This window comes from Equus asinus, chromosome 19 (assembly GCF_041296235.1).
Source record: "Equus asinus isolate D_3611 breed Donkey chromosome 19, EquAss-T2T_v2, whole genome shotgun sequence".
Lineage (NCBI taxonomy): Eukaryota > Metazoa > Chordata > Mammalia > Perissodactyla > Equidae > Equus > Equus asinus.
In genome coordinates this window covers 24,952,163-25,024,251 of record NC_091808.1, presented here as the reverse complement: position 1 = coordinate 25,024,251, position 72,089 = coordinate 24,952,163, and positions in this window count along the sequence as shown.

Below are 72,089 nucleotides of genomic sequence, written 5' to 3'. Positions count from 1 at the left end.
CTGTCAAGGAAGATCCTACAAGAGAAAGGCAGAGTACAGGAACTGGTGTAGGTAGGGAGGTGGATACGGAAGCGGGAAAACAAAAAACTTGTTTTTCATTGCTGTATTTTCTCAGAGGAAAAGAAGCAACATGATGAGCTGAGAGTGAGGAGGAGAGAGGCAACACTGGTAGTTTGAAGATGAAGAAAAGGTGTCAAATAACCATCTAGGGGACAGGACTGACCCGGGGGAAGCAGGAAGTTTTCTGGAGAACACTGAGGGCCCGCCTCATGTTTGTCATCAATTTAATCTGTGACCAGTCAGTGTAGCCATGAGTTGTTCTGTAGCCACAGGGCTGCTCAGGTGCAGGTGGAGAACAGGTAGAAAGATGGATTTAATTGGGTTTGGAGTTTGGGGCAAGAACTTCAGGAGAGAGCAGCAAGGAAGCTGAGGGTGAGTACAATGACTGATCATAGAATGTGAAACAATGAAATGAAAGTAGGATGGCAGGATGGATGGTGAAAAGGAGATTGGGCAATGGATTAGAAATCGTGGTGCAGTTGAATGAACTTGGAGCATTGCCTAGAGAGCTGAAAAATTACTTGTGCCAGAAAGTTAAGACAAGACCTTGAGAAGGTTGAGAACTCAGTAAAGATGCTGAGTGAACATGGCACTAAAGCCTTTTTCCCGAGGGTCTAGTAAAACTCTCTGGAGAAATGGCAAACCAAAGAAAGAAACCAAAATAACTGCTTTACCCAGAGAAATACAAGGAGGATCTCGCTTTCTGCCCCCTAGTGACTGGTGTTGGTGAGTTAAAAAATATATATAACAGCCTCACGCTGCTAGAGACTAAAATCAAAATCTTATCCTTTGATTTCCCAGTGAAAATTTCTTTCAGCAATAAACCAAACTCTAAAATATTCTCATTGTCTGCATTCTCAACACAGATAATTGTTCTAGGTGGATTTACCTTTTTTTCTTCTTAATCCTGATGTTTGGAACTTCTTAGCCAGACTAAAAGATCATTGTTTATTTCACATTACCTAGAAAATTATCTTTTACTGTGATCTTGGACCATGAGGGTGGCAGTTTGCTTTCTCTCTCTTCTTTTCCTTCTTGCATCCTTTGTTTCCTCAAATTTCATATTGTAAAAGATAATCTTGACATCCATCTCTTCTTAGCAGATGGAAAAGTGACTCTGAAACTAAGGAATAAAAATTACATATGATTTTTCTACCGTTAATTACGATTATGAACATAAAGATCTATGTCAACATTCTCAAGTTGGGTGAGATATATAAGTAGGTTGGAACGACAATGACGTACCCCCCCCCCCTCAAAAGTAACTTTGAAATTAGATGTTCTTTCAAAAATTAGACTAACGGGCTGCACGTAATGAAGGAGACTGACTAGGCATATGCGTGCAGAGTTCTATGTCCTCCAATCACAGTGCATTAAGTCTCGTCAGAGTCTGTTAGAACTGTAGCCAGAAAGATGTGCTCTAATCATTACGTTGTTTCAAGCCTAAAGGAAAACTAGGTGTTGGAGAGATATATTACAGCACCTTCAAAAAAGAAAGCACATGCCCAACTCTGACTCGCACCCCGAGGCATTATCGGACAGCAAAATTGTGGAAATTTATACTGAACTCTGAAAGGCAACACTAAAAACAGACATATATAGATCAAGCATATATTGACATATATCGTCAATAATATTGTAATAACTCTGTATGGTGACAGGTGGTAACTAGATTGATCACAGTGAACATTTCATAGTGTATGTAAATACCAAATCACATTTCAGGTGTATGCTGTACACCTGAAGCTAATAGGATATTGTATATCAATTATACTTCAATAATAATTTAAAAAGATAAGAGAATTAAGCTCCCAAATCCCTTGTTTCCATACTGGCAGTGTTGATCTCTTCCACGTTTTACGAAAGATGTCTGCACCTTGGTAGCAATGAAGCAACTGGCTAGTATTAATGAAGCCTTTCCCATTTAACAAAAGTAAACATAGCATTAAGTTTTTATAGAGTACTTTTTATTATGGAAAAAAACAACGTATAAAAATTCATACAGGAGGCACTTAGGTGTCTACCGTCAGGATTAAAACGACCTTTTGTGCTCTCCCTCTCACTCGCCCCCTCGCTATCTTTTTCCCACCCACTGCTTTCTCCCCTTTCTTTTTTCTCTCTCTAAAACTGAACTATTACAAATATGGAAATCCTTCCTCTTTCCATCTGTTTTCATACTTAGAAATAGTTTCCTCCATCCTGAAGTTTTTATTCGTAATTCCTATGTATGTTTTTGCTCATTTACTACATATAGATGCCTCCATAAACAATGAACCCTATTGTTCTGTGTGTTTTTCAAATATGATAAATTATATCATACTGTAGGTATCCCTTTGCAACTCAACATATTATTTTTGAAATATACATAGAGATTGTTGAAATGTATAGAGTGCAGGGGAGCTGATGGTTTAAGGGGCAGCCCTTGGCCAATGAGGATAGGGTCCAATGGGTTGATGTTTCTCTTTTTCTTTCCCCAATGAACCATCCTCATACATACTTTATAAGGATCTAGGAACCAGTCTGACCTTTAAGGTTGATAAAAGAATGAGAATCCAGAAAAGCAGACTGTAAAGGAGACGCAAGTGAGATAAGAAAACCAGGAGAGGGAAAGAAATCATTGTGGGAGCAAATTCTAGAGGAGGTGAGAGTGAGCTGCAGCGCTTGAATGGAGGGGACAGCTATAGGTCGGAACAGAGAGAGTGCACCCATTGTATCAAGATGAAAATTAAAAGACATGAGTACAAGGGTGTGCCAGCTGGTAAATATGGTAGCATATGGAAGATGAAGTTCTCTTCTGATTTCTTTAATTAATTCAGGTAAATTTAAAGCATTGTCATCAGCTAAGGGTGAGGACAGGTTGAGGGGTTTGGGGATGTTTGAGAAGAGAAAAGATGTGTAATAATTGATGAGAAATAGAAGTCCTAGAGAGCGATGGAGTGTGGTGACTAGGGAAAGTATTAGAATTAGTGGCAACATCTATCTTGTTGATATCTTTCCCGTGCACCACCCAATTTAAAAAGTACCTTTTCCTATGATTATAATTTTAAACACTGCATTCTTAGAACAGATTAGTCTACCACAGTGATTCTCACAGTGTGGTCCCTGGATCAGCAGCATCAGCATCACCTGGAAACTTGTTAGAAATGAAACTACTGAGGCCTTCCCCAGCTCTCCTGGACCTGAAACTGTAGGGGTGGGCCCAGCAAGTTGTGTTTTAATAAGACTGCCAGGCGATTCTTTTGAGAGCTAAAGGTTGAGATCCCCTAGACTACTGGATATCCTTACTTAACTTTACTCAATTTATCTGTGCAGATTTGAGTTATAAAATTATTCTTTTAAAATAAAAATGCCAAAGATGAACACAAACTTTCATTTAAGAGTATGTTAATATCTAGACCCAGCCATTTTCTTTAAATTATAAAGTCAAAATATTTAGCAAAATACCAGTTACTCTACTTTTCAACCAAAGCTATTATGATTTGAATTGGGGCATTACAAAAATTCCTATAAAATGTAAAAAGATATTTTTCTATATGTATTAACTGATGTACAGCCTAATTTCCTTATTAAGAACTGACGGCTGTTGATTCACAATAGATCACAACACTGAAATTAATACTGGATATTAATAAGGCACAGATTTGCCCAGATTTCACATTGATGTTTTATATTGAGATTGAAATGAATATACGAAAAATAATAATGATGATGTTGAATATTTTCTTCTATTTGACTTTGTGATGTGCTAAATTACTAACCAATTTATATGTATTTTCAATGCCATTGATAAGAACAGAAACATTCTTTGAATAGACACATTCTACAAAATAAAAAGAGCTGGAAAGTAAATAAGGTATTTTTATTACCATTGAAATCCATGTTAAGAAGAAATCTTTATTTCAATAACTTGACATTTGAAGGCATAACAAAGGTCCAGCTCTGTTCTCAGAGCTAAAAGACCTCCTTTATCATTCTTAATAGTTTCAATGTGGGAGTTGTTTGGATACTACAGAGATTATCTTGAATATAGCATAAAAGAGACTTCTACTGCCAAGACCATCTCCCAAAGTACACTCTAAAGAAATGCCCCCTTGATTTGGTCGTTAATGAAAAAACAAAATAGTGCCTGATAACACAAAGTCATCTATGAGTCCCAGTTTCTTACCATCTGGAGATTGATACAATCTAGTCTCTCATCTCCCTCAGTGTCTGACGTTCACTGGCGAATTATCTGCCACACATTTTAGGGAAGTCATCATCATCCTAATCATCATCAAGAAACGTATTAAATATTGATTTCTGTACAAAATCAATAAAAGAGAAGTGGTTTTTGTCTCCTTGGAGTAAAACAAAAATGAGCAGTTTTCATTGCATTTTACTGGGTTTTGTTTCGTATTGTTCCTGTGTTCCTTTCCTATTCTTTTTCTTTACCCAATTGTTTCTATGACATTCTAATTTAAAATAAAGCTTAATCAGGATGATATGATACAACATCTAAAATTTGCTACAAAATACCCATGAGGTGGGTATGGGGGAGGTGTAGGAGGATATAAATGAAATGAGATTTGATATTCATTGGTAACTGTTGAACCTGGATCAATGGGTACCCAGAGATTTGTTACTCTTCTATTACATTGAATATGTTTGAAATTTCCCAAAATAAAATGTTAAAACAAAGTTTAATCACATTTAATTTTGTTTGGAAATTAAGAACTTTACAACAATTCTTGAAATAATTGGAAGCATACTGGAGTGTTGCAAAACAAAGATTGAGAACTAATGTTGAAGGTTGTGGAATAAATTTTCACAGTAAGAATTTTAAAAAATATCTGGTAGTAAGTAGAGAGCATAATAATCTTTCTAGAGATTGACAAGGAAATAGCACCAATTTTCTCATCACTTTCAATTTGTGGTAATTATGAATAGTTCCACAGTCTCTCTAGGGTGTTTCTGGGGTGATTTGACATCTGATCGGAACATAGTCTCAGATACAGCTGATTACCACGGGCAATAGCTCAGCTCCAGCCTGGGTTTTTGCTTTCTACATGGGCACAGTGTTCGACAAGGTATGTACGGTATAAAGAGTGGCAGAATGAGGTGAAAATTAAGACTTTGAGAGAGAAATATAGCAATGAGCTCAAGAATTGGAGGAAATCACAGAGCATTCATAGGTATCCTAACAAAGCATAATGCACACAAACTTTAGAGTCAGCAGGCCTGTGTTTGAATTCCTTGTCTGTCTCCTAGCTTCGGTGTCAACAGGGATGACTTACTTTTCCTTCAAAGCCTTGTTTTTTCATTTGTAAGATGGGAATTACAAGACATATCATAAAGAGGTGTTGTAAGGGTTGAGTAATATCTGTGCATGTAACATTGTTGGAACATACTAGACCATACAACAGATGGTAACGATTTGTCCTAACGTGTATTTCATGCCATTATACCTGAAATGGACAAAGCTCTGATTCCATGACATCAGTGGATGAAAGTGATAGGAAAAGGGACATGTTGTTCCCACATATGAGTGTGTGCAAATTCCAACTATCCTGTCAGTGATACCTACGGATACCATGTCAACCTGACATTCAACCAAGCAGGTTCAGATACGGCCATGATGATATTGTCTGGATGTGCAGCTTTAGGATGGTTTGGTTAAGTAGAAAGGGAAAAAATCCTAGTGTGAATACTGGACACCTCTCTTGATCTATCAGTCTATGGTATTGACAAATCTAGCCAGATGAAGCAGGAGCTATATGGCAGACAATACCTATCTTGGACTGCCATGAGCTGCGAGGCAAATATTTTATTATTTATTTATTTAATGAAAGAAGACGTATTTGCTTTAGACAAGAAGAACGGAGATGGCAAATTGATGTGAACAATTTTTGCTTATACCTTATGAGGGCTTAATTGTTGCTCTATCCCTAACCTGTAATACTGACTTTAAGAGCTTATTAATTTATTCATTCAACAAATAGCTAATGAGTTTGTACTAAGTTTAGGCACTTCCCTAGGTGCTGAGGATACAGCAGCAGATGAAATCCATAAAGATCCCCCATAGTGCTCATATCTAGAAGGCAAAGGCAAACAATCCATGTTTTCTAAATCAACGGTGCCTCAAGAAGCCCTACAAAGAGGCTTGAAACTTTCCCTGCAAAGGACGTTGGATGCTGCTCAAGACTCAGCTTTCTGCTGATATTCCTGATAAGAATGACTAACGTCATGAACGAAACAATCTTTGTCTTGAAGATTATTTTCCACAGAATTTCCCCAATTTCCAACTCTACAATTGAATTTTGAGCAGAATTTTCACTTGGTTAGCCAACAGGATAATTTCTCCTCAAGACCCTACATAAATAAATAAACCCCTTGACCACTACCTTCCTTCGTGTAATTCATCTAGGTGCCAAAATTCTGCTAAATGTAAATTTAGGTTTGTCATTAAATAAATTGCATGGATGAGACAAATGTGAGGAAGTTAAAATAGGCCTTCTTTTAATTTAAAAGTAATAAATATTTGAAATCAATATTTCAGTAGTCACTAGTAAATAAAAACAATGTTAATTGTTAATACATGTGATAACTAATACCAAATTTAATTTACCAACCAGGTAGGCATTGTTTAAGCACTATACATAATTAACTCTCTAATCTTCAACCCTATGAACTAAAGACTATTACTATCTCCATTTTGTAAACGAAGAAACTGAGTCATAGATGGGGTAAGTTATGTGCCCAAGCTAATTAATGGAAGAATCAGAGTTTGAACTAGAGTTTGTGCTTATAACCACAAATTTTGTTTCACTGAACCCCAAAAGCCTCTGAACCATGGAACCAGAGTTAAGAAGTCCTGGTTTAAAAGTATGGCATGGCATACATAAAGACACATGAAGACAACAGAAAGAGTTTTATACACACATACACTTATATGAGAAATCTGCACTATCTCATTTACTTTCATTTCCTTTCATCCAACTTCTATTTTGAGGAAATATTACTGAAGGTCATGGAAAATTGCTCCTTGATGAAAGCAAAATCACTCAATTCGTATTTCAACTTAGATGTCTGCATAGTTTGTAAGCAGTAACTTAACATTAACCGTTGAAATTTACATTCACAGCTGCCCTGAGAGAGGTGAGATGTATTTGTAGTCGTCCATGTATGACAGCGATGCTGTTTGAAGAGCTGTTTTCTGTTGTACAGAATCCATTTAGCCGGAAGCTGTTTCCTTCAAAACTCCTTTGTCAGAAACCTGCACATACTCCTGGTGTGATTCTAGATTGTGCTCCAGTTGATATTCCTGATAAGAATGACGAAACGAAACGTGGTTACCACACAATAGGGCACTCCTGTTTGCTCAGCCAAGTGCAGTAACGTTTGCATGGTAACTTTCTCCCTGTTCCCAAGTTCAAGCGTCCCCACCCAGTAATGGTACAGTGAAATTCTTTGACTTCTAAATGCCATCCTCCTTTTCCTTATTTATCTTATTGGTGTATATATACACACATACTCCAGTAGAAGTCTAATCATCTTAAAACCAGTTTAACTGTCAAAGTGACACCTCATTCATGAAGTCAGATTGTCATGTTGCCAGGACAACTGCAAATATGATCCAGCTCAAACCCTTCCTCACGGAACACTACTTCTTTTGTCACGACAACCCGTAAAACTTGGTTTAAGTGTCATTTCTACATGGAAGATCTGCATACACTTTGGTTAAAATCAGGAACATTTGATAAATTTCTGTAAATTTTCACACTTCAGATTCACTTCAAGCTTCCAAACTTAATCAGTAATCAAATTTGATAACAGTTTAAAACATGAGAATTTTGCCATCCTAGTGAAAGAAAATTATATGGTTGACACAGAAGATACACGGCATTGGAAATGCTGACGTGCAAGCAATAGTTTAAAAGCTACCCGTAACTTGTGGATTGTTTTTACCTGATTCGTATTCGAAATTTGGGGGTGTAATGATGAGATCTGTAGGTCCTTACTATCTGTGGAGATAGTAGTGAAATGAGTTCTGAATTAGTGGTATTTATTACTTAAGCAAATCCCTCAAATAGTAACACATAATAAACAAAAGGAAGCTTTGATAAGGATGACATTTTATTGGTCCTCCACTGGTTGCGTCTCTCTCCTCTGAAACGTTTCAATGATTCAACGATTCGGAAGGCTCTCCCCACCCTTTTCCTTCTATTTTCTCTTTATTCGGTCCTCTGTTACGAAGATCTCCACTGCATACTGAATTACTGACAGAGTGAGAACTGCAAATCTTTCTTCTTAAAGAAAAACAATCTCTTCTGTTCTTTATCATATCTAGGATGTATCAAATGTCATACCTCTTTACAAATAATTCTACTGTGGCTTTTGACTATTCCCTTTCTTGTTTCCTGTTTTATAAATCTCAAATTGATCCCATTTTTGTTCCCTTAGCATCGTTTCCTTGGCACTGATATGGAAGAATTACGATTCAAATAATAATCAGTGGGTTCATTAATGTCAAGCTCCACCTTGTGCTCTCAGGAGCCCAGTCACGTGAATTTAGAGCAGCTCTGCAGAGAGAGTTCATGGATGGGCTTCAGAGTGTCCCAAACACGCCTGAAATTGTACGCAAAATTTAGATGCATGTGCACATGTGCATTTTTATGAGGCAAAAAACTCCTAACTGGCTTCACAATAGCAAACGAGTTATTACCAAAAATTTATCATCAAAGACCACCACTTTAGGGCACAATATGGCATTGCAAAGCATTCATGGCAAAGTGGAAAAACTCCTAACTGGCTTCACAATAGCAAACGAGTTATTACCAAAAATTTATCATCAAAGACCACCACTTTAGGGCACAATATGGCATTGCAAAGCATTCATGGCAAAGTGGAAAAACTCCTAACTGGCTTCACAATAGCAAACGAGTTATTACCAAAAATTTATCATCAAACACCACCACTTTAGGGCACAATATGGCATTGCAAAGCATTCATGGCAAAGTGGAAAAACTCCTAACTGGCTTCACAATAGCAAACGAGTTATTACCAAAAATTTATCATCAAAGATCACCACTTTAGGGCACAATATGGCATTGCAAAGCATTCATGGCAAAGTGGAAAAAGCTGATTTTGAGTCAAAGAGCTGGTTTTTTCAGTTCCAAATTTTCCCCTACTGGAGTAACAGATATAAGAATATACAGGGATCATGTTTTCTACTGTAAATTTCAGAATACAGTAGTCCCCCCTCATTTGAGGTTTCGTTTTACATGGTTTCATCTACCTGTGGTCAATTGCAGTCCAAAAATATTAAATGGAAAATTCCAGAAATAAACTATTCCATTCATAAGTTTTAAATTTCACACCATTCTGAGTAGTGTGATGAAATCTGTGATGAAACCTTGGGCTGCCCCACTCCGTCCTGCCCAGGAAATGAATTACAATTTGTCCAGTGTAGTCACACTGTACATGCCACCTACCTTTCAGTCACTTAGTAGCCGTCTCTGTTATCAGATCAACTGTCGCAGTACGCAGTGCTTGTGTCCAAGTCACCATTATTTTCCTTAATAATGGCCCGAAAGTGCAAGTGTAGTGATGCGGGCAGTTCAGATATGCCAAAGAGAACCGTGAAGTGCTTCCTTTAAGTGAGAAGATGAAAGTTCTCAACTTGATAAGAAAAGAAAAAAGTCGCACGCTGGGGTTGCTAAGATCTATGACAACTTTTATTACAGTATCTTGTTATAATTACCCTATTCTACTATTAGCCATTGTTTTTAATCTCTTACTGTGTCTAATTTATAAATTAAACTTTATCACAGGTATGTATGTATAGGAAAGAAGATCGTATATAAAGGGTTCAGTACTATCTGTGGTTTCAGGCATCCATGGGGGTCCACTGTATACTAGTGACTGATGACTCTGGAAAACAGCGAAGTCTATCACAGGAAATTAAAAGCTAAATGCAGGCAAAATCAATAATAGTAATTCAATTTAGAACATATCACTGCTGTAAATTAATTCCTACATAATATTCATCTAACAACTGACGAGGAAGATTGTTTTTTTTAAAGGCAGCATCCAAGAGACAAGAAAGAAAAACAGTGAAATAAATTCTAGAAAAAAGATGATGTGTGGGCCAGGCCCATGGCCTCATGGTTAAGCTCTGCATGCTCCCCTTGGGCAGCCCAGATTTGGTTCTGAGCACACGCCTACACCACTCCTCTGTCAGTGCCCATGCTGTAGTGGCAGCTCACATATAAAAAGAAGAAGATTGGCAGTGGATGTTAGCTCAGGACAAATCTTCCTCAGGGAAAAGAAAAAGAAGTGTTCAATACAACTTGTGTTATAAATACTTGGATAAGTCATCGCTCCCAGGTTATAAATTCCTTGAAACGGAAAGCTGTGACAAACATCTTTATAACTATCATGTGTGATTAGCATTGATTGGATTTAGTAGTTCTCAATAAATCAATGGACATTTTCCCAAAGGATCTTCAAAATCAAGTTAGAAGTTGTCTCCCTACACAGGAACAACTTCTCTCTTACATATGAAGAACAACTTCCTTTTTAGTTGAAAGCAGAAAATGAGTTTTGCTAGAGAATGTTAAAGCAATTGAAAACCTTGAGACACATCCCTACAATAGTGCCATCAACAGATATGAAAGCAAAAGAAATAACATCCCTTAAGCTCGGTGGAGTCTCAGTGGATAACTGGAATATGAAAGAAGCAATGGATCAGCTAAAGGAAAACAAAATATGCCCAAGAAAATGATAAATCAAGAAGAAAACCCAATTAAGAAAATATTACTTACATGAAATAAATACACCTCTGAAAATTTTATTTACTAGAGGATTAAGCTGATGTTTAATGCACTTCATTTTGCATGGAACTTCGAACTTCACTCAAATAAGTTAGTTTGGCAGGAGAAAACTTGGTCTCAAGTCACCCGGATCCCAGTTAACTATCTCACACTTATGTAGGGGTTTTAAGCACAAGTCAATGACTAAAATTATTTGGAGTTTGGGGGTGGAAGCTGAAGGGAGTTTCCCTAACCATCCACACCATTACTATAAGCATTTGCTCTGTGAAAATGTATTGGATGCCTTCCACACAAACAGCATCATGTTAGGTGCTGGAGATCGCTGGACGGTGTCACGAAAAACAATGTGAGGCAGGGTCGGGAAGGGAAGGAAAACTGGAGCAGCGAGAACACCGTTTACTAAGAGTTAGGCAAGAATGCTGACTTTGTGGCAGCCAGCACACATGGGGCAATTGACTCAGGGACTGAGTCAGACTAAATGAGCTCTCGGCCTGGAAAGCCCTGACAGGGAGTGAGGGAGTGAAGACTGAGAAAGCCATGGTGGTGGTGCCCGAGGGTTCCAGCTCAGGAACGACGAGTGAGGCTGGCCTGGTCCGGGAAAGGTAACTACTCAGTCAAGTGGACTGTGTTTGGAAAGTGAAAAGATCAGAGCACAGCAGGCCGTGGAATACGAGCAGAAGGCAGCGGGTCAGGATCCACAGCAAGAGTAAAGAGAGGAAGCAAGCTTTTGCAGCAAGTCTGGAGGTTAAGTAACAGCCAGGATGGTATTTTTAACCGAGGATAACTATGCACAAAGGAAGCCTTCTTTGTCTTACCGGAACCACTTTGCAAAGGTGAACAGGACCTTCAGACAAATTTCTACCGGACAAAATCACTGCCCTTGCCATCGTGACAGTAGTTCCAGAGACAAGATATATACACAAAAATTCAAATAAAAAACGCTATTGTGCTTGTATTGCGTATAAGACATCATGTCAAGTCTTGTAGAGGATGCATGGATGAGACAAACACGGTCCCTGCCCTTAAAATTTTATAGTCAAAGAAAAAGATAAATATGAAGACAAAGCTCACAGTTTCTAGGAGAAGTGCCTGGGGAGTGGAAGTAAGCGTGAGGCCAGGTCCAAAGTGACAGAACTGTGAACTGCTAGGAAACTACAAGGCACTTAGATCACAGGGCAAACAGTACTTAAACACAGGGTTAATCATTTCAAGTAAATGTTTCCTTCAGGGAAAGAAAAGTCCTGCCAATAGCAGATGGAGAGCTGAAGAGATGGCCCATTTAGTTAAGCAGTAATGGAAGCCGGTGCCGTTGCCATATCACTTGAGCCACACCTGCACCAAGAAAAATGACACCTGGGCACAGAGTGTGAGTGTGCCTCTGTGTGTGCCCGTGTGAGTGTGTGTGTGAGCAGTCTTAAAAATTGGCAGTCTTAATACTTAATTCTTAAATACTTCCATTCCTATTATTATTCAAAAGAGAGTTTTCTTAAATTCTAAATTTAAGAAATATATGTCATTTACTGTATGTTTGCTCCCATTTACTTTCATTTCATTTTTTTTTTTCCTAAAATGGAAAAAGAATTTTACCTTAGAGAATCACAAGTTAGTCTTTCTTGCTACTTCTCTCCTTCCGCTAGGAAACAATCTTTGTGTTCTTAAACAAAGTAACAAATACAAAATGCCAATAAAATCAAATGGACCATTTAAGAATCAAAAATTGTGTCTAAATAAGTCATAAGTGCTAAACAGAAATTGTGCCTTCTCACTTGTTTTAGACTGTACAAGTCAACATACAGTGAATAAAGAGTGGAAACTTGGTGAATGTGATCTTATTAAAAATTTCCAATTAAGTAATTGAAAAAAGATCCCTAAGTATGTCCTAAAGGAATTGATTTTCACAGGATCTCTAGAGAGTTCAGCTGCTTAAGAAAGAAAGTCAATATTTTCTCATGAATCAGAAATGATGGGTGTGGTAACGGAGAATTCGGAAAATTAGAAAGAAAGCAAAATTATTTCAGAAGATGTAATTGTATGACTGGAAAATTCAAGCAAATCAGCTAAAAAACTTCTGTGAATGGAAAAAGGAAAGGCAGTTGGGACTCATGCGCCTGCCACAGTGACTGAGAGCAAGTTCAAGAACCATCCAGGGAGCCTGTGTGGCTTAAGCAAAGTCCGATACCCTGTCCTCAAGTCTTCACATGGTCAGTTCATTGCTCCCTTGCCATGGTCAGGCTGACTATATTAAACTTTTTACACTACTTTTGTTCTTAGCTATATATTGATTAATTTATATACATGATGGATTGTTAATCAAAAACAGGAAGCATGGATGTTGAAACACAATCTCTTTTTAGATGATTGTAGAAAAATCGACATTTCTGCAAATTTACTTAAAATGATTCATTCATTTGCTTAAAAAATATAGAATGAATGGCAACTACATATCGGGTATTATGCTAAATGTTGGGTCTAAAATGAACAAAACAGACAAGATTTCTACTCTCATGGATTTTGCAGTTTAGCTGGTGAGATAATAAATAAATACAGAAATAAAAATATAACTGTAAACTTATGATCACTATGAAGAAAACAAGCAAGTTACAATAAGAACATAAATTGGAAGTCAGGTAAGACATCTGTGAAAAAAATTAGTATTTAGGATGAGATGTGAATGATGAAAATTTAGATCATTCCAGAAAAAGAATGAAATAGATGTTGGTGCCATTGGGAAACAAAACAGTACCATTGTGGCTACAACATGGTAACCAGAGGAAACATGCACTTAGAGAGTCAGGCAGTGACAGACGCTTGTTGCCCCTAGTAAGGATGAGACTTTTATTCTAAGTGCAAGGGGGACTATTAAGCAGTAGCATAAGCTGATTTGCATTTTCAGTGATTATTTATGACTTCTACGTAGAAAGGGCTAGGAGAGGAGCGAAGTTGGAAGTAGGGATGCCACTTAGGAGGGGATTGCTGTATTCCAGGGAGGAATATACTTTGGTGAGTGCTATGAGCAAATCTACAGAGTGACTTGGACGCTGGTGGGGGCAGTGGAGATGGAGAGAAGAGGAGATATTTGAGAAAGTTTGGGCAGTGAACTGGATGTGATGATGGATTTTTGGATATGGAGGATGAGAAAAATGAAAAGATAAAATTAGTCTTTTGCTGTATGTCCAACACCCAGAATAACACTTGGCACAAAAGAAATACTTAATAAATATTTGTTGAATGAATGAAGTTCTTGTTCTGTATAACCAAATCAATGCAGGTGCCATATAGTACAAGGAGAAAAACTAAAGAAGTTGTTTCTTGACAGACGTTGAGTTTGATATGTCTGTGAGAATTCAGAGTGGGACACTAGAAATATATGTGGAACTCATAAATGAGGTCAAAAGCCAAGATATGAATTTGGGAATGACAGATATAGTGATATAGTATTTAAAGCCAGTGAGCATATAGAGTGAGAAAAGAAGAGGATTCCAGAGGGAGCCATGAAAAAGTCCAATATTTAGAGACTGGGCAAGGAAACAGGACAACTGAAGAGGACAACTGAAGAGGAACATCCAAGTAGGGAGGTGGCATCATGGACACTGAAACATCAAGGATACCAAGATGGACAGTGCTTTAAAAAGGATGAATAGTCAACTGCACCAAAATGTTTAGCTATATGAAAATTTAAAAAAATTTTTTTAAATCAAAATCCATTGGATGTTGCAACACTGAGATCCTTGGTAACCTCTCTGAGAGCAAGGTTTATGAATGCTAGAGGCTGAGACAAATGGCTGTAGGCAGAATAGTGAAGGAGGGTAAGGAAGTGGAAACTGCATGTGTGGACACCCTAATTATAAGTTGCATTTATCTGATTAAAATTCTTACTTAGCATATTCAAGTGTTTCCAGATGGGCTGGTCCAGTGGCTTAGTGGTTAAGTTTGTGTGCTCCCCTTTGGCAGGTTCATGGTTTCAGATCCTGGGTGCGGACTTACACACCGCTCATCAATCCATGCTGTGGTGGCATCCCACATACAAAATAAAGGAAGGCTGGCACAGGTGCTAGCTCAGGGACAATCTTCCTCAAGCGGAAAAGAAGAAGATTGGCAACAGATGTTAACTCAGGGCCAATCTTCCTCACCAAAGGGAAAAAAATGTTTCTAGAACCCTAGAAACTAAATGCTAATAAGAGACAATATAAGAATGATTGTGTAGAGTTTTCCATTTATTGGGAAGAATGATGGCTATCCACACTTAAATATGTTCTGGCGTGTCAGTCAGGTGGTCCTGGTGTGTCCGGATGGTGCTTCGGGCCTATGAGTCAGGTGGTTCCGTCGTGTCCAATGGGTGATTCCAGTGGTTCCTGCAGGTGGTTCCAGCGTGTCCGGCAGGTGCTTCCGGCATGTACAGGCCACTTTTATTTTTATTATTTAAGAACGAAACTAAAAAAAACACTTAAAAATTTATGTTCTAAAAAAGAAAATTGAAGATTTCAGAACATCAATCATGAATGCTATTTTTGTCTATTTTTGACGTTGTAACTTGTAGAAAATGATAAAGCATTAGGGGGTGGAGGAGTAAATATAGAATGATGGTGTGGAGCAGAACCTTCTGGTCATTTGGAAAGCTTGGTTCAGACTATCACATATGAGAGAAATGCATTTACTGAATTTTTGAAATTTCTTCATAATATCTGAGACTACTGCAACTAATACACTGAACCAAAAATAGAATACTTCTTACTTAAAATCATTTGTTTATCTTATAAAATGCAAAAATGTTTGACAGTTTTTCAAAATTCTAAAAAGAGTTTATGAGATTTATATTACAATGAAAGGAGTCAATAAATGGTTAGGAAACCTAACTCTAAAGGAAATGCTACAATTTTCTACTGACGTTCTTGGAGATGCTCTGGTTCCTATCCTTTCCATTCTCTCTCCTCTCCCTCAATTCTATCCTCCTCTTTTTTCCTCACAAGCCAGCTTGAGTTGGCTCCTTGCATCAACAAAAAATTTAACCAATGCACCTTGTTTTTAGGAGCAGCCAGGAAAAGGAAAATAGGGAGAGTACCTTCTTCAAATGCTAGTGTTTTGGGAAAGGAACCCTAAGACTAAGTGACAGCAGTTGTGTTAACGTCTAAAATTCTTCATACACAGACACACAAGATGGAGAACCTGAGAAAACGGCCAGGAACTGAGGTGACCCTGAGAATGAATGAGTTGAATTAACCTTCATGTTAGTAAATTCACGTTTACTTCCTCCAATTTAGTTATCTTGCATAAAAACTTCTCAATCCACATTTCCAGTTTAAATTTTCATTTAAAAGGAAAGATAAAATTTTAAATCTGAACTGTCTCCTCTTTGTCTTATCTCATGGAGTTTTTGTTCCAGTAAAGGCACATCTATAAATAAGAATAGACAAAATAGAATAACACTCAAAAAAATTCCTTAAACCATGGCTTCACCAAATAGTATCACAGCATGGTTAAGGGTTACTGAACCAAAGAAATTTTTTTCTGAAGTTTTAAAACAGAAGTGCCTGAAAGAATTAACCACTGTATTTTACATTCTGCCCAGATGCAAACACAAACACACACACACATAAACACACAATCACACTTTATGCTATTTTAAAGTTGTGCTCGAAAAAGATCGTGAACAATCCAACTTTCTTTTCACTTTAATTCTAAAGATTAGGTTGTTTAAACATAGACACTAAGAGTGGTACTTTACCAAGATCAGACCACACTTGGAATATTTTGCCCAGTTCCAGACTACAAAATTTGGCAGACATTGACAAAATGCATGTGGTCGGGGGTCGGGGGGTGGGCTATGTCATGTGAGTGCGGATTGATGGGACTAGTGCCATACAGCCTAAAGGGGGATATGATAACTATCCTCAGACACCCGAGAGGCCACTGTATGAAAAGTGTCCAACCTTTCCTGCCCCACAGCCAGGGGCCCAGGCAGTGAGGTCACAGTAGACTGCAAGGGCCCTCGGATCCTGAAAACACTTGGTTTCAGGTTGCTGCACTTTGAGCTGATAGAGACAAATCAAAGCTTGTCAAAGCTCAGACCAGTGCTGGTGGGCCATCCAAACATATTGTTAATCTGAAAGGGCTAAACCAAATATGGACCGTAGATATGAATAAATTGAACATAAACGTCGGAGTTCAAATGAGGTCAAAGTTTACAGATAAGACAGAAGTGGAAATCTGGCATAAAACGGGCTCATCATTTAGAGCCAATTATCACTTTGCTGAAATTTTATTTTTATGGTGTTAGAAAGAGGTGGTGAGAGAAACCCCAAGGGCATAAGGGAAGCCTTGAGCTTTGATGCTCAATACTTTTTATACATTATCACATACCAGGCATTTTACGTAGATTACCTCATTTAACCCTCACCACCATTTTAATGTCACATGCATTATTATGATTATTATGCTCATTTTATAAATGAGGCTTAGCTACTACACTACACTGGATCAAAGTCGACAAGGGATTAGCGATTACATACGACACCTGTGAGGAGTACCAGGCCTGATCTGCAGCAGTACAGAGGGACTAAGTTTTGAATAACTGTAATTCTCTGTAGAACTTTATGAAAATGGAAGAAGCTGTCTCAGGCTGAAGTGAGATTCCTATCATTTAGTGGGTTCAAGAAGAGCCAAGAGACATACAGCGTAGTTATGCATTAGGTTAGATGAGAAAATCTTTAAGGTGGCTCACATTTGAAGATTCTAATTCTACATGTGGAGTAAAAGATGTTAAGTGAAATGTTTAAGCATTTTAAGAGAGGGAATTAGGTTAAAGTAACCTGGAACCAAATCTCAGGTAGTCTGTCCACTACCAGCTGTTTGATTTTGACCAAGTTGCATAAGCTTTTTGAGCACCAGTGTCCTTTCTTTACTGAAGGAGAGCATAGTATCAACCTCACAAGGTTGTATATAAAATTATGAAAGACAATATAGATAACATGCTAAGCACAGTGTCTGATACACAATGAGCGTCACTAAAAGGTAGCTGGTGTTAATGCAATTCAATGAATTACTTGTTGCTTAAATGTTGCCCACAATCAGAAGAACTTTCATGACTTTTTCATGATTAAGGAGAAGGAAACTCTAGCTTCAGAGTGTCTATTTCACTGCAAGAGTCGAACTTGAAGAGATCTGAGGTAACGAAGGGAAGAGAGAAGAAAGAAAAATAATAAAAGAGGACAGGAGGCCTCTGATGAACTTCTCCATCACTCATTTTGATCAGATTCTCTGAGTTACCTCAGTGGTAGTTTTCATTGATAAGATAATCAGATAAAATGAAACAATGCAGAAGTATCACACTGAGGACTAAACTTCTTCCAGCCGGAAATTAACCATGAAGACCAGGAGTGTGCTGACAGCAAGATATTTTTAATTGTTTTATAAAAATCTTGTTCTAGCAAGAAATCATCTTGTTGTTCTATATCATTTTTGATCACCTCTTCTTTTTCTTTCCTCTCTTTTTTCTGTCCAGGATATCTGTGATCACAGAATCATCCCCTGCCCAGAATTTTAAAAAAATTGTAGTGCAGTTTAGGGGAGAGGAGGTACAGAGGTCTGATGTGTAGGAAATACTAAGATGAAAAAACACTTTCATTATTAAATACCATGAAGAAAATAATTACACAGAAAGCAATATAGCAAGCGCTCAATTCACCGACGTTAAAGAATCATTCCCCAGACGCTTGTCTTTGGAGACATTTAAACAAAATCAAACATAATAAGGAAACTTAAGCAACCAGCTGAGAGTAAATGTTTAATTTGGGAAGGAGAGGCAGGCAGCAGCCAGTTAGCAGCTGCAGCTAATTTTAATATGGACCCTGAGATCTATGGAAGAGATTTAAAAGTACAGCCTTGGAACTGTACCAAAAAAGAGTTAAATTTATTCTGTATGGTCATAGAGAACAAATTCCACAACATTAGGAGGAAATTATAGAGAGGTCGACTTTAATTCAATGAGAAACAACTTTTCTCAGGATGGAATTAGATCCTTTAAGTTTTAAGGACTGCCCCGTCCCCCCCACCCCACCAATTCAAGATTTATAGGCTCCAAGGATCCCACAGCTCAAATTCAAAGGCACAGAGGAGACTTGCTTCTGACAGGCTCGAGAGCAGGCGTTTGGAAGACATATGCTCCCCAGACTTGAGGGGTCTGCTTGCTGTGAACTTTAGGAGAGATGAACAGTTCAGAGACCCTCTTTGGGTGGTTCTATAGACTTTATGACTTCAGAGGCTCCCAGTTCAAGAGCGATACCCTAATAATCCATTACAGCTCGCTGAGCCTCCTCTGCTCTTTACGTACACTTGGTTATTGTTGAGTTTTGCAGATGTGTGTCCTCAGGGACCCTAGCTGGCCCTGTAGACTGTTCTCACTGGCCCTGGTCTACAGTGACGGGTGTATTTTGCCATGTCCCCTTCTAAGTCTCATCACTCCTCTATTTTTAATAATTTTAAAGCCATTATTTAGTCAAATTGAAAAATTCAAAATCTTTAGAAAACCCTTCAAAAAACCGTCAGATAGGAATGTGTTTACTTGTAAGTGCCAAAAATTAATAATAGCAAGTACAGGGATTATTAAAAAGGAGGGGAGTATTTATCTCATAACAAGAAGGTCAAACCTAGGCATCTAGGGCCTTGTGTGGCAGCTAAATGATGGCATCAGGAATCTTGGCTCTTTAAAGTTTCTGCAATCTTTAAAAAGCGACTTTTGTTGGGGCCGGCCCGGTGGCGCAGCGGTTAAGTCCGCACGTTCCGCTTCTCGGCGGCCTGGGGTTCCCTGGTTCGGATCCCGGGTGCGGACATGGCACTGTTTGGCAGCCATGCTGTGGTAGGCGTCCCACGTATAAACTAGAGGAAGATGGGCACGGATGTTAGCTCAGAGCCAGGCTTCCTCAGCAAAAAGAGGAGGACTGGCAGTAGTTAGCTGAGGGCTAATCTTCCTCCAAAAAAAAAAACAAACAAAAAAAAGCGACTTTTGTCCTTGTGGTTTCAGGATGGCTGCTATACCTCCAGACATCTCATCCTCATCCCAGACAAGAGGAAGGGGTAAGAGGAAAGGAGCCTTGTCAGCTTAATCTAGCCTTTTTTTTTTTTTTTTTTTTTTTTATCAGGAAGGGAAAAATCCTTTCACGAAGCTCCACCAGAAGTTTTCTGCTTAGATCTCCTCAGTGGCAAGAGCGACTGACAGTTGTATATTTAGCAGAGTATATGACTGTTGTGAAGAAACATTTGGGATTTTATAACTAAAGGAGTAAACTATAGCAGCAGGCAACTAGCAGTGTTCCCCATAGGGAGAAACCCATCAATCTATGGGAGCATTCTTTAGGGTCAATTCTTGTTTTTAAATCAAACACGATAATTATTTTTAGGTTATGGAGAAGAAAAGAAGATGGTACTAGTATGATTGTGATATATTCAGAGGTCAATTTACCAAAAGAAAGCATTTAACTCTTCTACTTAATCTCCTATTCTTAAACTTAAGGCTGTGGTATCAATGTCAGCTGAACATTAGAATCACCAGAGGAAATCTAGAAATTACTGATGCTTGGGTTCCGCCCCCAGAAATTCGGATGTCATTCATCCTGACTTAGGACTGTGCATCCGGACTTTTTAACATTCCCCAGGTGATTCCATCACCCAACTAAGGTCCCAGAAAAATTAGAGCTGCCTTCTAATACAGCACAGTCACCTGAAGGTACACTTGTGGAAAGCTGGCCCGTTCTTTGGGACCCTGGTACACAACAGGGTCCACAAGTGCTCTGGGAAGCCATTCTTCTGAGCAACATGAGTCACGTTGATGCATCGAGGGGGTGATGTCCTGCCTGCTCTCTGTATGCGGTTCCAAAAGACACTGCAATTCCTGATAACCCGATAACCATAGAGGAGAGGTGTCTTGTTGGGCCCTGCTTGTCTTTGAGAATAAAAGGTGTCTCCGGATAGGCTTCAGCAGTGTGCATGGCTACATCTCCTATCAGAAAAAAAGAAAAACATCTCCCACTATCTCTTTCTATCCAAGAGACCTCAACAGCTGATCTTCACAGTGTTGGAGTTTCTCACATATTCTGATAGAAGTAGGCAAAGAAAGATTGAAAGACATTTAAGGAGACACCATCACTGGAAAGGGGACGATCAAAACTATGGTACTTTTATGGAGGCAGAACTATTACAAGAAATAAGACATGCATACACACGCACACACACACACACAAGCACGAACGTATGACAGCACTGGATTAATCATCACCCTTGTTTCATAAAAACATCATGGTCTGGCACGGCCTTCTCATTTAATTTTATTATTTTATTTGTTTTTAATCAATAAAATGAAGGCTCATAAGCTCACTACCTAACCTAAGATCTAGAATATTAGAATTACTTACATTTATATGTGTTATTCCGCTACGTCCTCTTGCCACTCCTCTTGCACAGAGATAACCGCCACTGTGAATTCTCTTCCTTTATTTTATTTACAGATTTATTACTTAAATAGGTATGCCTAGGTATTGTTTAATTTTGTTTGTCTTGTGAACTTTTGAGAAAGGAAATCTGGTACTTGCTTTAGGACTCAGCCTCATGTTACTAAGACTGATGCACAAAGTTGCAGTTCATTTTTATTTTTATATAATAAAACTGAATGTGCCGCAATTTATTTAATAGGTATTTGAGTTGTTTCCGGTTTTTCCTATTACCAACAGTGCTCCTATGAACATTCTTTTCCATGTCTCCTAGCGTACATACGCAAGAGTTCCTCTCGGGAACTGATCAGTCCCAATCAGGGAAATATTCAACTTTGAAAAAATGTCAACTTGCTCTCCATTGAATAAGAGATCTCAATGATTTCAAATTTGGAGTCTATTTTTGCCAATCAAAAGTGTGTAAAATGGTATTTCAGTGAGATCTTGGGGTTCTTAAGAAGATGTTACTAGAGTCTAAAAAGGTTTTATTTAGCATTAAAAAGGATGCTGGGTCTAGCTGAATTCTGTTAAGTGCTGCCTATCTTTCAAAGAACAGATAATTTTGATAGTATTCTACAAAACAGAAACATCTTGAAAACGTCTCCACTGTTAAGTTTAGAAACTGTAGAACCTAAATTTAAATTTTTTGTTAAGATTGGCACCTGAGCTACCATCAGTTGCCAATCTTCTTGGGTTTTTTGTTTGTTTCTTCCTTCTTTTCCCCAAAGTCCCCCAGTACATAGTTGTATATTCTAGTTGTGAGTGCCTCTGATTGTGGAATGTGGGACACCGCCTCAGCATGGCTTGATGAGCAGTGCCACGTCCACACCCAGGATCCAAACTGGCAAAACCCTGGGCCACTGAAGTGGAGTGCGTGGACTTAACCATTTGGCCATAGGGCCTGCCCCCTAAATTTAATTTTAGAATACTAAAAAAGGGGAAGCTACAGATTGATTTCACTTATGAGCACTAATAAAAACTTGTGAATAGCTACCCCATCAGTAAGTTGAACCCAGTGATGCATTAATACAATCAGATGTCATGACTAAGTGAGGTTTTCTGGGAATGTAGGAATATTTCACTATTAGGAAATCTATTAAGGTGATTTATTCCATCAGAAAATTAAGAAGAAAAACCAAATGAATACATCACTAGATGCTGAACTTTGATAAAACTCAGCAGTATACTAAATTTAAGTAAAATAGAAATGGAATTAAACTACCCAAATGTAAGATATATTCATAAATCCGTGTGTTGGAAAGTTCCTTAAGGATAATTATAATATTTGTCCATTTTTATTCTTATTGTCCAAGGTTTCATCACGTAGTGGAAACTCAGAGGGGAAAAAAAATGTATTCCCATTTACTTCCAATTTAAAAGAAAATAAAACTAGGAGGGCGAAAGATGCTGTATTCATGGAAACTCTGATATGATACAAATAAGAAGAAAGACTAATGGAAGCCTGAGAAGTGAAAAAAAAGTCAATCAGGGTCATCGGTACTCTTGTCTTGTGGTTGTTACGATATAATCGCATGCTAAATAAATAACCTTGTGCATAAATATCCTCATAAATATATGAGAACAACCTTGAAATCTTCTCTAACGTTTCCCTCTCATTAACTTCTAAGAGTCTTTGGCATTCATGCAAATATGAAGGACTGTCACACTCCATGCCTGTTCTGCAGTCATTGTATAAGTACATCCAGGAGGTCAGAGAAACCCAGAAAGTACTTTATTAAACCATAGGAAAACCTTCTTGTCAATCCTAATGCAATTTAATGTGCTGTCACCGGTGCTTAATTTAATTCAATTTTTTTCTTGACTGACTTTCATTCTATCCCATCTATATTTTTATGTACTTCTGCCATGTGAAATAATTTACATCTGAATCCTCAGCGAGCTCACAGTGAAAGCTTTTTGCTTTTACACCTTCTCCCTTAGATAGTGAACAACCAATTAGCTTCCTAAAGCACCTGTGTCTAACCCGCCCACCCACACACACACACTCACACACACACACTCGCAACACACACATACACACAATACACACATATTCTAGATCAGATCACTTAGCGGCCTCACCCATTAAAAATTATGGAATTCTTTCTTTCCCAATATACATTTCCAAACCATGCTAGGTCAGCAGGAAGGCAACACCATGCAACTGAATGCCACCAGTGATTTGCTAGGTAAAGGGGAGTTATTTCTGAGTTGTCAGCATTAAAAATGCATATTTTCAACAACTGTTAAAAATAAAAGCTAACTTGTGAATTCAAATGTCAAAGCTCTAAGTATGATGCTGGGAAAAGAGACAGTGCCACTATTTTCCTTACAGTCGATAGATTTTCTTGCACTCTAAGAAGACACAAAGTTTAGATACTTCGATTGTATACAAGGCTTAAAAAATTACTGCCCTTTGTTACATTAATTTACACCTACCAGTTGGAAATAAGGGTGTCAGCTGTGCTTCAGAAAATCATATTTCTTTTCATCAAATATTCATCTCATTGTAAACTGAAATCGCTCAGAAAAACCCCAAAAACTTCTATATATTCATTTTTAAACTACAGAATTCTTTTGAAACTGGGCAATCAGAAAACCAGACATAAACATCCTGAGAGAATAAAATTTCCCACTTGTACTTCCTAGTACAAAGTTTCTATTCTTTAATGCTGACATGCAGATGGCATTCTCTTCTGCTTTCTTAAGGGTCGGCGATGTAGGAATAATTCTTCTTAAGAAGTGTATTAAGTTAAATGTTTTTGTGATACTCAGAAGTCTTGCAATAAGCCTTGCCAACCACGTAAGAAAGAAAAAACAGGAAAAAGAAAGGAACATTTGAGTCCTGTCAGAGAGATTTAAACTTTTATTAACTTGACAGTGTTTTCAATAGCTGGCATACCTCCGTGTGACTACTTGAGATACTATATGGGCACTGCTCCCTCCTCACAACCAGTCATGAAGCGGCAGCTATTGTTGTTAGCAGTTGTTGAGTAGTTATAACCTGCAGCTGTACTACAGTATGCTGCAAATACTTCGCCTTGTCCTTCCAAACACCACTATAGGACACCCCTATTATCTCTGGTTTACATCAAACAAGAAACTCTGCCTCAGAGATTTCAACTGCCCAAAACCTCACAGCATAAAAGTGGTCCAAGCTCAGATTAAAAACTCTAGAACCCTAATGCCAAAGAGATTTTAGAGCTTTCCCTACACAAATCTGTGATAAGCTGAAAATTAAAATAATTCTAGACTATAAAATAATTGTTAGTCCAGCCAAGATCTTGTTTTTTCAAGATGAGTTTTTTTTCCCTGAAATATCCAATTCTTTCATTTGGGATGTGACATTGAGTCTGGACTCTGGATTCAGATGGCTTGAGTCCAAATTCTTGCCCTGCCATTTACTCATTCTGTGACTTGGACAGTAATAAATCTCCTGGTGCCTTTGTCTTCTGAGGCTAACATAGGACCTCCCTCATGAGACTGCTGTGAAGGTTAAGAGTCAATCTATGTGTCAAGTGCTTAGAGTAGTACCAGGTACATAGAAGGCCTTGAAGAAGCATTAACTATTATCATGAATATTTAAATGTTGTCTTATGTTTGCGGGCCCCAGCTTTTACCATGCTGGTAACCAAGTGTTTGGTCTGCTTGTTTATAACCCACCTGGAGCCCCAATCCTACATCCAGCCATCTGGCCTTAGCTGATCAACTAGTTGCTGAATATTTTGAGTCACAGGAACTCAGGGGCTGTGGAGGAACCATCATCATCATATTCCAGGGGACTAAAGACTATATGTGAGAATAGGAAGTGAAAGAAGGTGGGAATTAGGTTGAGGTTGACACAAGAAGCAACAGGTGAGGACACAAAACTAATAACGCCTAAGACACGTCCTCAGGGGGCCGGCCCCGTGGCTGAGTAGTTTAGTCTGCATGCTCGCTTCAGGGGTCCAGGGTTTCATAGTTTTGGATCCTGGGCGCAAATATGGTACCACTCATCAAGCCATGCTGAGGTGGCATCCCACATAGCACAACCAGAAGGACCTACAACTGGAATATACAGCTATGTACTGGGGCTGGGGCAGGGGGGTGCTTTGGGGAGAAGAAAAAAAAGAAGAGGAAGATTGGCAGCAGATGTTAGCTCAGGTGCCAAACTATAAAAATCAAAAAAGACTTCGACTTAGACTTGAGAGTTCCGTGTGACTTTTCACATTCATTCTGAAATTTAGTTCCTCTGATACCAAACCCTCAAGAGGCATCTAGTTTTCAAGCTCAGGAACAAATTCTCAAAAACTATAAAATTTCACCCACAGCAAGAGAAAGGGTTAGAATAAACAAGGAGACTACGGGGAAAGATGTGAACTTGTTCAGTTTGTTCAATCTGTCTGACAGAATTATGAACCCCTCACCTTCTGCGCCTGAACCCACCCCTCAGGCCTTCAGATACAATCAGAAGCAGACTAGAGTGGGGGAAAGGAATGAAAGGCTAAGAAGTTTCCTCTAGCTTCTTCAAGGCTGAGTTGGACAACACCCAAGGCATTCAAATTTATTTTTCAAATCACATCAATGGATTAGTGAAGGTAGAGGGTAGATGAGCAATTAAATTATATAACTTCACCAACTCTCCAGGTCAGGCACCCTGACCTCCACCAGCGTCCTCCCAAAACTTTACTCTTAAAGCACAGGCTCCGTTAAAGCACCTATTGCTCCCGAGAGCTCTAACTCACGGGACCAACAGAGCAAACTCCAAACGACTGCTCTTGTTTGCATTTGTGTTGAGAGATGTGTAAACATCTGAGCATTCTGGGAAGAAATACCTTGACTCTGAGTATGTGTCAGTAAGACACATATAAATTTCTTGCTACAGAATTGGAACTACAAGTAGCAGTGTAGGGGTAGGGATGCATGAGGACAGGGTGGCAAACCCAATGAGAAAACCAAAAGACCATTAAAACTCCCAAGAGTTGCCTTTCTAGCTGAAGACAGCAGAACACAAGGCCTTCTGAAAAGCATGAAGCCTTCCTTTGCTCTCTATGAAATCACGATGCCAGTGACGTTGTAAGAAGTGTTTTACTTTCAGCACTGCTGAGATCAGAACATTCATTACCTTTTTATTATTTATTGGCTGCTCCATTTGCTATATATGCTTGTAAATGGAGGAATATGGGGTGATCCGATAGAAATAATTTTCAAAATTATTGGCACAGTTAACCCCATGAGTGATACGGCACAAAATTGTGTTAGGAAGACACTTTCGATTACTGGTATCAAACACTCACTCTAGCAAGCTTATGGAAAAACAGATAGTTTATTTAGTGAACATAGAAGTTTTCAGAGAATCCACAGATAGGATAAAAACTAACCTCAATTAGAGACTTGAATGAGAAACTGGAAAATTATCAGGAATCCAGGAAGTAGTTCTTCCTGTCTTTTATCTCTGCTGCTCTCTATGTAAAATGGTTGATTCTTCTCTCTCTAAAGCTTGGCTATCTTTGCCTCTTTAATTATTTGGCATAATGTCTGCCCTTCTTTTCCACGTTTTCATGTTCCAAATCCACAGAGAGTGAATGGCTCTAGCTTAGTCCCAACATCAGATGCCTGAACGAGAATATGGATATCCCAGCTTGAATCTGATGTCCACCTCTGGTCCAATAGACTCTGGACTGAGAGGAGGAAGTGCTGAAATCACACACACATATCCCTTGGAAAAGAGAGGGGGGAATAACTCATGGGCAAGACGGACCTGCAAAAATTGTCAACAATGATGATAAAGTTGTTGTTGATGATGATGATGACATGATGTTTAAGAATTCAAGCACTGAATAAAATTTTACAAACCTATACCTCATGACCCCACAATTTAATGCCTAAGTTTTTTTTTTTGATTGGCACCTGAGCTAACATCTGTTGCAATCTCTCTTTTTTCTTCTTCTTCTTCTTATCTTCAAAGCCCCCAGTACAGAGTTGTACATTCTCATTGTGAGTGCCTCTGGTTGTGCTATGTGGGACGCCTCCTCAGCATGGCTTGATGAGAGGTGCCATGTCCGTGCCCAGGATCCAAACCAGTGAAACCCTGGGCCACCGAAGCAGAGCCTGTGAACTTAACCCACTCGGCCACAGGGCCGGCCCCAATGCCTAAGTTTCTATCCAAGACAAATAAATGAATGAATATGTCTACCAAAAGGCATAAACAAGATTGTTCATAACAACTTTATTTATAAAAAACTAAACCTGGAAACAACTCAAATATCCTTCAAGAATCCAACAGGTGAATTGTGATATAATCATACAATGGACCACAACACAACAATTGAAAAGAATAAACTACGATAAATACAACAATGTGAGGTTAATCTCACAGATGAAAGGATGAGTCAAGAGGCAAGACGCCGAAGATTGCATATTGTTGGACTGAATTTGTATGATGTTCAGAAACAGTGAGATGAATCTCTAAGGTTAAAAGTCAGATTAGTGGTTATACTGGCAAAGCAAGGGAGGGCACCGGCTCGAATGGCCATGAGGGAGTTCCTAAGTGATGGAAATAATTTGTATCCTGATTTCTAAGAGTCTATATGTACATAAAAATTCTTTAAGCTATACACATGACTTGTGCATTTTACTATGCAAGCTATGTTCCAACTGAAAAAAAAAAACCCCAAGAATTTAGCCACTGCAGTTAAATACATTAGGTTTAAATTCACAGCTGCAGCTTTGAATAAGTGTCTTGACTTCTCTGGGCCTCAGTTTCTTGTTGGAATAACAATGATGACAGGATATATCTAATGTATAAGATTGTTGTGGGGACTACATAAATAATGAATGTAAAGATCTAAGAATGGTTCTTGGAACATGTTATGACACTTTTTCCATATCAGGCATAGTACTCATTATTTTAGGTACATAGGCTTAAGCCTTATAAAAATCCTAAGAAGAAAACATGATTTCCAGGTTGTTGGTGAAAAGATAGTCTCAGAGAGGTTATATCATTCATAAAATTTTCCTGAGATTAGTTTGTACATAGCAAAACTAGAATTAAACCAAATTTACAGACTCCAGAGTCTGTGACCTTAACCTTTATGCTATCCTACCTCATATATCCAGATTTCCTGTAGTTGTCTCTCATGGAATACAGAGAGTGGCAGAGTTTCCTATAAAGAGTGCACAGGTGTGACAGGAAGTTTCCCCTGCAACTAGAAGACAAGATCATCTACAATAGTAAAAGGCAGGCATGAAGAAAAAACTTAAATGATGCAAAAATACATGTGATTTTTATAAATGAAATGAGAAGATAAATGATTAAATATCAGCCATTTTGTGAAATGGCATAGGCTCCAAAAAGTCTAAAAGGATGTCAAAAGATATTTAATTAGTTAATTTATCTTCTATAAAATGTAAAAGTGATGGCTAGCATATTTTCTCTGTGTCAGGCACTGTTAAAAGTGTTTTGCATTCATTAACTTTATTTAGACCTCACAACAATTCCCATAGAATTCCCATTTTACAGATGAGAAAACTGAGGCACAGAGAGGTTAAGAACCTCAAATTTCACAAATAAATGGTAGAACCAGTATTTGAATTCGAGGTTTAGTCAGAATTGGGCTGGGTTGGGAGATTTCTACTTTGTACTTCCATCTACAATTACAATTTCATCTAGTAGTGTGTGACGTTCATATGGAGTGAAAAGAGTTCTTGGTTTAATATACAAATAAATCTGAAAGACAACCAGTAATAACTGGTCTTGCTTTTTCCAAATCTTTCCAGACTCAACATAACTCATGCTTTCCTTTCAAGGAGGGTATGTAGGGCTCTGGACACAAACAGTCGGAACAGTTAACTCCTCTTCTGGAGTGGTAAAAGATGACTGCTATGCCAGCTGACCACTTGGTATACCAAGTTGTAGTATTCAAAATGCATGAAAAATCACACAAGTTATTCCATCTACTAGAGACAGGTTTAACGAAGAAGCTAAAGTACATGAACATACACCAATCGTTTAAGGCTACTTGTGTCATTTTAAAGTGTCAGATAATACATACATAAGATTGTTTTGCTTTAACATACAAGAATATCTATATATGTCACATTCCAGAAAAAGATTTATTTTTGAAAATAGTTTTTAACATAACTATACCACATTTTAAAACTCGTCAGGAAATAAGTAAATATTTCAAGAAATTGTGTCATGTTAATTATGTTTAGTGCCCTCTTTCACTCTTGAAAGTGGACTCTTTGGGACAATGCATTATATGATTTCTTATCTGTCAATCTGCTCCGCTTTCCCTGTCCACCCCAAGCCTGCTCACCCCTCTCTCAGCCTCACCCTGAGTTAGTCATTCAGTTCCTTCTAGTTCCACCTAAAATGAACTCAGTCTTTTTAGGTCAAAAGACCCACAGGACACTTAGACTCTTGATGTTGCCAAGATAAGTATTAGTCTTGGGATAGATTTATATTTAAAAAGTTGGCATCTCTTCCGCTGCCTTGATGAGCACTACCAAATGGACTTTTGGTTGGAGGAGAAAAAAAATCTATCCAACATACACAGACAGATGAATAGATACAGCTTTACATACATGATATTTAATGTTTCATCAATCACTTTACCTCAAACCTTCTTGAAAAAGATTATGTTTAAATAAATTTCAAAATATACCTAAATTGTTATCTATAAACTGATCACCTTTTGTTTTGGTATATAAGCCTTCTACTCTCTCTCTTGCCTCTTTCAAAATGCTTCATGTCAAGATGCCTCAAAAATATTTGACATCTCTTTTAATTCTGTGTGGCCACTAAATTGTGCAAGATTCCACTTTACTTAAGCCCAAAATACTAACCTCCCCAGTTATTATTTTGGAGGGAAGCCACTCAAATGGAATACTCAAATGTCCATGCAGTTCTTAAGTCATGCCTTGGCTTCCCACTCATCATTAGCACTCTGAACTATTCACACATTACAAGAAAAATAGGAAAGTCTGCATAATAATCAAACACGAAGTGTCAGTGGAAATATTTTCAAATCCAAAGTACCAATCACTGCTGGGAATTACTTGTTGACACTCTGCATCATTCCTGCCTCCTGAGCTCACCCCTGAGCTTGCAGGGGTATAAAGCCTGCACACTACATTTCCAGATTCTTTTGCCAACAAGGACCCAGCTAGACTCCCTGAGTGAGAGTTGGAAGGCAGAAGAGAAAGAGAAGGCATTATTCATTCTCAGGGGGCGGTTGCTGCAGGTGTGTCTAGTCAGAGAGCTCATGGGGTATTGCCCACGGCTTTCAGGTAGCGTCCTGGGAAGTACTCATGTTGTTGCTGCAGGCGGCTGAGACTATCGGTCCAGCTCTGCTCAAGTTCTGCCCTTCCAGAATCCCTCACATGAAACCTCCTTTCTACAACAAATACCTAGGGCAACTTCCACTTTCCTGACCAAAATCTAACTTACACATCAAATAAATACCTAAATGTACAAATAACTGTTCAAATAATTTTCAGTTCAAGTATACAATATCGTATTAATTATAGTTGCCATACTGTACATTAGATCCTCAGAACTTATTCTTCTTATAACTGAACCTTTGTGCCCTTTGACCTACATCACCCCACTTCCCCCTCCCCTCAGCCCCTGGCAACCACCATTCTATTCTCCGTTTCTATAAAATCAGATTTTTCTTTTTGTTAGATTCCACTTATAAGTGATACCATACTGTATTTGTCTTCCTCTTTCTGATTTATTTCACTTAGCATAACGCCCCCCAGATTCACCCATGTAACTGATAATATGACATCATATACCTGAAAGTTGCTGAGAGTGTATCATAAGCATCCTCATCACACACACTCAAGAAGAGTTACCTGTGTTAACTTCATGAGGTGATGGATGTGTTAACCATCTTGATCTTGGTAATCATTCTACAATGCATATGTATATTAAATCATCATGTTTTACACTTGAAATATACACAATTATATTTGTTAATTATTTCTGAATAAAGTTTAAAAATATAACTGGCAGTTTACAGACAGATTTCACACATCTTCATTGAACCTCACACAATCTTACAAAATAGCTGTGGTTGGTGTTAGTGGTCTTATTTAGCATGAGGAAACTTAGATACTTCTGGACACAATTCCCTCCTGAATGCAAGTTTCTTTCCTTTTTTAATACAGGCCCAACTTAAATAAACATATAAAGATGCAACACAAGGATCCATCTGCAATCTTATCTACGTTCTCATTTTTAACCTTATCTTTTTGAGCAAGCCCAATAGAGTGGAAGCCCTCTTAACTGACCTTCCTTTAAATGACACACTGGGTTAACTCTAACTAACAATTTCCATTTTCTCTATACGGTAGTGACTCATGTACATTGCATATTGAATGATCCCAGCTAGTAGGGATCCTACAGTTTAAGTTACTCAAGAATCAATTGTGTTTGTTCCCAATCCTGTCATACCAGCTGCACCTGCTGTTAGAATTATGTAATTTAATAAATATTATGTACACAATTACAGAGGAGTTGCTATGTTCCTTCCACCATTCCATATACTCCATGTAAATTAGTCCACTTAACAGCAATCCTACAAGGTAGACACTATTATCTCCCTTTTAGATGTGAGAAAACTGAGGGCCCACAAAGGTAGAAAGTTTTTCCAAAGTCACAAAGATAGTAAGTTGCAGATGTGAACACAGATAATCTAACTCCAGAATCCATGCATGCTCTTGAACACTATGCAAAGCAGAGTGCAAAAAAGAAAGAATTATATCTATTACAACTAAATTAATCACAAAAATCTCACATAGAAATATCGATAGCAACATTATTCATAATAGTCAAAGTAGAAACAATCCCCCAATCTACAAACTAATGAGCTAATAAACAAAATATGGTATATCAATACAATGGAATATTATTCAGCTGTAAAAATACATGATACGGATGCATGCTACAACATGGCTGAAGCTTGAAAACATTATGCTAAATGGAAACACAAAGGCCACATAATGTATGATTCCATTTATGTAAAGTGTGCAAAACAGGCAGATCCAAAGAGATAGAAAGTAGGTCGGTGGGTGCCTAGGGTTGGGGGTTTTGGCCCAAATGAAGAGTGACTGCTAGTGGGTGTGGGGATTCTTTTTGGAATGTGTTCTAAGCTTGATTGTGGAAATGGCTGTACAACTCTGAATATACTAAAACCCACTAAATTTAGGGGAAAAAATCCAACTAATTTGTTTGGAAAGACTCAATAAAGATGGCCCGCTGGAAGAAATACAATGAAAATACAATGAGAAGACTTCAAAAAAACTTAATAATCTATAAGGATTCTGCAATTAAAATATTTCAAAAATGTTCCTGCCTCTTTCTTCAATTAAGAAACTAAAACTGGAAATTGTAAACATTGTATTATGAACGTGGCTAATACAAGAAAGAAAAGTCGTAAGTCCAATAAAGCAATACATGAAGCACCAGGGGAGCCCTGAATAAGGAAGGGAGGAAAGCAGTGAGGGTTTCAAAGAAGGAGTGACACTTGAGTTGGTTACTGAATGTCTTCTTAACAGCGTTCGCCAAAGACTGAGGAGTGCAGATGGTTTTCCAAACAGGAACATGAAAGTCACATGATCTGGATATGGTGAAAGATCTGTGTGCCTGGAACATGAGGAGGTGCAGAGAAGGAGAGAGGGAGAAATTGCAAATGGAGAGAAGTCAGGGCAAAAATGTCTTACTAAGGATTACACACATTATTTTGTCAGTCCAAGACATCCAACAAAGCTGTTTAAGTAAGGATCAAGCAGCGATGCAAACTTGCTTGTGTTTCAGATGGGACTCCATTGGCAATGCAGACTGATTGGAGGGGAAAAACAATGGAAGCAGAGAAACCAACGTTGTGTTTATTCACTGTCAAAGCAGAAAATGCTGAGACCCAAACCACAGCAGTGACTATGAAGATGGAGAGGTGGGGATACCTTGATATCTTTGTACAGAATATAAAGAGCTCAGTGATGAGAATAGAGGATAAACTCCATGAGGGCAGGATGCAAGTGGTTTTGCTCATAATTTTGTTTCCAGAGCCTATCGAAGTCCCTGACACACAACTAGTTTATAATTTGTTGAATAAATAAATAACTGCTGAATGTGTAGGGAAGAAGGAGAAAAATGACCATGTGGTAATTTTTTTTATTTTCTAGTACTATTTTTTAGCTTTGATAATAATATATTTAAATGGAAATGAAGATGACAAGAAAGAGATCGAAAGGGAAATGATAAGTTTGGTTGGGATGAGATACCTGAAAATAAGAAACTGATGAAAATGAACAACATTCAACTAACTTGAAATATAGGCCTGGCGTTCCTGAAAGAAAGGAAGGCTTTTGGATACAGAGTTTAGGAGGACTTGAGGTAGATGACAGCTAAGACTGTGAAAATGAATGAGCTAAAACAAGACAAATCGTCAGTGAAAGGGAGAAGAATGGCAGGGGTGGTAGCATAAAAAGCTGAGGAAAGGGGTAGGCCCCGTGGCACAGTGGTTAAGTTCATGTGCTCCACTTCAGTGACCCTGGGTTCACCAATTTGGATCCTGGGTGTGGACCTACACACCACTCATCGAGCCATGCTGTGGTGGCATCCCACACAGAAGAACCAGAATGATCTCCAACTAGGATATACAACTATGTACTGGGGCTTTGGGGAGAAAAGAAAAAGAAGAAGATTGGCAACAGATGTTAGCTCAGAGCCAATCTTCCTCACCAAAAAATAAATAAATAAATAAATAAACTTAAAAAAAAAAGCCAAGGAAAGGAGAGGAATGAAGGCAGACCACCGACGAATACTCACAGAATTAGTAAGGTATGATATTAGAAAGTTAGATAATTAGATATCAGATAATATAGATAAAGATATTAGAGAGTGTTAATATTGGAGTTTCTAATCCTGAATGCAAAATTAGGAGGAGTTTCTATATCTACTCAAAGCTACATGATAGAAGAAAGACGACGCCTTGCAGCTGTCACTACAATTGTGGCAACTCATCACCAAACATGGGGGTTGTTCCGCTTCCTGGATCTGAGTTCCCGTAAGCTCTGGGTCATCCATGAGGAGCACCCTCAGCTACCCTGTTAGAGTGTTTTTCTTTCCAGATGCTAAGTTTACTGGCTTTATATTAATGCAAACCTCACTTTCGAATGGCCAGAAAAAACTGGCATCACCATAAGTCATTGTTTTTTGAGGTATTGATGTTGAGTTAGAAAACAATCCAGTGAAAAGACCAGCCTCTTTGCAAATTAAGTCATGATCAGCAGCAGGCATCCACAGAAACAAGAACATAACTGAGGTGAAGAAACACATCGCCTACCTAATGTGATAAGGACAGGTTCAGAGAATGAGATCTAGATAAAGGAAAGCCAAAGGACAAGGAAGTTCCAGCTTCTTTCCAGCCCAGGCCTGAGGGAAAGTGCACCAATTCCAGGTGTCCGTTCTCATCCTACAGGCAAAAACAGCTTTGAGGTAAGGAGGGGTATTCATCACTATACCTACAATTAACCAAAGGAATCTCTCTCAAGATCATGCAATTCCCCTTATTATTATTTGGTGGCCTTCAGCCAAGCTCTTTACCTGTAATTGTTTCTGGAAGGACCTGCCCATGTGTGGTAAGTGTCTGGTGAGGCTCTGCACAGTCAGCCAGCATCTCTTTCTCTCACATTACCATCTTCTCATGGGAACATGAATCCAAGAACAGCCCCCCTACAACTCATGTCCTAGTTGGAGCCATTTGTTTTCCACATCAATAGGCTAGGAGAACATTCATCAAAAAATTTTATTGATTGTCTACTGTGCGTTAGGCATTGTGTTGAGTGCTTTGGAGACTGGATACATCAGAGATTAAAACAGAAACCTCCCCTCCTTCATGGAGATCAGTGAGAAAGAGAGACAAGAAGGGGAAAAAACAGGATTAATGAACTTTCATGTTATGATAAGTATTGTGACAAAAGCTGAATCCTCTGCAAACTCACTGGCCCCTTGCTGTTCCTCAAACATCCCAGGCGTGCTCCCACCTCAGGGCCTTTGCATTTACTGTTCCTCTCTCTCTGTAATGATCTCCCCCTGTTGTCTGCATGGCTCATCCCCTTGCTTCCTTTAAGTGTTCATACAAACGTCACCATCTCAGGAAGGACTTTTCATACCATACTACTTAAAATTGTAATTTTCACTCTCCAACCTTTCTTCTTTAGTCCCTGCTTTATTTTCCTGCAAAGCGCCTGCCACCTTCTATCATACTATATAATTTAATTATTTATTTTATTCTCTGTACTAGGATGTAAGCTTGAGATCGGAAATACTTGTCTGGTACATTAATTGATCTATCCCAGGTCTAGAATAGTTCCTGGTACATAGTTGATGCTCTTTCTGAGATAGAAGAAGTGGGAGTAAAGAAAGAAAGACTATTTTGGATTGGAAGGGGGATCAGAAGGCCTTGCTGAGGAATTGATATAAAGAAAGAAAAAGAGCTAGCCATGCAAAAAGAAGTGGAAGTGTGTGCAAGCAAAGGTCCTGAGGCAGGGAGAGATCAACAAGGGCAAGGAATTGAAAGAAGGCCAGTGTGAAAAAGAATTGGGAAAGGAGTTGGTGGCCTGGGCCAGGGTCCTAGATGTAAGCAAGAAACAGATCATGTAGTGCCTTGTGGGTTAGAATAAGGAATATGGATGTGCAAAGAGAAGAACTCTGGGAAGAGAGGAGGGAGAGTAGACAAACCCTGTCTGTTCCACGAAAACACAGATTGGAGGAGGCAAGAATAAAGAATAGAGGGCCAGTTAGGAGAGGGTTTGAATACTCCAGGCTAAAGATTAAGGTGACCTGGACAAGGGCACACCAGTGGAGAGGAGAGAACCAGAGAATTTAAGAAAGGTTTTGAAGATATAATTGACTACCTGTGCTGATGGATTCTATTGGGGCATGAAGAAGAGTATGCAATTGAGACAGACTCCTCAGTTTCTAGCTCAAGAATCAGATTTCAGCAAAGGCATAGAGGGATTCCAACAGGAATAAATTGCTATGACTGTATCTTAAAATGAAAGGGACATAAATGAGATCAATCATTTGTTGAATTTATTGAATGTCTTCAAAGTCTACTGTCTGATTCCATTTAGTCTGAGTCCGCATTAACTGGCATTTCTGTTTCAATCCAAAGACTTCATTGAGTTTAAGCTCGCAGCCCATCCGGTCTAGCCTGTCAACGTGTTTTATTCTGTTGAGGGAAAAGATGAATGCTCAATAGATGATCTCTTCTCCTCCTTGTACGTCCCCGTGCTGTCCTGATGCTGCTTCATTCCCCTTCTCAGCGACCCTGTTGTGGTTGTGTTATTACCTCTGAGGAAACTCTGAGAAGGGCTGTAAGAGGTGCAACATTTTGCCAGATCTCACTGAGCTAGTAAGTGTTGGAACTAGGATTCAAACCCGGGCCTGCTTGTTCCCAAACTGCGTTTTCTGTAAGGCCATGCTACTTCTGATGGTTTGAACAAAACAGCAAATACTCCCTAACTTCGTACCATTTTTACCTTTAAATGCATCATTTCATTATTTTTACAGCATTTGTATTTACATTTAGATTAATTTTAAATTGCTGTTGGGTTTTCCTGAGGCAATGCTACTGGGCAAGGTGGAAGGTGAGAGGAAGGCCAAGAAAAAAGCTGCTCCAAGATCAAAGATTGGCTACGACCCCGATATCCTTTAAAAGAACATCCAGAACAGAGCATGGCTTGTTTATTAACCAAATCACATAGGACAGACAGTACCATCTTATTAAAGAATTTTCTCCCACGATCTGATTATAGAAGAGGAACTCTCTATTGTCATTTAAATAGGGGCATTTTAATTACGAGCAATGACATTTTACCACCTTATTTTTATCTCCAGTGTCTAACTGTCTATAAAAAAATATCTGATTGGAATATAATAGTTCTCAGCCTCAGGAGCATTCATTGTTTATAGGGCTATCATAGCTTACACATACAAAATAAAGGAGAAAAGATTCTTTTCTTCATTTGACTTGGGATATTCTGTGATCTGATTTTATCCCTTTAGGTTTAAATGAGAGTGTTTCAAATTCAGAAAAAAATGGTGTAGTGAAAATGCCTGCATATATAATTCTTTACCTAAACTCTACAGATTTTTAGTCTGACCAAAATGAAGCTTCATTTACAGCCAAACTGTGGCTTGGGCTGTCTTTGAATTTGAAAGTTCCATCAATTAGTTGACATTTAGCCCTCTTTTTATATGCTTCTGTTATGAATGGTGTATAGAGCCCTAATACATACATTCATTCATTTTCAAAGTACGTGCTAATACTAAAATGAAAAAACTTGGAACCCTGGATACTGATCACAGTACACATTATTCACAGAACATAAAAAATTGTGCGTGAAATAATTTATGTTTGTGTTGTATTAAATGATACCTAAATTAATATCCCCTTCACAAATTGGGGGAAGGGTAGGAAAAAAGATTATTTTATTATCGCCATTTAAAAAATAACAGGCAGTATTTAAATTACCAAAACTGAATAAGGTATATAAGCATAAAATATTACTTTGGGGCATTATAAATGTGCCTTAATTACAGTGTGATAACTAAGGAAACGGAAAATTAGGCACCTAGCACTTTAAAATTATATTGCTATTCCTTTCATTGAATTCTTTTCAATGAAATTTAAATATGTGAAAAAATTCCTTCAGGTTCCTAAAAGAAGTGCAAGTATATATTTGTCCACAGGGTGGCGCAAGCATGCCACGCGTTGTTTTGTGCGGGTTTAGATATGTTCTATTTAATCCTCTTTATTCTGTGGTCCTAGTGCTTTCTGTCATAGAGTTCACACTTCAAAAAGGCATCTTTTTCTTAGGCAGTGCTTGCTGGTATACAAACTATGCATGTTATACGCAAAAGTACAATGGAATCAGGTCAATTCTAAGCAAATACAATTTCAAACCTACTCAATAATGTCCTCTGAGAGACGACAGTTTTCTCTTTGACTTTATTGTTCTGGACTCTCTCTGAATCCCTCTGCAGCAAATGTTTTTGCATTTACAGTTTCAAAACATATTTTACAAAATGTATTCAGAAAATTCTGCTTCACCCGTGTCTCAGGGTAATATCGATGATGTTTCCTAATAATACGTGGAAACCACAGGTCCTCTGAGGCTCTTTGATTTGAAGGGAGCAAAGGAAGCTACTCTACTGTCACAAAGTCCATCTTTGTACTAGGTAAGGGGGTAAAGTGTCTAAAATCCCACCTTTCATGAGTTATTCTCTTAGGTAAAAGATTACCTTCTGTACCTGATCTTCGTTGAAAACACAACCTCTTCTGTGAGGGTAACACTGAGTCTCTAGCACGCCAACTTACTGGCTCTGTGACCCTGGGTGAAATACTTAAACTGTCTGTGTTTCAATTTTCCCATATGTGAAACAGAGGAAATAGTAGACCCTACTTCATATACTTCTGAAAATTCACATGAGTGAGAGAATCATAAAACACCTTGCTCAGAACCCGGCACACAGCAAGGACCCAACAAATTGAGCCATTTTGATGGCCATGATGAACAACTTGCCATGTTTCTTAAGGGATCTTTTGTCTGGTGAGTGGAATAGGGCAATGCAAGAAGAGAAAGGGGCAGTAGAGAACTTCAAAGCAGATTTTGACGGCAGTTCTGTTCAGTGATGATTTGTGTGCGATGATATTCTTGTACTACTACGACTTCCCAGATTTCAGTTAAGCCCTTCGTAACTTCCATTTTGAGGTCTTTTGGGTTTCTTCTCTTTATTCCACCTGCACCTATTCAGCAAGATGGCTAAACTCATCCAGAAGGAAAACTCTGTCTTTCTATTCTTTCTATGCCCCTCTCTCCAATCTACAATTTAACCAGTAGCCCCAGGGGTCCCCGAATTCTGTCGCATTCAGTAAGTGTCTGTCAGCTCAGGCATCTCTATTCAACAAGCATCAATAGCTTAGAAGGTGGTTGTCTCCCAGTGTCATCATATATCCAGGCCAGCGCACCAAGTCGGTACCAGCAGATGGTCTGCATCCCACATCTCAGTATCCGCTCTGTCTTGCTGCACATTGTTACCTTTACTGAATGGGTGTCATTGGTTGGCTGGATTAAGAAGCCAGCTGTAACCTCCAGAGCTACAATAACTTAGAAACTTAGACTTCACACACTGTTATTCTTCTTAATAAAGGCAATGTGTTAAAGTCTCAAGGAAAGTGACTTCATTTTTATGTGTTTATAAGATATTTCATCTCATTAAGCTAACAAGAGAAAGAAAAAAAAACTTATGTCAGACCCAGCCTCCTGATTTTTGAATAAGAAAATATATTCATCCTTTTTATATTGTTATTCTTTGTCCAATAATTTTCAAATTATGTAAGAGCAATGATAGAAGAAATTTAACTGCTAACATTACATAATTAAGGTGGCAACAATATTATGCTCCCAAGACTAAACCTGCTGGGTGAGACTGGGCCACTGCGCATGCTGTTTCAGGGCTGCTGTGGACTGGGAACTAGTGAAAGTCGTGCCAATTTGAGAGAATAAAACCCTCTAGACTTCCAGTTCTCAAAGTGTGGTCCAGGGAGCCCTGGAGTTCCCCAGGCTTTTTACAGAGTCCACAAGGTGAAAACTATTTGCATTATAATATTAAGACATTGTTTGGCTCTTTCATTCTGTCACAAGTGTACTGTGGAATTTTCCAGAAGCTATATGATCTGTGATAATGTCGTCACTCTGCTAGTGAATGTGCTTGTGTATTCCCATGTTTTAAAATGTTCTGTTTTTTTTTTTTTTTTTTTGCTGTTGTTGTTGTTTTTAAAGATTGGCACCTGAGCTAACAACTGTTGACAATCTTCTTTTTTTTCCTGCTTTTTTCTCCTCAAATCCCCCACACACATGGTTGTGTATTTTTAGTTGTGGGTCCTCCTAGTTGTGGCATGTGGGATGCTGCCTCAACGTGGCCCAATGAGCAGTGCCATGTCCACGCCCAGGATCCGAACCAGCGAAACCCTGGGCCATCGAAGTGGAGCATGCGAGCTTAACCACTCGGCCATGGGGCTGGCCCCGAAAGTTCTCAGTTTTAATTTCTATGTGATAAACATCAGTAGACATAACCTACATAAATTACGAAAATCTAAATAATCTTCTCAAATCAACACAAAGTCCTTGGAGGTCTTCAGTAATTTTCACATAGTGAAAAATGATCCTGAGACAAAGATGTTTCAGAACTTCTACTCTGGACCACGTTTAACTTTTGCACAGCACGAATGACTTTGTTACTCAGTTCATAAAATAAAATATCCAAGAACTACCACTTAGAATGATGACTCTTGATTTGTTTAAAAAAATAAAAAGTCTAGATTTCCAGTAACTGAAAACTGCACTATTCAAAGGGGTCTTGGAGATCCCCCGTATCTACAACTTTCTCTCAGGTTAAGGATTAATTACAGGATTACATAATGCCAATCCACCATTTTTTAAAGATATTTCGTATTATATTTTTCTGATTATAAAAATCATTCATGTTGTTTCTAGGTGAAACACTAAGTTGAAGGAAGAAATGGAGGATGAGATGTAAATACTGAGACGTGAGTAGATATTAAAAACCAAGTGCTGGACTTCCAAAAAGTAAGAAAAAAATCTACAGCACAGTGTTATTTAACTAAATTAAAAAAACATGAACACAAAACAACAACTCACATTTAACAAGACACAGTTACATGCAAGACCATAAATATCATCATTAAAGACTGACTATGAGGGGGCTGGCCCCGTGGCCGAGTGGTTAAGTTCGCGCACTCTGCTGCAGGCGGCCCAGTGTTTCGTTAGTTCGAATCCTGGGTGCGGACATGGCACTGCTCATCAGACCACGCTGAGGCAGCGTCCCACATGCCACAACTAGAAGAACTCACAACAAAGAATACACAACTATGTACCGGGGGGGCTTTGGGGAGAAAAAGGAAAAAATAAAATCTTAAAAAAAAAAAAAAAAAAGACTGACTATGGGCAGGAGGTGGAATGAAAGTGGGGGTCAGGGATAAAGGGAATGAATCAGCAAAGATGTTCCAGAGACTGAGACAATAAGGTGCCGTGAGTGAGGAGTATGACCTCTCGCATCTACTGCTAAGGTACAAACAGTCAGAAAAGGGGAAAGGAAAATAAATTATCAGCAGCTCACCATTCAGAGATTACAGTGTAATGTTGGTATTCAGCATTATAATCTTTCATCTTTTTTCACTTTTTTCAGCAAAATAATTTTTTCTATACTTTTTATACCTACATAATTAACATTTGTCTTGTTAAATTTCCTTCAAAGCAACTTCAATCACTTATAGTATTCTATAACAACATCCATCATTTTAAACCATTCCTAAATGGATAATTACTTCTTTCTAATATTTGCTATTTTCAGTAACAGTAAACAGACATGTTTGCATGCCTGTTTCCCTAGGATAAATTTCACTAAATAAAATTTTTTAGGACGGAAGAATGAATTTAGTTAAGTTATACAAATCACAAAATTGATTTCCAGAAAGAGTGTACCAATTTTACTCTCTCACCATCAGTATAAGACAATGCTGTCAGACTGCATTCTCAGCACTCTGAGAATCCACCTGTCTTCTTATCATTCCAGTTTGATCAGAAAAACATGGAATCACATTGGTTTTCATAATTTTTATTTCTTTGATTACTAATGAAGTCAAATATCTTGTTATATTTTTATTGGCCATCTGAGTTTCTCCTCTTGAGAACTATCTGTACATGACTTCGCGCCATGTTACTCTCAACACAGTATGTCAAGATGCTTTTATAACCAGAGCCTTCTGACATAGTAAAGTGAGAATGTTTTCAACTAGTCATATATAAATTATGAAAATCGATACAGATTATGTAAACCAAATCTTAGACAAAATCTTTGTCTCCAAATTTAAGAAATAAAGTGAAAAAAAAAAAACATTAAACGCTTTGTGCTGATTATTTGCCACTGGCCCCCGGATCCATTCTCTGTGCAGCTCAGCCCTGACCTGTGCCCTGGGAGACTGACCTCTACACAATGCACCACCCAGTCTCCCCTGCTCTCTGGCCCCTGGTTGGGTTAGGCCAATGAGTGTTACCAATAGGAGGTCTAGTGCGGGAGGAGAGAGATTGAAGTCTTTAGGCCTCTCCCTTCTTTCCTGTTTTCCCTCAGTTCTGGCATGGTTACTCAGGCTGCAGCTTCTGTTTAGCAGGTCCCCATTCATGGTTCCAACTCTCCACTGGGCTCAATGACTCTTGTTTCTTCCCCGTGACCCATTTGCCTGCAGAGGTAATGGCTTCCTTTTGTTGGTAGTCCAAAGGTGCCTCAGTCACCCTTGTTTCTTTTAAATCTGGCTGCTCTTCTGCAAATAGTACCTTCATTAAGATACCTCTTCATGCAGCCCCAGCTGAATGTGTTTGGTTCTCACTAGATCCCTGACAGATACACTAATTCAATTCACTGTGTGTGTGTGTGTGTGTGTGTGTGTGTGTGTGAGGAAGATTGGCCCTGAGCTAACATCTGTGCCAATCTCCCTCTATTTTGTATGTGGGACAATGCTGCAGCGTGGCTTGATGAGTGGTGCTATGTCCACACCCGGGATCTGAACCTGCAAATCCCGGGCTGCTGGAGCGGAGCACGTGAACTTAACAACTATACCACCAGGCGGGCCTGTAAATTCACTATTTGATCCATGTTTAGGAATGTCTCTGATATTTGATTCATCAAAAGCATGTTATTCAGGGGCCGGCTCCGTGGCTGAGTGGTTAAGTTCGCGGGCTCCACTGCGGCAGCCCAGGGTTCAGATCCTGGGCGCAGACATGGCACCGCTGGTCAGGCAATGTTGAGGTGGCGTCCCACATCCCACAACTAGAAGGACCTGCAACTAAGATATACAACTGTGTACAGAGGGGTTTATTCAATATTAGCTGAGTAATTACTTTGAATCTGGCCCAAAGGTGGGGTCTGGGAACACGTAAGTCACCTTTCCTAATTTGGGTGGGTTTTTTGTTTAAAAGTTAAAAGCCTTTAACATTTCACAATTTCAACAGCATCACATATGATGACATTTAAAGCTTTGTCTAACCTACATCTTCCTTACCTATCTCCTCTGAATCTCCAACTCCTTAACTGTGTGTCCTCTGCCTTGTAAGTGCATCTCTCTGTCCACTGAAGATGTCAGATTTCTTCATCACCTTCGAATCCTTGCTCACTACGGTCTCTTTGCACTTGCCGGGACAATTTCACCTTGTTTCTCTCTCTCTAAAACTGACCTAATGTTTAACATACTGTTCTTACCTCCCCTTTCAAGTTTGACCACAGTGTGGTGGCTCTTCTCTCGCATTTTCCATCTCTGTCATTAATCTGGCCTCGATCAGTGTAGGAGCATGTTTCATGCTGATATCTTGGGTGTCTTTGAAGTCAGAGAATGGGTTTTTTATTTTTTAGATTCTTTACCAAATTTGGCATGAGATTGAGCACACCATAGTGTTGACGAAGACCTTTTTAGCTAATGTAAGAAGGGACTTAGCTACTCTATAAAATAATAAAATATGAATAGAAACTATTATCCTATAAGAATTAATCAGTATTTAGAAGAGAATTTAAGGGGGTAAACTGAAACTTAGTGTAATATATTAAGTATATGATTTAATTTTCAAAGATACATGAACTAGTACTTTGTTTAAAATAATTAATAAAAGGGAAATTCTCCAGTCCTCATATGCAGTCAGAACCACACACATGTTATTGACGTAGCTATTTGTATGGAAATTGACTAACACAATCTGGAGGCTATTTAATAGAGTTATGATTTTGAGATTCAAGTGAGGCCCATAATAAAAGTAGCTAAAATATCACAAGAAATCTTGACCTAAGTTTTCTCCTTCAAATTCCAGAGCACACACCTGTGTGCGTTCAGAATCTGGAGGGTACAAGAGTCTCACATTCACCGCTGAGGCTTGACTCAGGCCAGGCTCCAGCAGATGGGCTACAACCAGCAGCCTCTGCGGCTGCCTCCTAACAACTTCCTAAGCAGCTCTCACAACTGCGTAGTGAAATGCTGGAGGGTTCACGGCAAGCGCAGCTGTGCTCCCAGACCCAGCTGTGCACCAGAAAAACTACTGGGGGGGGGGGGGGCGCTATACTAGCAAATGCTACCCATTGCGCTAGCCCAAACTAATGGGACCCATAACTTGGTTTGCATAAGCAAAGCACCTTTGAGGTTAGTAGCAAAGGGCATAAATCCATAAAGTTGTGTTATGAGCTGGAGAATTAAGTGCATTTTCTCTTTCCCACACAATAAACAGCCCCCCCCCCACACACAGACACATACACACATACAAACACACACTTGCTCTATTTTGTTTTGTTTCTTTGTGAAGTTAATCTCACTGGATTGTCACTTGAAATGACACTAGTTTGAGTTTGCATTGACCCTGAAGGAAGCTTTACATGCAGATCAACTATACCAAAACAGAAGGAAAAAAACGGCAAGGAGAAAGAAAGCTTAATCTTTCCTTGTATGTAGCCAAGAAAGCACAAACTAAAATCGCGCAGATAATAACCACTAACTCAGCCTTTAAGTAACAACTAACTTTTCTGGATAATTACTGAATCAGCATTCCTTCAACAAAATTTTTATTGTGTATCTAAAATGTGCAAATCACTTAGAAACAAATCTTAGATTTTTTTTTCCATTGATGAGGAGAAAGAGCATTAAAAAGAAGCCTGGTAAAAAAGATTCTTTTTTAATTAGTGAATTTAAAGGCACAATCTGTGTGACTTTGTGAAAAGATGCCTTCCAGATTCATTTTTATATGTTTTAGGCAAAGTTATTTAGACTTTGTTAACAAACTTTCAGTTCATATCTGTGCCGCTACTAGTGTAAAAAAAAGTCATATATGGCATATTGATGCTTTGGAAAGTTTAAAAGAAATGCTTAATTTATTCCGAAGCTTGCATTTTTAAAAGAAATAAAATAACAGTATTTTACTTGGATTTCCTTCATAAGAGAATCCCAAACACATTGCTAATTTTAACCATTTTCCTCAAAATGTTTAAAGTGATAACTTAAATAATTGTTTAATATGTAGGTACCATGATACATATAACTCAAATGATATAAATGTTGGAAAAGTAAATGGAGATATTAGGTTAGTAAGATTTGAAAATAAAAGCTAAATAATATTTGCCTTTTTTTTCTACCTGGTAACTATTCTTCATGCTTTCCTAGAATGCCGTCTGTCATTTGTCTTGCCTAAAATTGCTGTGATGACAATTACTGGCTCTGTCTTGCTGTGCTGTGTGCTGAGGCCTCATTTGGTTTTTGTCTGAGGTGTGTGAATAGTGTGGGTGGGAAGCTGCCTATATGAGACTACGAAGAGCTCCCTCTCAGAACGCACCTGCCAGTCTCTGTGCAAAGAGTCATGCAGAGAGTCCTGCTTTAAAAGTCAAATCCATTTAAGAAAAGATTGATAGTAACTAGTGGAATATTCAGCTATATACATGGAGAAAACATTCACTTGGCAGCAGCTGCATTTGCTATCTCTCAATTGGCATTAGCATTTTTTCTGTATTCTGTACACACATGTAGGTAGTGTTGCCATTATGAGTCCATCAGGCGTTCCATTAACAAAAATATTCTCTTTCCTGCCTTTTCCTGGCACAGGTTTCTTCCTCCTCTCTTCGCACATACATATTCTTCCAGTAACTGATTCTACAACCCTGGCAGCGAGAATCTGAAACGTTTAGTGTGAGATTTAAAAGAAAGATGGACGCGCAAGTGCCAGTCCTTTTGCCCTAAAGGACAGAATTAAAAGTCATATATCGCTCTTCCTACAAAAGTCTCTACCCATTAAAGTTATTTTAAACATAGCCATCTATATCAGAAATAGCCATGCTGCTACGCATCAGGATGTAGGTGAGATTTGAAGAGCAGACTCGCGTAACTTTGGCAATAACTTAAACTGCGTGCTGCTCTGTGAATGAGGGCATGAGGAGGATGAATATTTTGACACAATTGAAATAAAAAACCTTGAACTTTTGCCCCTCTCTCAGACAGATGATGATGAAATAGGAGAATATGATGACGGTCAGTAAGGAAAAGAGATGTTTACAACTGGATCTTCATTTAAACAGAAGAAAATGAGAACAGTTATCACCCATGCTCTCCACACTTACCTGGGAATTGTAGTCACTGTTGGCTCCCAATTCGCAATTGGGCGCTTTCCCGTCATGTGGACAGGATGCTCTGGGAGCACTCATAGTGGAAACCAAAGACTGCACTTCAGCAAAACTCCACATAAACACAAATAGTAACATAAGGTGCTGAAAGAAGAGAGAGGACAGCAAAGACATAAAATGATTAGCAAATGAGGCCAGTGAAGAAAGGACAACTGACATGAAGCATTAGCCTGGAGGACAGAGAGCTTGACAATTTTAATTGACTTTTCACTAACCTGGAGATTGTGACCACATAGTCTTGATGTGTGTTTAGAAATAAAAAAGAAACAGCCTACTATATATATATTTATATACACGCACATATATACACATGCATAGTACATATACACTCTATATGTGTGTATGTATATAATATAGATGCTCTAGGTATGTACGTATTTATACTTTGCCAAAAGAAAGACTTCCGTAATGGTTATAAGTGCTAAGTACTTAGAATGGATCACCATAAAGGGTGTTGTAAGTTCATTTTTAGAATTCTTTTTTTAGTTTCTTATCTGCTTGAATGGATTTAGGTCCAAAGAGAGGGATGAAGTAGCTAAACTCCAGTGCTTCCAGTTAAACTATTAGGGATAAAACAATGTTCTGAATCATAAGATCCTGAAGGAAGATCTTACCATGAGCCTCCAGTCAAGACAGGAAAGCAGATGCTCTTGCCATGCGTCGGTCCAAAGGACAATGTAATTCAAATGGCTTGGTCCCTTAAGGACTTACTTTCCACACTGTTCATAAGAAACCAGAATAGACTCAAGCAATTTAATTAGTGTACTGGGACACTTGGAAGCCAAAATCAACATATGCAAATTTCCTTCTGCATTTTGTAGAAAAATAACTCTTCTAATGGTTAAGAGTAGCTTATAGGTCTGAAAGTTTCCAGCCAATTCTTTTGTCTTTCACCCTAATTCATCACTAGTTTGCCAACCCTATTAAAACACTTTCACATCTAAATGTAAAGGCCCATATCCTGACATTGATCCAAGGGCGGAACTCCCATTGAAGTCGATGAGAGTGTTGCACAGAAATCAATGACAGGATATGGACCTCGAGGCTGGACCATCTCTCCTCTGGAAACTTTTTTTCATTGACACTCAGAAATTTGAGAGTATTACAAGAAACAAGACAGAGAAAGCGGAGCGTTTACAGATGAGTTCCACGGGTCTCTGTTCCTTCTCTGGCAAAGTTTATTGTGGGTTAGATGCCAACTGTATTTAAAAAGGGAGAGACTGTAAAAGTGACCACGTCAGCAGTGATGTGCTTGCCTAGAATTTCATCTCTCACCAGGCAGGTGAGCAGCCCTGTCTTGATCACAGCCTCTGTTTTGGCAAAGACGCTGCCTTACAAACTGAATGAGTTCTTTTTCCAGCTCCAATGTCTGAATTGGCAATCCTAAAGCATTTTACAAAGTATACTTCCTATTCAAAACTTGAATAATATTGAACATTTTATAGTCTAATTTCTAATAAACCATAAACGCTAGAAATAATCCTTTAGACTTAAACTGAGTCTTCTTTCCGGTGAATGCAAAGCATTTCAGGCATATTAAAGGTAATTCTTTCCTGTTTGCAAACAGTCTTGAACACAGTTTGCAAAGATCTTTAAGGAAATGCAAACATCTTAAAATAAAATAAACTTAAAATTCATTCCTTCCTCACCATGGTTATATCCCCGTTCTCTTTACTTACAAATATGAGGGAAATAGAAAGTTATAATACATGTTTGGTCTACTTCAAGTTTTAAGTAAGTCGAGGATTAGTTTTCTAAAAGCACTGCTTTGATTTATTTTGCTGATTGTACCATTGACCCACGTTTAAAGTGAAAAAGCCAACTGCTCACTTTGGCCTTGATTTCCTTCTAAGTCAGTTGGATGGACTGCCTAGCATCAGGGGTTCTCAAAGTTTAGCTTGCTTTCCAATGACCTGGAGCCACGTTCAAACACCAGCTGCTGGGCCCCACCCCCACAGCGTCTGACCGTGGTCTGGGGGAGGACTGAGAATTTGCATTTTGAACAATTTCCCGGGTGATGCTGATTGTGCTGGTCTAAGACCGCATTTTAGATCCACTGGTCAATGGACCTCAACCTTTAGCAGGTATAAGCATCAACTGAGAAGCTTGTTTAGATTGCGGTGCTCGTCTCTCTTCGCTCCTAATGAGATTAAACAGGTCTGAGGTGGGGTCGGGAGCTCTCTTTTTAAAGAACACTGCGGCTAATTCTGATGAGGTTGATTTTAGAACACTGAGAAAAAATACCTTCTGAGTCTCTTCCAGCTGTGAAGTAGTATGATTCTTTTTTTATATGTCAAATTAGGGAGGCTAAGACAAATAGCCTAATAGAAAACAGACATCAGAGACAAAGACATCACAGAGGCAATGACATAGCTGCCCTACACAGGTAACATTTTAGATTCTATGTTTTGTGGCAAAAAACAACTACCAGACCACCTGCTATGCTAAATTTATCCTTTGTAGCATTTTATGCATCTGTAGCTATATAATTGCTTATTTGTAAGACTGTATATAATGTCTATCTTGTAAATAGCAGTGAGATGACCAGGTTCCATCATTTTAAAAATTCATCATATATCTATTAGGTCTAACATATTGTAACACATTTGGGTCGGGGCCTCTTTCTTTGGCATGGGAACAGCAGATGCCCTCATCCCTACTGCATGGAGAAATCCTATAGATAGAAAGAAAACTCAGTAGGATTGATAAAATGACCCTGGAGTATGTTGATTAAGCATCTCCTTAGCATGGTATAGTGCAGCTCTGTACTTCATTGACAAGATTCTACAAACATACTAGGATTGCAGAATCTAATTCTCCTAATATATACCCATTACATTGAGGAAAGCTAATTTATGTGAAAACTATATACTTTGCCTCACCGAAAGCTCTTGTTTGCGAGACCAGAAAATCATTCAACACACCTGGCAGCTTTGGCTCTTCACAAGAGCAGCATTTCTGAGGATCGTAGTAGTAGTGAAATGAAGGTTTCCTTCCAAGTTCAAGGTACCCGTCCTTCTGGTATGTCACTGAACACTGAGAAAATAACAAAATTTTCTGTTTCAGCTCTTCATTTGCAAAGGGAAAATATTGTTGGATTCAGTGATTTCTAGGGAAGGCCTCTTTCAGTTCCAAATTTTTTATGATCTGTGATTTCATTCTTACTCAATCTCCTAAATGCCTTCATGTTTCTTTTTATCTGAAAACAAAGTATTCCTCTAAGGGTAGATCTCATGTTAGATGCTCTTACCAAAATACAAAAAAACAATAATAGAAAAGAAATACTTCTCTTTAAAATATGACAAAATTAAGGTATTCCTCTGTTTTGACCATTTATTAGCATCCTTCACATTATGATTATCTAGTAATTACTTTTTTTCATTAATCAGAAAGATTGGGTATAGGAAATTAATTTCTCTGATTATTTGTATATTTTTCATATCCTACATAGGTCCCTGTGAGTGCTACAATTGTAACCCTTTATAATTGGCAGACATTAATTACTGAAATTGTACTAGAATTTCCATATAATTTTATATCAGAACTACATGAATACTGAATACATTTATCACGTTTAGAACGCCAATGGGAGAAATTAATTTCCAACTATTAAAATATGCAAGAACTTGTATGAATGTGATAAGAATGAACTATGCAGATTCCTGAGTCCTATGTCACAAGTAATATGTCTGAGTATGTCCAAGTATATTAAATCTAGAGCAGCTGCTCCCCATTCACTAAAATTAAACCAGGGAAAAGGCAAGAACCGAATCATGAAAAAGCTCCCAGCCAAGGGTGGAGAGCACAGAGCAAGACGTGATCACAGTTGTCCTCAACAAGCTCATCTTGCAGACACCCCTATTTCTGCACTTCTCCCACACATCCAGGCCTATAACCCCAGAGGCATTTTCAACTCCCTACTCCATGGCACACATTCTATAGATTCAACCTCCGTAATCTCTTTGTAGATCAGGATTTCTTAACTTGGGGTTCAAGAAAGGCCTCACGATGTCTGTACACCTGATGAAATTGCATGCAAATTGCACACGCATGTATGGACACCCTTTCTGAGGAATGGGTCTATAGCTTTTATCAGATTCTCAAAGAGGGCCGTCGCCCAAAAAGTGTAAGGGTCAGTGGACTAAACTGTTTCATCCTTTTTCAATTCTACTGCTCCCAAGTAAAGGCAGGTCCAGTGCTCCTTTTGAATATAAGGGTTCCTCCCATTCAGTTCCTGGCTCCAGTTTCTCGTCATCTTAATCTATCCCATATGGCGCTGCCAAAGGCACCTTCCTGGAGCTCACAGTCAGTCATGTTGATTCCTCCTGTTCACAAACTTCTAGGGTTCCCCCACTGCCCACTGAATCAAGGCAAATTCCTGGGTGCAGACACCATGTCTTATTCATCTTTGTATCCTCAGTTGTCGCTAGCTGAAGGGACTCTTGCTTTTGGCTCCTCCCGCTGTCAGAAACCATGTGTCCCAACTCCAACCTGTCTTTCCAGTGTTATCTGCGCTATATCCTTTCATGACGTCTATGCTCCAACCAGTTCAATCGTTTGACCTCATCAGTTCTCTGAATGCAATCCATGTTTTTCCTCTTTCCTCGCATCTTTTAATTATAGCTTTTTTCCTTTGCTGGGGTTGCTTTCCTGACCTCTCCCCATCCAGCTCATGTCTGCTGATGAAGTCTTAGCCATCCTTCAATGCTTAAAAAGGTGTTCCTTCATGAAACCTTATAAGCTCTGCCTCCCTGGGAGAAATAATCCCTTTCTTCTCTGAACTCTTTGCATTTCTTAGGACTTTACATTTATTAAGCACATAGCACTAAATTTTAATATTGAATAAATCGCATATAGTTTACATACTACTTTACACTGTACACTTTTTAAAGGCAAAGGTTCTGTTTTGTTCATTTTTCTCTTCCCCACAATACCTAGCACAGTCTCGCACATCATGATATTCAACAAATATTTGCTGAAGAAATAATGAAAGAATAAATGAAGAGTCATCGATTCTTCAGATGTTTCAGATCAAGATGAGAGGTCAGCTCCAGTTTTACTGATGAAGGATGTGAGGTTCAGAGAGGCAGAGAGGGCGACGGAAGGTCACAGAACCAGCGAGCAGTCAATCTGGGCTGGAGCTCAGCTATTTGGACTTGATCTAAGTCTCTGCCTACCACACAAGGATGCCCCTTTTTTGGACAAGAAAATTGCACTTAGATGTGTTTCTTTCAAGCAACTATAATCTTTTGTTTTTATAATTCTAAATATTGGCTTTACCATTTATTATCAGTGTGACTGAGTATCTTCCTTAGTTTTCCCATCTGTAAATTGAGGGTCTAGATTTAGCGCTCTCTATGCTTCCTTCTGGCTGTGAAGTTGGAATTGCTTCTGTCACCTCATCCCTCTCTTTTCCGGCAAAGAAGGTAACTTCCCCAGGTTTTGCCAAGTTTCATGGTGCCCACTTCCCCTGTGTATTCAAAGTGAAGCCTGCTTATCAGTATGTGGTAATGACCAACACAAGAGGTGGGACCAAAGAATTCACATGTAAAAGATCAGGCTTGATAAAGATAAGAAATTAAAGCTGCATTTTTTAAAAAATGAAAGATCTTTTAAAATGTTTGAAATTCAAATAATTAGGGTCAAAAAGGTTAATCTACAGATCTCATACTTAACTCATGAGGTTCTATTATGGTATGTTCCCATGTTTCTTCATTGTGACAAATATGTATGGCAAAACAAAGTTTGAATCCAAATGGCTCTGACTTCCACCCCAACAATCAAAAGTGAAACTATTTCTCTTTCATTCTTAATATTCCAAATATGAATAGAAAATTATTCTTCTCCCCAACCTTGGGCTAAATGGTAATCCATTCTAAGTCTTAGGTATATCTTTAAGGTACATGTTTTCAGATATGAATCTGTGCTAACGAGTTACGCACACAGCAAGCTGACCCACTCTATCTCCACTTTGTTTCCCACACACTGCATTGTGGATTCTTCCAATTTATATGTTCTAAAAAGGCATTCTCGCTCCACTCAATTCCAACACAAAGTCCTGGGCAAAACCTAGCATTGCTATGGTGTTCTGTAATTCCCTATGCTGTAGAGTTCTTTCTTACAGTGAATCTGATGTGAGATACTTACAGCTCAAAAAGGCCCACATTCATTCCTCAATAATGAATGTTTTTCATGTGCATTGTCTTCAAAACATGCTTTGCCCTCTTTAAGGGCAGCATACACTAGAGGGAACAATATGGTCCGTGTTCCAACAAGAGAAGGCAGAATCCGATAAGGAAGAGTTACTGGATGAGATGAGCACTGTAAAGAAACAAACTGGCCCATTATTAGTCAAGAGACCACGGGAATCCCTTTAAGGCCTCTAGATTTAGCAGAGGGAACAAAGTCTCATGCTTTCTAAATTTGTTTCACAAATTTATTACTTTCTCTCAGGATACATTGATTTTCAGTTGACTTGATATCAGGGTCTTTAAATCAAATCTAACTTATTGCGTTTTTCTGTCATATAGAAGCTTGAGCAAAACAATAGCAGGTGATCATAAGGGAAATTAATCCTCAATGTCATTTTAAAATACAAACAGCCTTATAACTCAAAAGACTTCCCCATTCATAGTTGCTATTTTGCTATTATATTTTCCCAGAAGAGCAAACAATAATGAAGATAATGTGATACCTTATTAAGAAAAGGTGGTGTCTATGCACACACAGGTAGCTTAAGGTTTTCTTCATATACATATACGTGTGTGTATATATATATATGCATATGAATATACATATGGGTATTTTGGATAAATTTAACCCTCTTTAAAGTATAAGTATATATGCATGTGTATATGGATATGTATGTAATACATGGTTTATAAATTTGTGTAAATGCACACACATATCACAAACGGAAGAAAATAACTATGTTTTGAGCTATGATAGACCCTATGCCAACTGATGGTGCTTTTTAAGCCTTATAATACAGATTCACTTATTGTCACTCTCTTACAGTTGCTGTTACATAGTTGCAGGACTGTCATTCAATTCTGATTTGTACTAGAAATTGTACAAGAAACCAAGACCTTAGCACCTGGTGACGTGGTGCATTAAAGGTAGTTGTGGCAATCACATAAAGCAACTCCTGGAGCTTTGGGGTGATGATGTTGAGGTACAAGAAACTTAAGAAGTCCTTTGAGGGCTCTGCAAGAGCTAGTAGGACCTCACCCCAGACAGATGGAATGCCCCGCCCACCACTGAAACCCAGCTACCCAAGAAAACTGAAGAGACAGCATTCCCACTCTCTGAACTCCCCCAACCTTTCATCCTCTGTATTCTTCCAGCTTCTCAAAATAAATTATAACATGCATAAAATATGTATATTAACATGCCCATTCTTGTCAAACCTCTGCAGGTTGAATTCACTACTGGGTTTAATTAAGAACACATTAGTAGCAATGCAATCCCTATGAAAGTTCCAACAACATTTTTCACAGAAATAGAACAAAGAATCCTAAAATGTATATGGAACAACAAAAGACTGTGAATAGCCAAAGGAATTCTGAGAGAAAGAATAAAGCTGGAGGTATCACACTCCCTGATTTCAAAATATACTACAAAGTTTCAGTAACCAAAACAGCATGGTACTGGCAAAAAAACAGACACACAGATCAATGGAACAGAATTGAAAGCCTAGAAATAAACCCACACATCCATGGGCAGCTAATTTTCCACAAAGGAGCCAAGAATATACAATGGAGAAAAGGAAGTCTCTTCAATAAATGGTGCTGGGAAACCTGGACAGCCACATGTAAAAGAGTAAAAGTAGACCATTATCTTACACCATGCACAAAAATTAACTCAAAATGGATTAAAGACTTGAATGTAAAACCTGAAACCATGAAACTGCTAGAAAACAAAGGCAGTATGCTCTTCAACATCAGTCTTAGCAGCATATTTTCAAGTACCATGTCTGACCGGGCAAGGGAAATAATAGGAAAAATAAACAAATGAGACTACATCAAACTAAAAAGCTTCTGCACAGCAAAGGAACCCATCAACAAAATGAAAAGACAACCTAACAATTGGGAGAAGATATTTGCAAACCATATATCTGATAAGGGGTTAAAATCTAAAATATACAAAGAACCCATATATCTCAACAACAAAAAAACTAACAACCCAATTGAAAAACGGGAAGAAGATCTGAACAGATCGTTGTCTAAAGAAGATATACAGATGTCCAACAGGCACATGAAAGGATGTTCAACATCACTATCAGAGAAACGCAAATCAAAACGACAATGGGAAACCAACTCACATCCGTCAGAATGGCTGTAATTAACAAGACAAGTAATAACAAATGTCTCAGAGGTTGTGGAGAAAAGGGAACCCTCACACACTGCTGGTGGGAATGCCAACTGGCACAGCCATTATGGAAAACAGTATGGAGATTTCTCAAAAAATTAAAAATAGAAATACCATATGACCCACCTATCCCACTACTGGGTATTTATCCAAAAAACTTGAAATCAACAATCCAAAGAGACTTATGCACCCCTGTGTTCACAGCAGCATTATTCACAACAGCCTCAACTTGGAAGAAACCCATGTGCCCATCAACTGATGAATGGATAAAGAAGATGTGGTATATATATACAACAGAATACTACCCAGCTATAAAAAAAAAGACGAAATCTTGCCATTTGCAACCACATGGATGGACCATGAGGGTATTATGTTAAGTGAAATAAGCCGGACAGAGAGAGACAAACACTGCATGATTTAACTCATATCTGGAAGATAAACAAACACACTGACAAAGAGAATAGTTTAGTGGTTACCAGGAGGAAGGGGGTTGGGGATGGGCACAAGGGGTGAAGGGGCACATTTATACGGTGTCTGACAAATAATAGTGTACAACTGAAATTTCACAATGTTATAAACTATTATGACCACAATAAAAAAAAAAGATAATACTTCTAAAGGTAAAAAGAAAAGGGGGAGACAATTTAATTCTACCAAGTTTTCAGCTGGGCCCATCATATTGGTTTTTTTTTTTTTTTCCTTATGCAAGGAAATCTCATTCCCCCCTTAGGACTAAAGCAAGTCAGGCAGAGAGAATGATCAAATGGTCCAAATCATGCAAATTGTAACTTTTAATGAATGCAATGTTTACACAAACTCTAAGAAACAGAGCCGAAAGCAAACTGCAGGGAGATGTAAGGAATCCAGAGAAGAAGGTGCCATATCAGCTGACTTCAAGGAGCTAAAGAGCCGCATGTGATGAGTGTCTTCACTGCAGACAGAGTTCAAGGATGGGAGCGTATGCTTGGGTCGGCTGTGAATCTGAACCTTGAGACATAGTTGGAACCAGGAGGTAAGTAAAAACTAAAGGAGAGAGTGTGAGGAAAGGAACGAAGACATAAAAACAAGAGTACTGCATAGAAAATCCAAGGACTTCCAGGCTCAGGAGTTTGAATTTTAATCCGTCCGAAACGAGGAGCTACTGAAAGTTTCTAAGCAGATGGAGGAATATATTTCATTGCAAATAAATCTGTAGAAGGTATGTAAAATGAATCAGCAGGGGAGCTTAAAGTCCAGGAGGCTGCCACACGCATCCAAGTGTAAGGAGAGCAGAGCCTAACCGGAACCGTGGCAGCAGGAACCGACACTCATCAGTGAATGACAGAATGAAGCAAGTGACTCCACGCTCATGATCTCACCCCGGAGGGCTGTGTACTTAGTCTGTGCCTCCCACAGAATAACTACAAATTGGAAATTTTAGGAGATTTGGGACTGAATGTATTTAATTTGAAGTTCTGACTTCAGTTGATAAGCATGTCTCAAAGAGAGAAACACCTGCAAGATTTTATGTTATAATAAATTCTTATAATTTCATATTGGACACACAAAAACCACAAGAATAACATTGAGGTGGGACGGGGCTGAGTTCTCTGTGCCTCGTTATGTAGAAAAGGCAAGAGCCTTACAAAATAACCACTGTATCACGTAGGGACTGCGTTCAATAACCAAGATACAACCAAAATGGGTTTATTTTCTCTCATGTAAAAGAAGTCTGGTGCAGGTACTACATTTTACAGTTGCTAGTACCCCACGGTCCTTCTTTTTCTGCTTTATCATCCTTGCTGTGTGGCTTGAATCTTCATGGCATAAAATAGTTACTTCCTTTCTGGGCAGCATATCTGCATTCCAGGCAGAAGGGCAGCACTGCCCTCTGCGAGGATCTGCAAAGCCCTTCCCAGTGCTTTCTTATGATTCATTGGCTGCCCTGGTCTGCAAGGGAAGACTAAACAGCGTACAGCCAGCTGGGTACCTCGCCACAGTGACTAAATTTGGGTTCTGTTAGTAAGGCAGATGGGGGCTGGCTATTGGGTGGGTCAGTAGCAGTCACTGCCAGAGTCAGAGACATTCCTCCCAGCTCCAGAATTGTGTGATTATAAAGCCACATAGAACCCATATACAAAACTACAAACTGTTTTCTCGTGTCTTCTTCAAAACATCAGCCTTCTTTATCCTGCTGAATATGGGAAATAAGCCTGTTTTACTCTAAATTTTAATCCAAAAAGAACCACGTACCACATTCCAACTACTAACACAGGAATTTTTTTTTCACTTATGAGCGATCAACTCTGCCCACAGACCAAAGATTGACACTTTTCCAAACTGTGCAGGATGCTGACGCATTATGATACAGTGCAAATATACTGTGAAGGCTGCCAGAGAATATCCATTATTTGTACATGGCTAATTTGGAACTAACTATACAGTTGTTCAGTATCAAAAGCCAAGGTCTTATTTTTGAGTTAAAGTCATCAGTTTGGGAACCTCATGTTTCTGTCACCTGGATGTCCTTAAGGTCTCCTGTCATCTGAGATCACCATTTCCTTTAATATTTAAACAGAATGTATGCCTACCCATCTTAGATTCTGTGGGAAATCCAGCCTCTCTCACTCCACCCTCGGATCACAAAGATTGTTGAAATGCTTACCATCTCCTAGTCACCTCTTGATCTGATTCTTTGCTTTCACTGAATTTTCAACGCCCTCTCTGCTTTCTGCACTTCCGTGTCCACTATCACCTTCCTTTGCAGCTTTGCTCCATGTGGACACTGCGTCTATTCCTTAAATTCCTCAAAGTACAATTCACAAAATGCTGTTATTTGTAACCAAATTTTCCTAATGATTTGAAGTAATAGAAATTAAAGCATGGCATAGTATGGATATCAACTTAAAATTGAATATTTGACAACATTGTGCTAAAAATTCATCAGATTTTCCCTGGGGGAAGAGAAATTTCTGTTTGAGTCTGTCCATTTCCTTCCTTGCTCCTTGCCGCATCTCTTTGGCTCTCTAGACTCTTTACCTCCCTTTTCCCTCTGCCTCCCTATTCTCTCTACTTTCTTATGCAAAGGAATTTAGGTTTCACTCCCTGTCTCCTTAAAAAAAAAAGAAAAGAACAATTACCACAACCTATGTCTGCATATTGAAAACCTTGTTAAGGTGCTCTGCTAAACATAGGACCATGGATCCCAGGCCTCCCTCTTTTCATATGGGGAAACACCAGACATTTAAAAATTATCAGGTTACGTTTACTTTGAATAACCACAATAAAATCAGAGACCGATATAGCACAGCCTAAGATAAACTCATGTCCTAAGAACTGCAGGTCAACAACAAAAAGTAATTGGAAAAGCATTACAACATTTATTTCCATTACCCGAAAACCATCATTGTGAATCTAACTCATAACTCACAGCACTATCTCACCAAACCCTCTGTTTTTCTTCTCTCCAAATCTGTTATACCCCAGAGATGTCTTTGGGTCTTTCATAATTTAAAGTCTAGCATCTCTCCTAGAAGCCCCGTTCCCAGTGGCCTTCTTGTCACTTTCTTTTCTCCTGCTTCTCCAGTGCTGCTCCTCTACTAATTCTTCCAAATGTGCCTTAGAAACCCAAAGAAACTGGACAGGAACAAATGGAAGAAATTGACAACAATACACTCCTGTGAAATAGGTAGTCACTGGCTGGAAATATCTCAGTACCGTACTGATGGTACCCAGCGCCACCTAAGAAAGTGACAGATCTATAGAAGGAAAGCCAAGAATGAACAGAAACCCACTGGTAAGGGGAAAATGACAGAGCACCATCCAAGAAGTACTCATGGCTAGCAGTCAGATCGGAGAAAACATGTAAAACATATTAGACCCAGTAATAGTTCAACTTCAAGACATAAGAAATCCAAGAACAAGAAAAGTAGCAAGAGAGTGTTGAACTATTGTCCAGCTCTGGATGTTGGCTTCAGCAACCACAAAATTAAATAAGCAAAACAAATCTAAGAGAACGTTGGGTAGAAATTTTCCTCTTTCCCCGGAATTGGCAAATACCCATCTTTGAGAGCAATAGATTCTGTATACTCCCCATTCTAAAGAGAGCAGTCAGCAGTGGGCTGTCACGTCCCGGTCATTGCTATGGAATCTCTAATAAGAAAGCAGAATCAGCCCTACTAAAATCAATGACTACCCTGCCCTCTCTCACGCCATCCATATATACAAGGAGGAATGAAGAGGGGAACTGAGAAGTGAAGTCTGGGCAGGAGTTTTTAGCCTACTACAGAAGACAGTAATCGTAGTTAGAGGCCAAGTGAGGAGGAAGGCTCCAAGAGAATTATTTTTTGAGTCTGGGGGAAGGACTTGTAAGAATGGGAGAATGCATCTTTTTCTTCAACTGAATCCCTACTGGAAGCCCCAGGAGGGCTGCCCCCGGAGTAAAGGGAAATAGAAGGCGGGAGTTCTTGGAAGAGCATGTCAGACTCCCAAATTTGTGAGGTGCAATTTCCATGGACAATGGAGCTTCTATCTCCTCTGGAGATTTCTAAAGAGGGCAGGTTTGCTGGAGTAGCCTGGAGGAAAAGAGCAAGAAGTGCTGTGACATAGGTTGCCTGTGAAGAAGATGGGGTAATCCTCAACTTTTCCATTTTTCTGCAACTCTCAGTGGGTGCAGTTCCAATAGTTTCATGTCAATTAGAAGAGCCAGGAGATTTGAAGCCAGTAAGCAAAGCAACATTACATCCGCATTTTCAAATGCTTCCTTTCTAGATTTTCTAATATTCTCCATCACTCTTTTTTATTTTTTTTCTTGTCTCTGGTGCCTCTGCTTAATGGTGCTATAATCCCTAGGCTATCTGTTGGGTAATCCAGCATGGCCTCATTCAGTATTTTGCGTCTTAGGAACATAGATGCCGCCAAATGTGTCCACTTGTATCCAACTCCACCTTGGCCCAGACCATCACCATGTCTCACCTGGAGTTCTGCAACAGTCTCCAAGGCAGTCTTCCTGCTTCTCATCTCGCCCACTCTCTTCTTACTCCTCTTCATGTTGCAGTAAAAGTAATTTTCTTACAACGTAAAATGGATCCAAGCCTTGCTTTGGACATAGAATACAATCAAACTCCTCACACTGCTTACAATACCAAGCATGATTTGGCTCCTGCCTCCCCCTCTGAGCTCCCCTCCTTGACCAAATGGCTTATTGGGTGGCCCTCTAACTCCTCTTGATCCACTTTTCCCTCCCTGCTCTATGCTTCAGCTACAACTTTCTCCTTTGAGTTGTTGTCACATGTGAAACTCTTTCCTACCTCAGAGCCTTTATTTAGTGTGTTTCTTGCCTTTCTCTCTCTCTCTGCATGACTGACTCCTCTTTTGGAAGGTCTTAGCTAAGGGTCATGTCCTCAGATAGAATGTACTTGACCACCCAATCTAAAGAAAGCTCCTGGGGCTGGTTCCGTGGCTGAGTGGTTAAGTTTGCACGCTCTGCTTCAGACATGGCATAGCTCATCAAGCTATGCTGAGGTGGCATTCCACATAGCAGAACTAGAAGGACCTACAGCTAGAATATACAGCTATGTACTGGGGGCTTTGGAGAGAAGAGGAGAAACAAATAAAAGAAGGTCAGCAACAGATGTTAGCTCAGGGCCAATCTTTAAAAATAAAATAAAATAAAGTAAGCTCCTCCTGCTATTCTCTGTCATAACACCAAGGAGGTAGTGCAGAGAGGAGTTGTTCATAGTATTGACGGCAATTTTTAATTGAATATTAGAATGCATATTTATTTGATCATCTTTTACTTCTCACCCCTAGTAGATCATAAATTAAATTTAACATTGTTGAGAATTTGAAAGTACAGGAAAAATTGATGGTGATGGTTTGCGAACTGACGGAGGAGGGTCTCTGAGAAAGAGATGAGAGCACCAGAGGAGTTCTTTGACATGAGTAAAGAAAAGGAAAAAGAAAAGTTATGCTTTAGATGTAAATATGCCGTTCAATGAGGCTGTTGGGGAAAAGGGAAAGAGTATTAGGGAGGCTTCCCAGCTGATAACCTCTCTTTTCAGTGGAAGAGGAAAGAAGAATGAGCACTGAAATGGCAAGGCACTGGGCTTCAGAAGGATTAAAAAGGTCAAAAAGAGCTGCTGAAGCAAATGGGAATGAAAGCTGATCAGGGACACTCACAATGGATTTCTTGTGCCCCCAAATCAAGTCTTCCTTTAGTTATCCGTTCAATAAGTATGTATTGAGTTCTAACTCAGTGCCAGACACTATACTTGTTTCTAGCATCACAAAGACAAATAGGCACCAACTTGTGAACACTCCCCTGGATTTGAGTTAAAGGACACCATTGGGTAGCATCCACAGTGTCCAAACTCCCAGCTGCCTCGCTTGGTTCCCCTGGGGTCTGCTCAGACATGAGGTGCAGGTCACTGACCTTTCCTTGCTTAGGGTGGGCTCTTGTATTTCATAAAAGTATCACGCCAGATCTTATTGTATGGAATTCACAAATCCTTCAGCACATGAGTTTGGGATGTTTGAAAATTTTGCCAGACATCCCCATTCCTCCTTCAAGACCGACCTCTCTCACCATCTCCATGGGGCACAGGGACCTTTAGGTACGTGTCACCAAGGAAGAGGAACAACTTAGGTCATCCCATAGTTTTCTAAGAGAGACATCTGAACTAAATTATAATAGCAATATTCAGTTTGTAAAAGTAAAACATAATTATGTATGTTACACTTCAATTTATTTAAAAAAATGAATAACACTGGTACAAGACCTTCTGTAATCTGGCCACCACTTTACCTGTTCAACTAGTCTGGGCTTTGCTGCAGCCCAGATTAGCTTCTCTTAGACTCTCGAATAAGCCAAACCAGTCTTACGACTGAGGTCGTTTGACACCAGCCTTGAATTCTCTCCTCCTGCCTCTTCTCCTTTGCAAAGCCTACCTTTTATTTAAGTTTCATCTCAAGCCCTACATTTTTGAAATTCCAAACACTTCTAGAACATCTGAGAATTCTAGAATATCTAAAATTGTTTAATATCTCTTTTAATAATTAAATTTTAAATTGATGATCTTGAGTTTAAAAGATAAACCCCACAAGCCCCACAAAATAATAAATCCCACACAAATAATTAAAATACACAATCTCTTAAAAATTTAAGGCTGGAGCTATCTGGGTAAATAGTCTCAGATTGATATTTAAAAAATAGAATTCAGAAGACCAAAACCACCTAAAGTTTAAAAAGCAGATGTGTTTAGATCTTATCATTAAAAATTAAAGAAGAGATCTTGTCAAGATGGTGGCGTAAGCGAACTCTGAACTCATCTCCTCCCACGAACACAACCAGGTTACAACTATTTTTGGAAAAATTACCCCAGAGAGAAAACTAAACACCTGATCAAAAAGAACCCCCACAACAAGGGACAGTCCTGACTGAGGCGGAAGAGGCAGAAATTCTTTCTGGAGAGGAAAAAAGCCACCTTTGGGAGCAGCGGAGCTTCTCGGCTGGCCTGGCGGGAACCACCCTAAGGTACACAGCCCTCCCTGGAGGAGTGAGGTCCAGAGTGGGGGCAATACTGCTATAAGCATCCTTCAGACTCAGCCCAACTGAGACGGGGGTCTTACTGTCTGGCTTTGCTGGCTATTAACTGCAGCGAGGACACCCCCAGAAAAGCTACTGGCTGAAAGCTGAAAAGACCCGGGGCTTAAAGGGCCCATGCACAAACTCACCCATTGCAGCAACCTAAAATCACCAGAGAGAGGGCTGACAGTCCTTTGGTGAAATGAGACTCACCTGGTGGGTTCTGGGAGCATCTTGATGAGAGGAGGGACCTCTCTGGAGACTGAGACATTGGTGGGGGCCATTGTTCTGAGCTGGTCCAGGCATGCTGACATAGACCACAGTGGGCGCCATTGAGGTTCATCCCTTGGCCTGTTAGCCCAGGGGTCTGCCACGCCCACTAGAGCACAGATTTAATCCTGTTCAGCCAGGGCAGGCAACCCTCCCTAGGGATTGGCCCCACCTAACAGCAAGCCCTCAGGCTACTTTTCAGCCTGCATTGACTGGGTGCCTTGATCCTCTGCAGGCAGGCAAGGGTGTCTGCCTCTGTGGGGCAGGGCCTGTGTGAGGACAAGGTGAACTGTGGGGGGCATTGGTGGAGAGGTGGGGGCCTCTGCAGTGCAGCATCAGGGTATGCTCCAGGGGGTTGAGAAGTTTGCAGGGACCAGGACTGGTTGACAATGTGTGTGGTCCTGTGGGGGGTGAGGCTTATCAGCAGCAGAAGACCTGTGCTTCACAAATAGCCATAAAAAGGATGAGCCCCACCTTCCAAAGCCTGAAACAATTGAGTGCTCCCCTTCCTAGGGCCAGCACCAGTCAGCTGCACTCCTAAGAGAACTGACAATAGCCTTGTAGGCCTGAGGTCTATAGCAACTGTAAGCCCCTGAGCCTAGCAACCAGCTACACTGGGTATCAACCCAATTAAGAGGAAAACTGCAATAGGAGTGTGCTAATAGACTTTGTAGCCAACAATGCTGAGGCTCCCTGAATCAGATTTACAAACAACTGGCCAGGGAAGGAAAAACTGGACTCCCTGGGTACCTGCAGTGGGAGCAACCCTGATGCAGCAGAAGGATACAAGTACCCCACAAAGGGGTCACTCCTGGTTCTTCTGGAATGGTGATGAGAGGGAAGCACACTGCTGGGCCTCATAAGGCATCTCATACATAAGGCCACTTCTCCAAGATCAGGAGACATAGCCAACTCACCTAAAACATAGAAATAGGCACAGAGAAAGAGGCACAATGAGGAGAGAAAGGAATAATTTCCAAGCAAGGGAGCAGAGCAAAACCCCAGAAAAAGGACTAAATGAAACAGAGACAAGTGACCTACTCGACAAAGAGTTCAAACAAAATATCATGAGGATGCTTATAGATATCGGGACAGTGAGCACATCAGCAAAGAACTGGAGGATAGAAAAAAAACCCAATCAGAAATGAAGAATACAATACTGGAAATGAGAAATTCACTAGAGGGACTCAATAGCAGAGTAGAAGATGCAGAAGAACAGATCAGTGAGCTAGATGAAAGACTAGAGGAAATCACCCAAGCAGAACAGAAAAAAAGAAAAAACAATTAGACAGAATGAGAACAGTCTAAGGGAACTCTAGGACAATATCAAGCATGCTAACATTCGGCTTATAGGTGTCCCAGAAGGAGAATAGAGAGACAAAGGGGCAGAAAATTTATTTGAAGAAGTAATAGATGAAAATTTTCCTAATCTGAGGAAGGAAACAGACATCCAAGTACAGGAAGCACAGAGAGCTCCGAACAAGATAAGCCCAAAGAGGCCCACACCATGACACATTATAATTAAAATGTCCAAAATTAAGGATAAAGAGAGAATCATAAAATCAGCAAGAGAAAGGCCACATGTGACATATAAAGGGAAGCCCATAAGCCTATCAGCAGACTTCTCAGCCAAGACTGTACAGGCAAGAAGAGAACGGCACGACATATTTAAAGTGCTAAAAGGAAAAAACTTACAGCCAAGAATACTCTATCCATCAAAGCTGTCATTCAGATTGGAAGGAGAGATAAAGAGCTTCCCAGACAAGCAAAAATTAAAGGAGTTTAAATTTTTTTTCTCCACTGAGTTATTTTTACAGTAGTTATTAGTAAACAACTGAACAAAACAATGGTAAATCTAGAATGTGAACACATTAAATGTAAAAAGTAAAATTTACTGAAAATACATCTCTTAATTGCATAGCTGTATATCTGGAGGAATATAACTTAGTGTCACAATAAAATAGAATTTCAGCAAAAATAAATAAATAAATAAATAAAATAAAGGAGTTTATCACCAAGAAACCAGTTCTACAAGAAATGCTAAAGGGACTTATGTAAGTGGGAAAGCAATGACCACAAATACAGATAAAAAAATATTATTATCAAAAAAACAAAACAACAACAACAAAAAAACCAGGCAATAAAATCACTTGTAAAGGTAAAAATATAGTAAAGCTAGCAGATTAACTACCTGTGAAGACAACATGAAGGTTAAAAGACAAATGTGCTAAAATCACCTATTTCAATGATAAGAGGGTAATGGATGGACACACACTAAACAAGAAACTATATGTGATTTGAAAAACATAAAATGTGGGAAGAGGGGAGTGAAAAAGTAGAGCTTTTAGAAAGAGGTCAAGCTGAAGAGTCTATCAACTCAATATAGACTGTTATATACATAGAATATTAAATAGGCTCCTCATGGTAATCACAAATCAGAAACCTATAATAAGCAAGAAAAAAGTAAGACAAAAGAAATCAAACATATTACTAAAGATAGCCATCAAACCAGAAGGGAAGAGAGCAAGAGAAAAAGAGAGGAACAGAGAACTGCTAAAACGCCCAGAAAAAAAAAAGTAACAAAATGGCAATAAACATATATTTGTCAATAGCTACTTTAAATATCAATGGACTAAATGTGCCAATCAAATACCATAGAGTAGCCAATTGGATAAAAAAACAAGACCCAGGTATATACTGCATACAAGAGACACACTTAAGACCTAAAGACACTCACAAACTGAAAGCGAAAGAATGGAAAAAGATATTCCATGCAGATGGCAAGGAAAAGAAAGCGGGGGTAGCAATACTTAGACAAAATAGACTTTAAAACAAAAGCTGTAACAAGAGACAAAGACGGGCACTACATAATGATAAAGGGAAAATCCAACAAGAAAATATAACACTTGTAAATATCTATGCACACAACATAGGGGCAGCTAAATTTATAAAGCAATTATTAACAGACATAAAAAGAGAAATAGATAGTAACACAATAATAGCAGGGGATGTTAACACTCTACTTACACCAATGGATAGATATCCAAACAGAAGATCAATACGGAAACACTGGCCTTAAAGGCCACAGTAGACCAGATGGACTTAGTAGATATATACAGAACATTCCATCCAAAAATCACAGAATACACATTCTTTTCAAATGCACATGGAACATTCTCCAGGATTGATCACATATTAGGACACAAAAGAAGTCTCAATAAATTTAAGAAGATAGCACTAATACCATGCATCTTTTCTGACCACAAAGGTATGAAAATAGAAATCAACTACAGGAAGAAAACCAGAAAAGCCACAAAAATGTGTAGATTAAATAAAATGCTATTGAACCACGATTGGGTCAATGAAGAAATCAAAGGAAAAATCAAAAAATTCCTGGAGACAAATGAAAATGAAAATATGACATGCCAAAATCTGTGGAATACTGCAAAATGGTTCCAAGAGGGAAGTTTATAGCAATTCAGGCCTACCTTAACAAAGAAGAAAAATCCAAAATAGAGAATCTAAAAGCACAACTAAAGTTACTGGAAAAAGAACAAGAAACAAAGCCCAAAATCAGCAGAAGGAAGGAAATAATAAAAATCAGAGCAGAAATAAACAAAATAGAGAGTGAATAAACAATAGAAAAAATTAATGAAACCAAGAGCCGGTTCTTTGAAAAGATAAAGAAAATTGACAAACCCTTAGCTAGACTCACCAAGAAAAAAAGAGAGAAGGCTCAAATAAATAAAATCAGAAATGAAAGAGGAGAGATTACAACAGACACCGCAGAAATACAAAAGATAAGAGAATACTATGAAAAGCTATACACCAACAAATTGGATAATCTAGAAGAAATGGATAAATTCTTAGAAACATACAACCTTCCAAAACTGGACCAAGAAGAAGTAGAAAATTTGAATAGACTGATCACCAGTAAGGAGATGGAAACAGCAATCAAAAACCTCCTAAAAAATAAAAGTCCAGGACCAGATGGCTTCCCTGGGGAATTCTACCAAACATACAAAGAAGACTTAATACCTATCCTTCTCAAACTGTTCCAAAAAAATTGAAGAGGAGGGGAGGCTTCCTAACTCATTCTATGAAGCCAACATTATCCTGATACCAAAACCAGACAAGGACAACACAAAAAAGAAAATTACAGGCCAATATCACTGATGAACATCGATGCAAAAATCCTCAACAAAATACTAGCAAATCGAATACAACAATACATTGAAAAGATCATACATCATGATCAAGTGGGTTTCATTCCAGGGATGCAGGGATGGTTCAACATCCACAAATCTATCAACGTGATACACCACATTAACAAAATTAAGAATAAAAAAATCACATGATCATCTCAATAGATGCAGGGAAAGCATTGGACAAGATACAGCATCCATCTATGACAAAAACTCTAAATAAAATGGGTATAGAAGGAAAATACCTCAACACAATAAAGCCATATTTGAAAAGCCCACAGTAAATATCATTCTCAATGGAGAAAAACTGAAAGCTATCCCTTTAAGAACAGGAACCATACAAGAATGCCCACTGTCACCACTCTCATTTAGCATAGTATTGGAAGTCATAGCCAGAGCAATCAGGCAAGAAAAAGAAACAAAAGGGATCCACATTGGAAAAGAAGTGAAACTGTCACTCTTTGCAGACGACATGATTTTATATCTAGAAAATCCTAGAAAAATCCACTAAAAAACTTTTAGAAACAATAAAGGAATATAGTCAAGTCGCAGGATACAAAATCAACGTACAAAAATTGGTTGCATTTCTATACACTAACAACGAAGAAGCAGAAAGAGAAATTAAGAATACAGTCCCATTTGCTATTGAAACAAAAAGAATAGAATACCTAGGAATAAACTTAACCAAAGAGGTGAAAGATCTCTACACTGAAAACTGTAAAATATTGTTGAAAGAAATTGAAGAAGACACACAGAAATGGAAAGATATTCTGTGCTCTTGGACTGGAAGAATTAACATCATTAAAATGTCCATACTTCCTAAAGCAATCTACAGATTCAACACAATCCCTATCAAAGTTCCAACCACATTTTTCACAGAAATAGAACAAAGAATCCTAAAATTTATATGGAACAACAAAAGACCCCGAATAGCCAAAGGATTCCTGAGAAAAAAGAACAAAGCTGGAGACAGCACACTCCTTGATTTCAAAATAAACTACAAAGCCATAGTAACCAAAACAGCATAGTACTGGCACAAAAACAGATACACAAATCAATGGAACAGAATGGAGAGCCCAGAAATAAACCCAAACATTTATGGACAGCTAATATTCGACAAGGGAGCCAAGAGCATATGATAGAGAAAGGAGAGGCTCTTCAATAAATGGTGTTGGGAAAACTGGACAGACACATGCAAAAGAATGAAAGTAGACCATTCCTTTACTCCAGGCACAAAAATTAACTCAAAATGGATTAAAGACTTGGATGTAAGACCCAAAACCATGAAACTTCTAGAAGAAAACATAAGTAGTACACTCTTTGACATCGGTCTGAGCAGCATATTTTCAAGGCCCATGTCTGACCGGGCAAGGCAAACAAAATAAAAAATGAACAAATGGGACTACATCAAACTAAAAAGCTTTTGCACAGCAAAGGAAACCATCGACAAAACGAAAAGACAACCTAACAATTGGGAGAAGATATTTGCAAACCATATATCAGATAAGGGGTTAATATCCAAATTATACAAAGAACTCATACAGCTCAACAAGAGAAAAACCAACAACACAATTAAAAAATGAGCAAAAGATCTGAACAGAGATTTCTCCAAAGAAGATATATGGATGGCCAACAGGCATATGAAAAGATGCTCAACATCATTAGCTATCAGGGAAATGCAAATCAAAACTACAATGAGATATCACCTCACTCTGGTCAGAATGGCTATAATTAACAAGACAGGAAACAACAAGTGTTGGAGAGGGTGTGGAGAGAAGAGAACCCTCATACACTGCTGGTGGGAGTTCAAACTAGTGCAGCCACTATGGAAAGCAGTATGGAGTTTCCTCAGAAAATTAAGAATAGATCTACCACATGATCCAGCTATCCCACTGCTGGGTATTTATCCAAAGAACTTGAAAACACAAATGCATAAAGATACATGCACCCCTCTGTTCATTGCAGCATTATACACAATAGTCAAGACTTGGAAGCAACCTAGGTGCCCATCAAGGGACGAATGGATAAAGAAGATGTGGTATTTATATATGATGGAATACTACTCAGCCATAAGAAATGATGAAATCTAGCCATTTGTGACAACATGGATGGACCTTGAGGGTATTATGCTGAGTGAAATAAGTCAGAGGGAGAAAGTCAAATACCATATGATCTCATTCATAAGTAGAAGATAAAAACAACAAACAAACACATAGCAACGGAGATGGATAGGTGGTTACCATGGGAGGGGGGGAGGGCAAAAAGGGTGATTAGGCTCACATGTGAGGGGATGAACTATAATTCGGTTTTGGGTGGTGAACATGACGTAATCTACACAGAATTCGGAATATATTATGATGTACATCCGAAAGCTATATAATGTTATAATCCAATGTTACTGCAATTAACAATAAATAAAATGAATGTAAAATAAATAAATAAATAAAAATTAAAGAAATATTAGAATTATGTTATTAAGTTTAATAAAAACTTATGAAAACTCATCAAAAAGGCCACGCCGATTTTCAGAAACAGCTGGGGCTCAGGTGACTCAGATGGCTTATTCCATCTCTCTGGAATGCAGGTCGCTAATGGCAGCCTGAAAGATGCGGTGACCTGCCACAGACACAGGGCTCTGCTTCAGCCTGAAGGCCAGACACATCCACTTTCAGCTGGCGGGAGTTTGTTGAGAGGTGCCGTGGAGAATGCCCACACTTGGAGAAAAATGCACACCCTTAGCAACTGCTAATGAGTAAAATACAAACCCACTGATCAGGATTTGGAAATTTCAAAAATCAATATGATACGGTATTTTGAAGTAATTCCGGGTATACAAACAAAAATAGATCTAGCAATACAGGTTGGATTCTACAGGTGTCAGCCAAGCTATCCTTCCTTTGTGAGCCTTGGGGATTTTTCCCAAATAAGCGCTGGAAGCTCAAATCCTACTTTTCAAAATGCCTGGACTGTCCTCTTCACACTAGGCCAACAGCTTTTAGCAGGGGCCATTTCTTTGGGTTGGGGTATTGAGACCCATGTCACGCCAACTGAAATTTGTCTGTGGAAAGAAGCTATCCACCTCTGAGACATACAGGAAAATGAGGGAGCGGCTACAAGCTGGCGTCTGCCCCATGTTTCTGACCACCTCCACCGACTCACTCTCCCTAGATATCAGCTCCAATAACTATTTCATGGAGATAACAGGGACTGAAGCTAAAGAAAAAATGGGGGACAGCGCCCCACCATTCACTTATAAACAGAAGTCCTGGTTTCCACTTCCATGTGCACAACTTACAACACCCATGATGGGGGTGGGCAAACCATGTGAGCGATCCAAACCTCATTTTTCCAACTGGAGAGAAAGGGACTCAACTGCTTGCTTTGCTTTAACTTATTCAACAGCTGTTGAGCACTTACTATGAGCCAGGGACAGTAGCAGGCGGTAAGTTAGGTAAGGTCACTATTTTCAGGAAGCTTAGCATTTACTGAGAGAGGAAGACAAACATCCAAACATCCAAACATCCAAATACACATTTGGATGTAACTACATTTATAAAAATTGCCATGAAGAAAAAGTAAGGAGTACAAATGATAATAATAATAAAATAACAGGGAAGTAAAAGAATATCTCCTTAGGGGATATTTAAGAAAAGAGAGTGGGAAGGAAGGGAGTGGCGAGAACATTCCAAGACAAGGGGATAACATGTGCAAAGGCCCCGAGGCAAGGAGGAGTTTGACATCGTCCAAGAACAGCAAGAAGACTCATGTGGCTACATTGAGGGGGACAGTGGCAGAGATAAGGCTCATAGTGTTATTACAAGAATCAAAGAGAGATGTGTGTGAACATGCTTTGCAGAGTACTAAGCCTTGTACCATTGTGAGTATTAACATAGTCATCAGCGTCCAAGAGTCCTATCTTCATCGCCAGAAGCAGCAGATCAAAAAGAAAAAACAGTTGAACACAAGTTTTACTTTTTCCACCCTTCCTAAATTGACTACTTCTCTCATCTTTACCATCAATCAAAGTTTAAGATTTTCAATTTGCATCGATTTCAGAAGTCTTAAGACCTAATTATCTCTTCCTCTTTGTATGCAGCTGGGCTTCCTTAAAGCGAGAAGGCAAAACTACTGAAGCCCTTTTATGTCTAGGCAACAGAAAGCAGAGGATCTTGAAAAGCCAGCATTCCTTTATATTTCCATTTGTGTCACCTATTGCCATTCAAAAAAAATGAATGGAGAAGAGCTGGATACTCCCTCTACCCACTGTCTCCACCTCTGCCACTCATTTTCCAGTGGAATTTAAAAAGTGGAATGTGGGAGGAAGAATGGTGGGGCTCATTTCCAACAAACTCATTCATTCATTCAATCAGAAAATATTTATTGCGTATCTATCAATCTCTGTGATGTTAAATATAGAGATTCCAGAGATGGATTTTTACTATACTGATTTAGTTTCACAATTATCCAGAGGAATCAAGGACCTGGAGGCAGATTCCTATTTAAGTTATGACCTTATCTACTTTATGTAAATATATTGTTAATCCATAAGCATGATTTGGATTCCAGCTCTCTGGACAAGATATCAGGAAAGGACTCTGGCATCTGGAAGGCTTAGCAGCTGGGGGTCAAGAATGGAGTGGGGTTATGGAAGAAAGAAGAGAGGCCAGAGCGGAGCGACAGGACCCTAGCGTGGGGGCGGGGGTGGGGGTGGGGGTGGAGGTGGGCACTGATGTGCACACAGGTACCCTGAAGACAGTGTATATGGACAGTGAACTTGAATATGAGCTCGCTTCTCTTCTCCGCAGAGTGTATCAGGAGACAGCCTTGCTTGGAAGAGATTCTTAAACCAAAGTCATCAATAAAGCTTGTGCCTACTTCAATAAGTGCTGTCTCTAAACTGCTTTGTCTTCTGTCTCCCACACACTGAACACCCTGGGAAAACTGAGCTGACAGTGATGCATAACAAGATATTAGGCAATTGCTGCAACTGAACAAAAGGATTGCTTCTGAAAAGTTCCACATAAGAAAAGGTACAGAATGAAGTAGAGA